Source organism: Artemia sp. Qi Xiang Cuo, chromosome 8 (genome assembly GCF_049724085.1).
Source record: "Artemia sp. Qi Xiang Cuo chromosome 8, ASM4972408v1, whole genome shotgun sequence".
NCBI lineage: Eukaryota > Metazoa > Arthropoda > Branchiopoda > Anostraca > Artemiidae > Artemia > Artemia sp. Qi Xiang Cuo.
In genome coordinates this window covers 38,827,003-38,899,091 of record NC_142801.1, presented here as the reverse complement: position 1 = coordinate 38,899,091, position 72,089 = coordinate 38,827,003, and the positions used below count along the sequence as shown (strand labels likewise).

General features: G+C 34.3%; 1 protein-coding gene across 1 annotated transcript; it reads left to right on the top strand.

The window, feature by feature from the left end:
- Positions 1–15,582: 15,582 nt before the first annotated feature.
- Positions 15,583–53,882, top strand: LOC148949385 (prohormone-1-like). The gene is made up of 3 exons (XM_089093407.1): positions 15,583–15,722; positions 25,165–25,355; positions 53,619–53,882. Exons 2-3 carry the CDS (start codon positions 25,179–25,181, stop codon positions 53,781–53,783), a joined length of 342 nt encoding a protein of 113 aa, XP_088949533.1. The 5' UTR covers positions 15,583–15,722; positions 25,165–25,178; the 3' UTR covers positions 53,784–53,882.
- Positions 53,883–72,089: the final 18,207 nt, after the last annotated feature.

The following is a 72,089-nucleotide window of genomic DNA, read 5'->3' as shown; positions in this document are numbered from 1 at the left end:
TTTCTCTACAGAGATACCTCAAAATATAGTATAAAAGACAATGATGAAAACTTTAAGAAAAACGTGCACAGTGCAAGATATAGCAGTAAATATTATAATGAATATGATCTAAGAGAAGGCGAAAAGTGGCCATTTAAGAGACAACATAAGAATTTATTTAATGGAATCGATTTTAAACATCAAAAATCGTTCTGGAAGAGTTATCATATACCATTTTACAATAAATCTCATTATTGATTTGATTGATAAGTTATGTATCGTAACCTTGTAATAAATTTGTTTGTACTATATTAATTTTCTCCTACTCGATAAGCCTAGAGTACAAATACAAACAGAAACTTCTGTACATAAATAGTTGAGATTGAATAGATCATACTATAGAGTGTTATCAGTCCTCAGTAATGTTTTCTATTAAAGATAAAAAATAAATCATTCTTCTAATCTTTATTCCTTTGGTATATCAATATTTATAATAGTTTTTATATACACAATCTCGGGTTCAATTACTTGAACCTCATCTTCTTCAATTACCATTATATCCAGCAGAGGGGGTGGTATACATACAATCTCGGGTTCAATTACTTGAACCCCGTCTTCTTCAATTACCATTATATCTAGCAAAGAGGGCATCTCTTCAAATAAATCCTCTCGTATTCTTATGGGCAAACTAACAGCCAACCGCTCATCGTCCTCTATACAGAGTCGGCCCGAAGGTCCCCGCCGTATCAAATCCTCAGATGTATATGATAGTCCATCATCTGTATAATGAACTTCTACCACGTCGTCATCATCATCTGTACTATCAATCTCAGGTTTACACAAAAGAAGCTCCTCACTTTCCGTGAGCTCCCACTCGGTCCATATATCCTAAAAAGGTCGAGAACACTATGATTAAAAAAGCTCAATGGAATGGTATGGTCTTCTTGAATTTACTGAGGGATGTTCTTTAAATTTAATAAACAGGGTTACTTAATATTTTTTATTATATCCATAATTTTCATGTCTAAAATTAATCAATTAGCCAGATATGTTTTTTTTTATTTTTTTTTTCATACGGGACGAGATTTAATATCCTTGATAAAAGCCTGTATGAGATTTAATGTCTTTGGTAAAACATGCCCTAAGTATTTCAAAGAAAAGTAAAGAGCTGCTACATTAAATCAAAGATTTCCAGAAATAAAGTAAAATAATTGCTTAAACGTCAATTTTCAGTAAAATTACCTCTAATGTTATATTTGTTAGAGTGACAGAAACCTTTTTTCCACAAAGGAAATTTTTCAACTAAAAGTAAAGTTATCGGTTATCGTAATGGGTTATCGATGGGTTATCGTATCGATCCAGTGGGACTAAAACTTCGAGAAAGGGATGATTCTAATGGAAATGGAGAGTTCTAGAACCCTTTCAAAGTAACCAAAAATCATGATCCCTATCCCACGACACTTTTCCCCAAAATTGTATAATCAAATTTTTAGATAGCTTTTTTTACTTCAACATAGTTGAAAGGCCCAAATAACTATGTCTATAAAGATAAAATGACCCCTCTATAGTCCCCGGGGAAATGTTCTTAAGATATAGAATTTACCTATAGTTATATCTATTACTGGGAAGTATATATACTGTGTTTTTATTCATTTTTAAGGTTAATTTTTGGCATAATAAAAGCCAGGGGGTTTCCAGGATTGAAATTTTCAGGGGGAAATTTTACCAATTTTTTCCAAGGACACGGAACGGGCAGAATTTGAACTTTAGCTTAAAGAGCTAGCTGTCAAGGAGGGAGACAATAGATATTAATGACAATACTAAACTAACATATCCAAACAATTCCATATTATTACACAGAAATAACAAAACCATTGCACTGGAACACGAATGCAACTGCAAAAAGTTGAGTTAATTTAGGTTAACATAGGCAAATGCAAAAAGTTGGGTTAATTTAGATTAACTTAGAGTGACGCGCCACTCTAAGTTAACCTAAATTAACCCAACTTTGTGCATTTACCTATGTTAACCTAAATTAACCCAACTTTTGCAGTTGCATGTGCATTCCAGTGCAATGGTTTTGTTATTTCTGTGTAATAATATGGAATTTTGTGGATATGTTAGTTTAGTATTGTCATTAATACCTATTGTCTCCCTCCTTGACACCTAGCTCTTTACGCTAAAGTTTGAATTCTGTCCGTTCTATCTCCTTGGAAAAAATTGGTAAAATTTCCCCCTGAAAATTTCACTCCTGGAAACCCCCTGGGTTTTATTATGCTAAAAAGTAACCTTAAAAATGAATAAAAACCCAGTATATATACTTCCCAGTAATAGATATAATTATAGGTAAATTCTATATCTTAAGGACATTTCCCCAGGGACTGTAGAGGGGTCATTTTATCTCTAAAGACATAGTTATTGCGGCCTTTCAACTATGTTGAAGTAAAAAAAGCTATCTAAAAATTTGATTGTACGATTTTGGGGAAAAATGTCGTGGGATAGGGATCATGATTTTTGGTTACTTAAAAAGGGTACTAGAACTTTCCATTTCCATTAGAATAATCCCTTTTTGAAGTTTTAGTCCCACTGGATCGATAGGATAACCCTTGGAAAAAACAACAATACAAAATAAAGAAAACAAATAAACAAGCATCCGTGATCTTTTTTCAGGCAAAAAAAATGGAAAATTCTACATTTTTGCTGATCGCATTCGTGATATTTCTTCTGGCTAAAAAATGCAAAATTCCACATTTTTGCTGATATGAGCTTGAAAGTGTCTTTAATGATAGAACGATGCATTCATTTTAAGAATAAAACCCTCGGATCCCCCCTGAAAATTTCACTCCTGGAAACCCCTGGGTTTTATTATGGAAAAAATTAGCCTTAAAAATGAATAAAAACCGTGTATATATACTTCCCAGTAATAAATATAACTATAGGTAAACTCTATATCTTAAGGAAATTTCCCTAGCGACCGTAGAGGGGTCATTTTATCTCTAAAGACATAGTTATTTGGGCCTTTCAACTATGTTGAAGTAAAAAAAAAGCTATCTAAAAATTTGATTGTATGATTTTTGGGAAAAGGTGTCGTGGGATGGGGACCATGATTTTTGGTTGCTTAGTAAGGGTACTAGAACTTTCCATTTCTATTAGAATCATCCCTTTCTCGAAGTTTTAGTCCCACTGGATCGATACGATAACCCTTGGAAAAAACAACAATAAAAAATAAAGAAAACAAATAAACAAGCTCCCGTGATCTTTTTTCTGGCCAAAAATACAAAATTCCACATTTTTGCTGATATGAGCTTGAAACTGTCTTTAATGATAGAACGATACATTCATTTTAAGAATAAATCCCTTGGATTTGTTATAACTGTTTCATTGAGGGGGACTTTGAAGGCTATATGTAAATGAAAGAAGTCCTATAGCTTGCGAACTGTTCTGTACTTCTAAATAACATTGGTCAATTTAATTATTGAAAGAGGTGTACCGTTGTTCTCATATATATTATTTTGTTTTGATGTTTTTACTTCAGTGCATATTGAAATGAATAACTTTAGTGAAGTCTCCGATCCTTCAAGGGCATCAGTTGATACCCCGCAAGGTTTTGATGTAATTAATGTAAGTTTAAATTTTATTTTTTATTTCTCCTTAGAGATTTTACATTTACATTCAGAACTCCATAATGAAATCCAAACCCCCGTATGATTGGGTATATTAATTTGAAACTTTCAGAAAATGTTAAGGAGATTAAACATGAAATAATGAATTTTATACAAGTATAGTGGCTTTTACAACAAAATCATATGACCATACATTTCTCTGGTTCAATAAAATATAATCTCATAGGTAAATTTAGAACAGAGCTTTAAATTTTTTATGTCTTTGTGAAATTGAGAGCTGAAGTGGAAGCTTTTTTTCATTTTCTTTGGTAAAATTCAGAATTTAGCTAACTTTTTTCTCTTCTTTAAGAAAATTCAGAAGAGAACTCTCTCGCTGTATAGGGGGCGGGGGGATACCTCTTCTGAAGTATGTCAGGGTTCTCAATATCATCTCAAGAGAAAAATGAAGAAAATATGAATTCCACATTACATGAAGTAAACGGTGCGTTGCAACTTTTTGAGAGAGGGAGCATAGGAGTAAAAAGCTTTTTACAGTTCCCAGGCTGCTTTTCAGGGATATCTTTCTCTCTTGGCATACTGTGTCTAAACTGGCCACTTTTCAGTAGGTTAGTCTCTAGTTTACTTTAGTATTTCGAGGTTTGACTTGCCTGAAATCATGAATTAGAATAGTTAATTATTGGCTGTTTGGGGTTTTCAGATCTAAATTATCTTAGATTTTCGTGGGTGTTTGTTTCCCGGGGCTTATCATTTGAAAAGTTAACTTTAGTATTTCGTGGTTTGACTTGCCTGAAATCATTAATTACAATAGTTAATTGACTGTTTGGGGTTTTCAGTGTGTGTGTGTGTGTGTGTGTGTGTGTGTGTGTGTGTGTGTGTGTCTGTGTGTGTGAGTGTGTGTGTGTGTGTGTGTGTGTATGTTGTTTTGTCTGTGTGTGTGTTGTTTTGTGTGTGTGTGTGTTTTGTGTTCGTGTGTTTGTGTGTGTGTGTTTTGTGTTCATGTGTTTGTGTGTGTGTGTTTGTGTGTATGTTTTTTTGTGTTTGTGTGTTGTTATGTGTTTTGTTTGCGCGTGTTTTGTGTTCGTGCTCACAATATTCTTTTTTTGTAATTTTTGTTCGTTTGAGATTCCATTTATTTATCATACGATTTGTGAGTGATGAATTTAAACACTAAGTTAAGTAGTATTAAGAAAATTCTATTAAAACGTTGGTTTACTTATTTGCTTTCCCTTTGTTCATTTATTCTCTCTCTTTCACGTTGTTATTGTTTTTTTCAAATATGGATTCTTTGAATTCATTGACTTATTCATAATCCATAATTTAAGAGTAAAGAATGGCTTATTGTCACCATGGCTGAAATCCAAACCCCCGTATGATTGGGTATATTAATTTGAAACTTTCAGAAAATGTTAAGGAGATTAAACATGAAATAATAAATTTTAAAAGAGTATAGTGGCTTTTACAACAAATCATATGACCATGCATTTCTCTGGTTCGATAAAATGTAATCTCATAGGTAAATTTAGAACAGAGCTTTAAATTTTTTATGTCTTTGTGAAATTAAGAGCAGAAGTGGAAGGTTTTTTTCATTTTCTTTGGTAAAAATTCAGAATTTAGCTAACTTTTTCTCTTCTTTAAGAAAATTCAGAAGAGAAATTGAACATTTTTACACTTCTTCGGGAAAACTCAGAACTAAAGTGTAGCTCCTTATCATCATGGCGAATATTCACGAACAAAGTATAACTTTTTCTATCTTCTATGATAGATTTGGAACAGAACTTTAAATTTTATCATCTCTGTGAGAAAAATTTGAACTGAAGTGGATCCTTTTTATTTTCTCAGGAAAAAATTAGAATTGATCTGTAGCATATTTCTTTTTCACTGAGGAAATTTAGTGTTGGGATATACATGAAGTTGAAAAGTAATGTATGACTTCTCCGACATGCTGGATATGAAAGTGAAATTTCAGAGAAATATTTTAACCATTTATGGGTTAACTTACCTTTTTTTAGGGGTGATTATTTAGGGTTCTCCAACATGCTGAATCAGGGATCTCTTTCTCTCTCGGCATACTGTACCTATACTGGCTGCTTTTCAGGAGGTTAGTATCTAGTTTGCTTTAGTATTTCGTGGTTTGACTTGCCTGAAATCATGAATTAGAATAGTTAATTAGCTGTTTTGGGTTTTCAGATCTACGTCTTTTAGATTTTCGTGGGTGGTTGTTTCCTGGAGTTTATTATTTGAAAAGTTAACTTAGGTATTTCGTGGTTTGACTTGCCTGAAATCATTAATTAGAATAGTTAATTGACTGTTTGGAGTTTTCAGACCTAGATTTTTTAGATTTTCGTGTGTAAACTCTAGTTTTTGTAAGAAAATTATGGAAAATACATTTCTGTGGCTATTATTCGACTTTACTTCTGCTCATCTTAGATTTAGTGTACTAGTTCCTTACTTTCAGTTGAAAAATGTCCTTTGTGGAAAAAAGGTTTCTGCCACTCTCTCGAATATATCATTAGAAGTATGCTTACAGAATATTTATGCTTGAACAATTATTAGACATTATTTCTACACATCTTTGACTTAATGTAGCAGCTCTTTTCTCTTCTTTGAAAAACTTAGTTTTTGGAAAGGTTTTTTCCAGGTTTTACCATAGACATTAAATCTCATAGAGGTTTTTATCAATGATATTAAATCTCGTCCCGTATGTAAAAAAATAAAAAAAACCACATCCGGCTAATTGATGAATTTTAGACATAAAAATTATGGATATAATGAGAAATATTAAGTAACCCTGTTTATTACATTTATAGAACACCCCTCAGTATATTCAAGAAGACCATACCATTCCACTGAGCTTTTTTAATCATAGTGTTCTCGAATTTCTTAGGATATATGGACCGAGTGGGAGCTCACGGAAAGTGAGGAGCTTCTCTTGTGTAAATCTGGGATTGATAGTACAGATGATGATGACGACGTGGTAAAAGTTCATTATACAGATGATGGACTATCATATACATCTGAGGATTTGGTACGAAGGGGACCTTCGGGCCGACTCTGTATAGAGGACGATGAGCGGTTGGCTGTTAGTTTGCCGCTAAGAATACGAGAGGATTTATTTGAGAAGATGCCCCCTTTGCTAGATATAATGGTAATTGAAGAAGACGGGGTTCAAGTAATTGAACCCGAGATTGTATGTATACCGCCCCCTCTGCTGGATATAATGGTAGTTGAAGAAAATGAGGTTCAAGTAATTGAACCCGAGATTGTGTATATAAAAACTATTATAAATATTAATATATCAAAGGAATAAATATTAGAAGAATGATTTATTTTTTATCTATGATAGGAAACTTGACTGAGGATTGATAACACTCTATAGGGTGATCTATTCAATCTCAACTATTTATGTACATAAGTCTCTGTTGGTATTCGTACTCTAGGCTTATCGAGTAGGAGAAAATTAATATAGTACAAACAAATTTATTGCAAGGTTACGATACATAACTTATCAATCAAATCAATAATGAGATTTATTGTACAATGGTATATGAGAACTCTTCCAGAACGATTTTTGATGTTTAAAATCCATTCCATTGAATAACCTCTTATGTTGTCTCTTATATGGCCACTTTTCCCCTTCTCTTAGATCATTTTCATTATAATATTCACTGCTATAACTTGCACTATGCACGTTTTTCTTCGAATTTTCATCATTGTCTTTTATACTATATTTTGAGGTATCTCTGTAGAGAAAGCCCTCTTTTCTCAGTCTCTTCTTTTGATCTTCCTTTTTTGTCATATCAAACCTTTTATTATGCGAGTTTGCTTGCAATCTGTATAAATTTCTCTCCATATCATGCATGATTTTTCTCCTTATTTCTTCCAGATTTTTCTCCTCTATCTCTACGTCCACATTGTCTAAACGTGTAGTAGGTTCATGAGAATGTTCAAAATCATGATAATGTCCTTTACATATAGAACAGTTGCAATAAAAGGATATTTCTAACTCAATTTGTTCACTCATGTTATCACACTGCTAACTATAGACTTAGTGAACTTCTATTCACACACTAATAAAAACTATAGCAAAAATCCTTTCCTTATATTCACTGCAATCCTGTCCCGTTAATATTTCCAACTTCCTGATTTACCTAGAAAGTCACTCATGATCTTGTCTCGTTAGAATTGATAATTTCACTTTTATTATGCAGATCAATTTCTCCGAAAATTACTACCCCTCTAGTGGATCAAAAAATTGTCCGGATAGTACTCAGTGCGCGTGTGCAAACTTCGTCCCATAGTCAATACACTTAGAAACAGCCCCCCTGATTGACCTTGAAAAAGGTGTCATTGACCCATTAGTAGATCAATAATCCATGAATAAATTATGTCCTTTCAGCTTTAGACTCGATTATAGATGGCAGCACGCAGTGTAATCAGGGCTGGTACCCCTTTCACTTCTGGCATTTTTGTTTGTGTCTCCAAATATTTCTTTCAACCGATCCATTATGTCATGAGGTATCTCATAATCTAAAGGATGTGCAAGGCGTTTGTCAACAGCTTCAATAGAGTCTAAAAAGTAAATTTGGCCATATTAAGGTGGTTCAAAATCATCCTGAGTGGTTTGTGATCGATTTGCCACCAAGTTGACTGTGATAAATTTTTTCCAACTGCTTTGAAGCAAAAACCATTACGACTATTGGCGTCTCGATCATCACTTACGTTGAATGAAGCTGAAGCGAAACACGAGTTCAAGTTTTAGATTCATTGGTGGTACTCTTTATCGAGCGACTGACACCCAAAAAAAATGCAAACCAATTCATTTGGAAATTGTAGAGGAGGCAATGCAATTTGAAAATGCAAACATCAATTTCCAAATGAATCATCTTTGTTTTACACTCTTTCTTTGGGAAAATGGCTGGCTTCACAGCGAATACATACAATGTTGAAGGGCCAAAATGACTTGCAATTAACACTTGGGTAGTATACCGAAGCTCTGTAGGTTTGTACTGGGGTTTACACCATAGCTTGGTGCCGTCGAACATTGTGACGGCGTTGTTCTTCTCGATTTTGTTTGTCTTCTAAGAGCATATTTCTTTGTGCTTCACTTTTGTTTTTGATTCATTGTGATTGTCGTTGTCACAAGTCTTCTAATGGCACATTCCTTTGTTCTTCACTTTCGTGTTCGATTTTTTTAGATGCTTGTTGCTGCATTTCTACAAATCACATATATCTTTTTACTTCAATTTCGTTTGTGATTCGTTGTGACCCTTGTTATTGAAAGCATTTTAACCACATATTTCTTTATCGTTAATTTTCTTTTATCATTATTTCAGATATTTTTTCAATATCGTTTGCTTTAGCTGCTTGGATTGATCTTGTCAAATTCGATGGTTCAGGTTTTTCATTTTCAGCCATTCTGAATTTATGTTTTACGGGTCATCCTCTTAGTCTTGTCAACTTTAATTGTTTAGGTCATTGGAAAAAATATCTTTTTGTTAAAACGAATTATCATTTTTAACAATTGTAAATATGTGTTTTTTAGGTCGTCTTATAGGTTTTTTTTTATTGATGAACAAAATCATTACTGAAGAAAGTAGGGATTCCTTACTATATTACAATTCGTATTTCATACTTATTTATCTTTATTCCAATTTAATTTGTTGTATTAAACGTGCCACTTCAAATATTTCAAGGTTTTTAAGGAAATATTCTTTGCAATTACTATTTAGAACGAGTTTTATTTATAGTCTCCAGACAAAATACGTTTTCTTTTTTGTCTTCATTTAATGGAGTTCTTATGTGAGGATCTTTTCAAGACAGTTTCAGAAGCGTGGAACATAAATTACATGAAAAATGTGTTTAAAAATTAAGGATCTTAACGAATTTTTTTTCAAAACTTATGAACTATCTAGATTGTGATTTCAGGCCAGAAAATCCCAGGGTGCCAATATACAAAAATAAAAAAATATGGAGCCGTGTTTAAGAACAAAAATATATGTATACTCAGTTGTTCGTTTAAAGAGAGTAGACAGATGTTTACCTATCTATCTACTCTCCTTAAACGAACAACTATATATATCGTGAAAACGATATATTTTTTTCGTGAAATAATTTGACAACTTTTTTCGTGAAAATGGCTCCATAATTTTTTTAATTGGTATCTTGACATTTTCTGGCCAAAAAAACGATCTAGATAGGTCAGGAGTTCCAGAAAATATATTTAGAGTTTTAAAGGCTGAAAAATTCATATGATTTACATCACATTTATATACGTTTCAAAAGCGAAAATTGATCTTGTTTTTAGTATTTTTAGTTAAGAGTTTAGAGTTTTACCTTAGAGTCTTAGCTTAGAGTTTAAGTTAGAGTTCTAGTTTAGTTTAGTTATAGTTAAGAGTTTTAGCTTAGAGTCTTAGCCTAGAGTTTTTGTTAGAGTTCTAGTTTAGTTTTAGTTAAGAGTTTAGAGTTCTACCCTAGTGTCTTAGCTTAGAATCTTAGTTAAAGTTGAACCTTATTTGTAGTTAAGAGTTAAGAGTTTTAAATTGAAGTCTTAGCCTAAAGTTTTTGCTGTATTTGTAGTTTGGTTTTAGTTCAGAGTGTTGAGCCGTAGCTTACAGTCTTATCTTTGAGTTTAGTTAGAGTTGAAGTTTAGTTTATTTATAGTTAAGAGTTTAGAGTTTAGAGTTTTAGCTTAGAGTCTTAGCTTAGAGTTTTAGTAAGAGTTCTAGTTTATTTTTACTTAAGAGTTTTAGCTTAGAGTTTTAGCCTAGAGTCGAGGAGGGGGGACAATATATTTTGATGACAATACTATACTAACATAACCACAAAGTTCCATATTATTACATAGAAATACCAAAACCATAGGTTAGATTAGGTTAGGTTAGAGGTTAGGTTTCTCTACGTTTAAGTTAGGTTAGGTTAGCTTATCATTGGCGCTCATGATAAGCTAACCTAACCTAACCTAACTTAAACGTAGAGAAACTAGAACTTCTTAACTAGAATTCTAAATAAAACTCTAAGCTAAGACTCTAAGGTAAAACTCAAAACTCTTAACTAAAACTAAAGTAAACTAGAACTCTAACTAAAAATCTAAGCTAAAAACTCTAAACTCTAAACTAAAACTAAACTAAACTAGAACTCTAACAAACTCTAAGCTATGACTCTAAGCTGAAACTCTCAACTCTTAACTAAAACTAAACTATATTTCAACTCTAACTAAAACTCTAAGCTAAGGCTCTAAGCTAAAACTCTTGACTCTTAACTAGAACTAAACTAAACTAGAACTCTAACAAATCTAACTAAACTATAGTAAAACTAAACTAAACTTCAACTCTAACTAAAACTCTAAGCTAAGACTCTAAGGTAAAACCTTAAACTCTTAACTAAAAATAAACTAAACTAGAACTATGATAAAAACTATAAACTAAAAAACTCTAAACTATTAACTATAACTAAAGTAAACTTCAACTCTAACTAAAACTACAAGCTGTGATTCTAATCTAAAACTCTATAGTCTTAACTATAACTTAACAAAATTGTCACTTTGGTTAACACTCTACGCTATGAACCTAAGCCAAAACTATAAACTCTAAAGTATAACAAAACTAAACCTTCAACTATAACTAAAGCTCTTAGGTACGACTCTAAGGTAAAACTCTAAACTCTTAACTAAAACTAAACTAAACTAGAACTCTAACAAAAAATCTAAGTTAAGACTAAGCTAAAACTCTAAACTCTTAACTATTACTAAACTAAGCTTCAACTCTAACCAAAACCCTAAGCTAAGACTCTAAGCAAAAACTCTAAACTCTTAACTAAAACTAAACTAAATTAGAACTTCAACAAAAACTGTAAGCTAAGACTCTAAGCTAAAAACTCTAAACTCTTAACTATTACTAAACTAAACTAGAACTCTAACAAAAAATCTAAGCTAAGATTCTAATCTAAAACTCGAAACTCTTAACTAAAACTAAAGTACAATTCAACTCCAACTAAAACTCTAAGCTTAGACTCTAAGGTAAAACTCTAAACTCTTAGCTATAACCAAACTAAACTAGAACTCTAACAAAAACTCTAAGCTAAGACTCTAAGGTAAAAACTCTAAACTCTTAACTAAACTAAACTAGAACTTAAAAAAAAACTCTAAGCTAAGACTCTAAGCTAAGACTCTAGGCTAAAACTCTAAACTCTTAACTAAAACTTAACTAAAACTACAACATTAACTAAAATTCTAAGCTATGACTCTAAGCTAAAACTCTAAATTCTTAACTATTACTAAACTAAACTTCAACTCAAACTAAAACTCTAAGCTAAGACTCTAGGCTAAAACTCTAAACTCTTAACTAAGACTAAACTAAACTAGAACTTCAACTAAAACTCTAAGCTATGACTCTAAGCTAAAATTCTAAATTCTTAACTATTACTAAACTAAACTTCAACTCTAACTAAAACTCTAAGCTAAGACTCTAAGCTAAAACTCTAAACTCTTAACTAAAACTAAACTAGAACTACAACAAAAACTCTAAGCTAAGACTCTAAGCTAAAAACTCTAAACTTTGGGGGCTCGGGGGCCTTTGGGGGCTCCGGGGGGATTTGGGGCCTTTGGAAGCCCGGGGGGCATTTTAGGGTCCAGGGACATTTGGGGGCTCGAGGGCCGGGGGGCCTTTGAGGGCTCGGGGGGCATTTGGGGTTGGGATATGGGGACCTCACAAGGTTGGGTAGGGGATCTCACAACACTGTTCAAATGGAACTTGCGTATTATAATGACCACGGAGTTTCACCCCAAATCATCTTCTAAAATCATCTTCTAAAAAGTTTCAAACTGTTTCGCTCAAATAATATTCTAAAATGTCTCAAACGGTTTCGCCCAAATAATCCCTAAACGTAATTTCTGCGTGTTCCTTTTGTTTTGGCATCCCTGCGCTGTTATATTTGAAATTCCTAGGAAACCCTTCCCCACGTTAATCTCTTCATCTCAAAGATATTTCTAGCTACACTATTATGGTTTCGATAGAATATCAATTTATCACTCTGACCTAAAGATCAGAGAAGCCATATATAAAAATAGAATTTCTATCTCCTTAGAATCCCGTATAATTCCTAGGAAACAAGTGATGTCATTTCTAATTCCCCTTTCGTAGATCAATAATTCCCCTCGATTATGTAAATCAATTTCTCAGAAATTCTGTCCCCTTCCTTTATGTAATCAATTTCACGGAAATCCTCTCCCCTTCATTTATGCAATTCAAGTTCTCGGAAATCCACTTCCCCCTCTTGTCCTAGATCAATACATCTCTCCCCCGTTAATGCGCATATGCAAACTTCACTCCGGAGTCATTACACTTGGAAACAACAAATAAATCGACCTTGAAAGAGGTGTCATTGACCCCATTAATGGAGATACAATCTTTTGATAACCGAATTATGTGCGCCCAGTAACTCATGATAGGTCCCTACTTACAAACAGGTTTCCAATTACTATCCTTGTCCAATTTCTCAAGTATTAAATTATAATGGAAAATCATTTGCCCTAACGTTTTCGAGAACTTATATGTTATATTCTGATTATTCTTATAATTCAAATTACTAGGAAGGGCTTGTTTCACACCCCGCTGGTTTAAAATACCAGGTAAATAAATATATATTCTATTTGTTTACTTCTAAAACTTATAGACAAATATAGTCTCTTCTCCTTATTAACAGTCTTATCAGACTTTTTATAATTTGAAACATATTGGTTTTAGCTAAAATAAACACCGTATCATAAATTTGTTTAGTTTTTGAATTACATGGTGTATTACTGCTTACGATCCAAAATAATTTTATTAAGTTATTTCTTGATAACTTAGTTAAACATTTTATTATACTAGCCGTACCATTAGACTCAAATCGCTGGCACAAATCCATCAAATAAATATTTTAATCTATATAATTATTTCTCTCTTTGTCATATACCCCCTTGATCGATTTTTACGTTTAATGGGGTGATTAAAAGAGGGATGATCCGTTAATCCGTTTATACAATTAGCAATGACATTAGATATGTCTCCATATTTGGCAACTCGATCATTCAGCCCAAAAGGATAAGCTGTACCGAGAGGATGGATCCAATAATCTTCACGTTTACTCAATTCATTATTTTTTCTTCTTCTTTACTTTAATTATTTAAATCCAGATTTTTTAAAATTGCAACAGTTAGATTATTTAGATTAGTTAGATAGTACCATTATTACAGTGTTGGACTATATAATTATTAGTTTTTTCCCCGTTAGTAGTACTTTTATGTCTCGAAAACCTCATGTACATGTTGTTAATACTTTCCCCCACATATTGTAAACAACAGATTTTGCACTCTAATAGATATATAAAAATAGTTGTTTTACAATTTACATTGCCGAGAAGTAAACATTGAAATTCTTTATTATATAAGGTGCTTTTAAGGAAACTCGGTTATTTATTGTAATTTCTGTTTGTTTTGGGTTTTATTTTTTTATTGATGCTGATTTCTGGTACTTTTACCCTTGGTCAAGGCCGTATCCAGGGGGGGTTACCCGGTTTGAACCCCCCCCCCCCGAAATTTTTGACCGAGTCGAAAATAAATCGACAATTAGTAAAACCTAGGTAAAAATCAGTAAAATTAGTCAAAACTGAGTCAAAAGTTAGTAACCCCCCCCCCCCCGAAAAAAAAATCCTGGATCCGCCCTTGCCCTTGGTAGATTATTTGATTCTATTTTTTACTCACTTTTGGTTTAATGGAGTTCTTTACTTTTCTTTTTGTGGAAAAAGTTTTTTTTAATTAATGTAGAAAAATACCAAGAATAAATTTAAATTTTGGACATGGTCAGAAAAAAGTAAATAGAAAGTAGCTATGCCAGCACCTTACATTTTTTTTTAGCTCCCAGCCGGTGGCAGATCCAGGGGGACTAGGGGGCATGTGCTCCCCTAATGTAGTCTAAAGTAGTGTAGTTTACTTAATTAACGTAATTTTGTGTTAATTAAACTTGCTCCTAATGCAAGTTTATCGGATCAACCTATTTGCCCCCCCCTAAAAAAATCCTGGATCCACCCCTGCTCCCAGTCAACTGTCCCCTGATGTTTTGTTTTACGTAAGGCTAAATAAAAAAGAAATATATATCTATTAGTTTTTTAATGTTATTCATTGATTAATTTTTGTTCAATGTTTTCGAAAAAAAATCTAGCTTCTTCTAAAAACTTTTTTAAATTATGGATGGGGTTTTAACTCTTTTTTAGCCTTTTACACTCATCACACAAATGACACTCGATTTTGTAGATTTTTTATTGATATTAATTTAATATACCACACGGTAATATAGGATAGTTTTGCATAGTTTTGAAAAGTAAGGAGGTAAGTAAAAAAAAAAAAACATTAAAAGACACAAATTTCTGCCAAGTGTTAGTACTTTCAGGAATAGATTGATAAAACTAAATTTCTCGGTGAAAAGCGAAGAGCAAATGCAAAAACAAATTACTAAAAGAAATTAGCAGGTAAAGAGTTGTAAACTTAAAAAATAAACTAACTTCAGATTGCTTCGGCAATGCTTAGTATTGCAGAAATCTAAGGTCTGACACACGACCAAAAGCGTTGCAGGGAAAAAAACATTGATTTTTATTTCTTTACCATCGACTGAATGTCGTTCTAACACCCTTAAAGTTCAAAAATATTATGTGTCAGACCTTAATGACCCTTTATTGAGCACTAAAGATAAAAATAGTTCTGGTGATATTAGTCAAGGACAAATTATATAGCATGTGTAGCAGAGACGATTATAAAATTCCAAAATAAAAGAAAAAAAGCAAAAGAAAAGAACTTCAGCGTTGCGTTTTTCCTAGAAACCCGCCTTTTTCTTAGCTTCAGCCGGACTACCTAGAAAAAAAAGAAAAACAGAGGAGAACAATTGCTCTGGCGTCAGTCTACCATTTTTTGTTACTTTCTGGTGACGTATGAATGTTCAATTTTTTCAGGATAAGCAACAGGAGTGGGAAAGCTTTTCTAATAGCGCGCATTCTTCAAATTTACTATTAAATACTGCCATTGAAGGGAATTGAACTACATTTCTCACTTTAGAGGCAACAGGCGATATAAGGGATAGAAAAGTTCTTGAGGTATGTAAATTAGCTGTGAATTAAATTGTAAACAAGTGCAACCCATTCCTAGCTACAAGATTATGATTAGTAAAATTGATCGAAATGAGTTAGTTCATTCTTTTAACGGTCCAGTTTTAAAAATAAATTCATATATTTTTGTTTATCGACTGATGGCATTCGTGCATATTCAAAATTTAAAGCAAACAAACATGAGGGTATATTCTCGTCCCTCAGCCCTTCGGTCTTTGCGCTAAAGTTTTACTAGTACTCTACTGAAAACGCTTTCGAGTCCCTCTAATAAAGCCATTTGGTAATTGTATGGTAAATTATTTACCAATTGCCTCTCAAAACGGCATAACTGAAGTAATTTTCGTTGAAAGCAATTGTGCAGCAATTTACTCTTTCATTCTTGAGGAATTGTGAAGTTTTTATACTATTGGCCTTATATTAGATAATTTTTTCTTCAAGCGTTGAAGGGGCAAAGAAGCTTTAGGTTTAATAGAAGTGTGTTGGGGGGGGGGGGGAATACCCCTTTATACCTTAATTTCTGTATTTCTCCAGCAATAATGTCTTTCTGGATTTGCGTTTGAACAATAACTCGGGTTTTATTTAATGCCTCTTCGGGTTTTATACCATATTCAGGGTCACCCTACATATAAGGAGGGATACCCCCCCCCCCTTTAACCCTTATTTTTATGCTAAAGTTCAGATTTGACACACCAATGTTTCAAGAAAAGACAATAAACATACACCAAAATTTTTTTTATTATTTTTTTTTTTTGAATAAATAGCATTGAACTAAATAGAGCTATTAAACTAAAGCTTTAACTATCTTTTATGATTTGGCATTTATAAAGTCTCTGAAGCTTTAAGAAATACAGATATCTCGACGGATTTGTTTAAAATCGTTAAGCCTGGCTTCCTAAGAAATATTAAAACTCGTAATTTCTTTTTTATTTATTAATGATTTTAACAATCCTGGACATGGTTGTAGGCACAAGAGAGGAGAACTAGAAAAATATTCATTAAAGAGACTTTTTCAAGAGACTAGAAAAACACTCTTAATCATTCCCTGATTAAAAAAAAAGAACTCTAAGATTCCACTTTCAAAGTCTCTTGATTCTAAGCTACAATGATTATTTTTCTGTTAAATAAATATGTTAATTGTTTTTCTAACCTCAAACAGCCAAGTTAAGCATATTTTCTAGTTTTAAAATCATATATATCATACAAATTCTAAAATACCCCTCCCCTAGAAGCTTCTTGTTGATTTCTTGGGCAGGACAAATGTAAAAAAAGAAATAAATTTACTGCTTTAAATGGGTTATTTGCATATTTACTGCCACTTTAAAAAAATCACTGACAAATTCCTGTAAAATCACAAGGAAGGAAATATAGGCCTAAGTCGTCAAGAGTCACATTAATAGAAATAAATTAAAATTTATACGATATAGAATGTAAAAATATGTAAAAATATGTCGTATAAGTCGTCTGTATTTTTACTGTTAATTTTTCACAGGCATGTTATTCTCTCAGACTCCTAAAAAAAAAAAAATTATGTGTATACAAATGCATAAATTATTAACATACACACCCACACACAAATACACACACATATATATATATATATATATATATATATATATATATATATATATATATATATATATATATATATATATCTATTGAATAGGGACACTCCAGCATCTGCTTCACCCTCTTTTAGGTTTGGTTTGAAAGAATTGATCCGCCTTAGATCCCATTTAGCTGAGAAGACATGGAACATTTTTGGTGAGAATTATGGTTTTTGTTCAAACTTTGGTTCCTTTTATGAGTCAGTGAAGGAGTCTATTTTTGACATATGGGTTCAGACCCCCTCTACTTCAAGGTCAAAAAGATCTATTCCTCTTAACCCATGGATGAACCCTAGTCTTCTAAAGAGTTGGAGAAGAGAAAATAATCTTTGGAAAGCTTTAATTCAGCAAAGCCATTTTTGAATGCTGCAGGTCTTCAGCAATTCAAACTCTACAGGAATTTTTTCAATTCTTTATACCGGAAGGCTAAATTCCTTTATTATTTCAATAAATTCCGGGATTGTGGGAAAGATATTCGAAAAACTTGGCAAGAGATTAATTCCGTCCTCAAACGTTCTTCTTCGGCTCCTTCTATCCCTCCAATTCTTGTAGTTAATGATGTGGTTGTTGAGGGTATTCCATCTGTTCAAGAAGTATTTACATCATATCTTGCCAATATTGGGAAAACCACTGCTTCTTCAGTCAGCTCTTCCCAGTCCCAACCAGATTACAAATCTTATCTTGGTCCGCCTCGTCGGACCAAGGGTTCTTCGTCGTCTGGCCCTGACTGTATTCCAACTATGGTAGTTAAATTCATTCTTCCTTCAATAATTTCTCCATTGACAAAGCTTATAAATCTTTCTTTTGAAAATGGGATTTTCCCCAGTTCTCTTAAGCGAGCTAGAGTAATTGTTTTATATAAAGGTGGACCAAGATGGGATCCAGCCAGTTATCGTCCTATATCTTTGCTGTCTGTTTTTAGCAAAATTTTTGAAAAGACCATGCTTTCCCGTCTACTTGCTTTTCTAGAGGCTAAATGATTTTCTCATGATTTTCAGTTTGGCTTCCGAGCTAAACATTCTACGGAGCATGCGTGTGTAACTCTTTTAAATTTTCTCCACACCGCGCTTGACTCTGGTTTGATTCCTTTTGACTCTTTAACTCATGAGATTCTGCTGTATAAGCTATCACACAATGGTGTAAGAGGACAGGCTCGTGCTTGGTTTGATTCCTATTTGTCAGATAGAACTATCTCCGTAGACTCCCTTTCCCGTTTTTGTGTGAAGTTGAGTTTGGTGTTCCTCAAGGCTCTGTTCTTGGACCGTTTCTGTTTTTGATTTATGTTAATGACCTTATAGTTGTGGTTAAAAATCAAAAACCTATAGTTTGCTGTCGCCTATGTCATCCTGAATCTTTCAATGCTAAAAAAAATCCATCGTTTTCGCAGGATGTGGACACTCTTGTTGCTTTTGCTGATAACAGTACCATTGGTGCTGTAGTAGGAGCTGAGTCTGAGATGCTTCCCGAATTAGTTGACCTTTTTGAGAGAGTTGTTCTTTGGTTTGATGCAAATTGCCTTGCCCTAAAAGTTGCTAAGTCAAATTTTTTAATTTTTTCCCGTATTTTTATGGCGTTCCCTGAGTTAACTAATATCCAGCTTTCAAGGGGCTCTCTCAGTAGACCTAAAGAACGATATGTCCGATTTTTCGGTATTCTTCTCGATGAAAACTTTTCATTTAAGTATCATATTGGACTAATTAATATGAAGATCTCAAGGAGTCTTGGAATTTTGAGGAAGCTAAAACACATTTTTCCTGGATCAGTTTTGAAAATTATGTTCGATTGCTTAGTTCAGTCCTACGTCTCTTATTGCCCTACAATATGGATGTCAACTTTTTCTCTTATTTTGAAACCACTTTCTAAGTTATATGATAAGGCAATAAGGCAGTTATAGAAGGCTTATGCAGGAAACAAATTGTTCTACATCCAACCCAACTAGCCCATTACTTGAATTGCAGTCTCTCTACATTCTTTCGTGGGCGTCTTTCACTTTTCATCAAATTCATGGTGATATTCCCACAGCCCTCCAAACTACTGCTTCTTTCGTCACTGATAGGTCTTTGCATCATCTTCGCAATTTAAGAAATATTAATATTTTATTTACTCCATCGGTGAGGTCTGACTTTAATCCATTAACTGCTTGTCATATCGTTTGGAATAGCCTACCTGAGTCAGCTCAAGAATGTCACTCGTTAGGTAGTTTCAAAAGAATTAAAAACAATTTTTTAACGTCTTGATTTTACATGTTTAAATTTTTTTTTCTTTTTTAATTTTATTATTTTTTTTCTTTTTTTTGGGGGGGGGCGGGTGACCCTAGCCTGGGTTGGAAACGTTTGTTGTGAGGGGTACAGAGTTTGTCTAATATTTTTTGTGGCTTGGTTTCAAATATATTTTTGGAATTTGGTTGAATTTATTGGATTGTCCTACATCTTTTTTTATGTTTGGGGGTGGGGGAGGGTCTCATAAAAATCATTTTTTGTTTGGGTCTTTTAATTATTTTTTTTTCTCTTCTTTGTTTTGTTTTGTGTGTGTGTGTGTGTGTGTTGAGTCTTTGAAAGGTTGAAATGAATTATGTTGAAAATACTTTTTTTTCTTTTTTTTTTTAGTGTTTATGCCATTTATTTTTTTAACCTATTTTTTTTACTGGCCATAGAAACTTATAGGGGCTTCTATATTGAAGTGTTTTTGTATTAATTTATTGGTTGATTAAATTGATTGATTGATTGATCATAGGGTAGTCCACGCGGAATAAATTGATTACTTGGTAGTCCCCTGTTTAGTTTTTGATTTTTTGATTTTTTTTTTCTCTCTTCTTTTTCTTATGTGGATCATTGTATTTTATGATTTTTTTGTTGTTGATTTTTTTGTTTATTTTTTTTCTTTTTTTGTTTTCTCTTGTGTTAAGTCTCTTAAAGGTGTGAATGTATGATGTTGAAATTTTTTTTTTGTTTTTTATGTATTTGTTTCATTTTATGTTTCTCCCCTGTTTTTTTTCCTGGCCATAGAGCCTTACGGGGGAGTTCATATTGAAGTGTATTTTGTTAAGTTTATTGATTGAATAAATTAATTGATTGATTTATATATTTATATATATATATATATATATATATATATATATATATATATATATATATATATATATATATATATATATATATATATATATATATATATATATATATATATATATATATATATATATATATATATATATATATATATATATATATATATATATATATATATATATATATATATATATATATAAGAACTGGGAGCCCAGCGGCTCCGCCACCGGACCCCGGCACTCAGCACGCGACTGGCTTCTATATATGGATTCCCATTGTCACTTGTCTTCTAACCGCAGACAATTTGAGCCTGTTCTTGGTGTCATGACGTCACTACAGGTTTGATACAGCAGCCCTGAAAAAAAAGCAAATTCTTTCTTAAGGTTCTTACCTATTTAGATTATTTTTGTGTCCAAAAATGTCGATTTGCCAGTTTTAAGAAGAAAATAGACTATATAGCCAATTTCGAGGCCAGGTCCTGTCATTGCAGCGCGACAGGCTTATCTATATTGATTCTCATTTTCACGTATCTTGTAACAGAAGACAATATGAGCCTCTTCTTGATGTTTTGGCGTCACCTTAGGTTAGATACAATCATTATGGGGAAAACACAAATTCTTCCTTAAAGTTGTGATCTTTTTAGATCGTTTTTAGTGGCCTATTATATCCTAATTTAGTAACTGAGATAAATGAGCACTTGAACAAGGTCTAGACCTTACTCATCCATCCAATCCAGGACAAAACAGTATATCCAACCGGATAATCCGAAAATCAAGTCCAACATAAAGCAAAATCAGCATTAAAAAGTATAAGTCATTGTCCCAAAACCAAGCCATAGCACCATAAGTCTACAAAATTTAATATTCCCTAAGTAATCTCCACATATCAGGGCTCCTCAGATGAAAACTAATTGCCTATATAGGTTTCGGCGGTTAAATTTCATTACCCAGGCAAAATGAGCGTGCCATGTCATAAAACCATATGGCATCAAGGCCGTAATTTCGTATGCGAGACTGAGAGTGCTCCGATCAGACGTATCTGGTCAAATGATGATCTTTTATATTTTTAAATATATTTTTTATTTTTTTTTGTAGATTACTTTTTATCACTTATCCTTATCTTTGTATTCCTTTTTTTTCCTCTCCACTATTCCTTATCTCAGATTCAGTTGTTTCGGCTTTTCATTTTTGTTTTTTGGGGCTATTCCAAGCTGTGGGGGGTGGGGGTGGGTGGTTAATGATGAATCCTAGTTTGATGGTAATTTGAATTTGTTTGATTTCAGCTCCAGTGACATCCTCTCCTTGGATGAGCGACTACTTCAGCTTCAAAATAATCCAATTGATGTTCTTAGTTTAATAAATACTTGGATTGGTCAGTATAATAAATATGTATCAAATCCCCATTCTTGAACTGTTAGTAAGTACATTTCGAATTTAGATGAAGTTTCCAAACGAAGCTGTAGTTTTTTTGTGCTTCAGCTAAATGTTTATGGTATTTGCTCTTCATTTGATGAGCTAAAACAAATTGTCCGTAGTGGCCACCCCGATTTTATTGGTCTTTGTGAGACCTTCCTCAATTCGAAAACTGAATCTCTATTGCATATCCATGGATATAACATGGAGTATTTGAACCGTAGTAGGACGGCTAAGGATGGCTTTGCTGTTTATGTTTCGGATTATCTTCAGTACTCTGTAAGACATATCTGCTAAGAAATGAAGAAGGGATTTTCAAATCCATGTTTATTGATATTAAAACCCAAACTAAACCCCTGATTGTTGGTAATATATACCAGTCTCCTAATGGGTGTGTTCCCTCTTTCCTTCAGATTCTTGATGAGGTTTTGGAAACAATCCAGCAACATTCAGGTGAAGTTGTCATTATGGGTGACTTCAATATTAATTTGTGTGACCGGAGGTGATCTTCTTCCTTAGATTTTCTCTTCACTATACTTGCTTGTGGCATATTACCTTGAGCATGAATTCCAACCCGCATAACTGATATTACTGCTTCTTGGCTTGATAATGTTTTTTCATCGTTGACTTTGGTGCAAAATTCTTTTTTGATGAGTGATATCTCAGACTATTTACCTGTTTTTTCTGTGTATGATTTTTCTGACTCCATACCTAGGAGGCACCAAGGAGCTGGTTTTTCATCCTTAAAAATTAATGATCAGGAGTTGACTCTTCTTAGATCGTGGTTGGCAGATCATTCATGGGGTACTTTTGAAAATGAATCTGATGTAGATTCACTTTTTAATTCTTTTTATGACCCTTTGAAAGAAATTATATTGGATACTTGTTATGCATCCCAGTTGAATCGAAGAGAACAACCCCTTTGAACCCTTGGATGACTCCAGGACTCCTTAGGAGCTGGAAAAAAAAAATCTTTGGGAGGCTTACAGGTCCTTTAAGCCATCTTCGCGTGATTATCGTCTTCAACTTTTTAAAGCTTATAGAAGAGTTTACAATTCGCTTTACCGGATGGCTAAATCGTCATTTTATTATAGTAAATTCTCTGCGTGCAGTAATGACATTAAGAAAACATGGAAAGTAAACAGTTCTGATACGGGCCATCTTTTCGGCCCCCTTTTGTCCCTTCAAGTGTTTTGATGGATGGTAAAATCGTAGAGGGTGAGCTGAAAGTGCAAGACACATTTACTTCTTACTTTGCTAATATCGGGAAAACTACAGCCTCTTCTGTTAGTCCTTCTTCTTCTCTAAATGATTTTAGGTCTTATCTTGGACCACCTTGTCTTAAATCAATGGCTTTGGAGACTATCTATGAAGTTGAAATAGCTAAAATTGTTAATGGTTTGAAGGGTTCTTCATCTTCTGGTCCAGACCGTATTTCTACTAGGGTCGTCAAATTCATTCTTCCTGTCATCTTTTCTGCTCTTACGAGACTTGTCAATATGTCTTTTGAAAAGGGTGTCTTCCCAAGGGCTTTAAAGCGTGCTCGTGTTATTATACTTTTAAAGTTGGATCACGGAATGACCCTGCTAGTTATCGTCCTATATATCCCTTATCAGTGTGTGAGTGTGTGATCAGTGAATGAGGGTTAATTTAAATCGAGATATTTAGCTAACTCTTACGTAATTTATAAACTAACTCATTTTAGTAGTTTAAAACAATTTAAAGGTTCTAAAGGTTTCCCACATTAAGAGTTTATAAGGATAGAACCATCATGAGTTCAAATGAAAACAAAATCAAAGAGTTAGAAATTGCACTACGAAGTTTTTTTTTCAGTATTTCAAGGCCTTGCGTTCTCTTTGTTTTATACCCAAAACTGGTTGAAATTAGATCTTAAAATATCTATCACGGGTTCAAAAGTCGTTTTATTCATGAACAAAGAATTGTCACAACAAGATTTATGACTAGTTACGCATAGTGAAGTTATTTTCAAATTCAAGCTAATTTGAAATTGTCGCTTTATTCCTGATCTATTGAATCAAAAGGGAATTCCAAGCTTTACTAAAATTGAGTTACCAAATTACACAAAATTAAGGCCTCCTTACAACTCCTATTCTACAGCCTACTACAGCCTTATGTTTCATTCTGTTCTATTATCTGGATGTCAACTTTTCCCTCATCACTAAAGCCACTTTCAAAACTTCTTTTAGTTCTTTGAGGTTACATGGCCAGCTTCCTGCTGTCCTATTTAATAATATATTTTTTTTTTATTTCCGATGAATCTATTCATTTTTCCGCACTTACAATAATTTACAAATACCTTATACTCCGTCAATACGGTCTGACTTTAACCCTCCGAAAGCTGGTATCTTCTAAAAGTATGTTAGAGATTTCCTTGCAAATAATTAATTTTTTGCCCAATTCTCCGATGAGTTGATGTCTCTGGATTGGTTCTTTAATTTATTTGTGTGGGTTGATTCATATATTACTCCCTTGCCTAGCTTGGATTTTTTTTTGGTGGGGGGGGGTACTATTTGGTTTGGTGATGTGAATTTATTGTTTAAAAATGTTTCATTAACGTATTTGTTTAATTTGTTTAGTTTTGTTTCTCCCCTGTTTTTTCCTGGCCATAGAGCCCTACGGGGGAGAATATGTTGAAGTATTTGTTATTTTTATGTGTAATCTACAATTGATTTTGTTATTTATTTGGTATTCATTGATTCATTGAAGCAAAAAACAGGTATCTAACTTTCATAAAATGTGTTACTTCGATTTGATATTGATATTCGATTTGATATTAGATAGCAAAATTATTTATGTAGAATTTATAAATTTTCGAAACTTTTAGATCGTGCATTTATAGACTAGTACTTCTTAAATTGGCGTAGATTATAAGTCATATTATCTTTATATAAGCCAAAAATAATTTTTCTTAGGTAAATCTATTGTTTTTTTGTTTTTGTTTTCTTCTTTTTTTCAGTTGTTGCTCCTGTTGATATTATTGTTGTTGTTGTTGTATCCCCCTTTTATCCTTGGCCATGGAGCCTTTCGAGGGGTAATACGAGTATTGTATTTCAAATTTGTTTATATTGGTGAATAAAACTTAATCACTTACTTACTTATATATATATATATATATATATATATATATATATATATATATATATATATATATATATATATATATATATATATATATATATATATATATATATATATATATATATATATATACATATATAAGACAAGTTTGAAAATGTAAAAAAGAGGGATCCTGATCAGAGTTTCTATTATTGAAACTAGGCTACATCAATCATAACCTTAATTCATACGATCTCTATTTTTTCAGGTCCAAGCAGTGTCATGTTCAGAGCAGTTGTTGTTTATTCAACGCTTTTTATTCTTTTCTCATCAAATTTGAAGGTGTGCCGTTCAGGAAAAGTAATTCGGAACCAGTTTATAGATGAAAATATAGAAGACGCGGATCGAGAGAATTATATAACCCTGCTAGACCCTGAAGAAACGAGAGAAGGCATAGAGGTAAAATGAATGTTCTTTCCAGATAAATAAGGCACACAACAAGACACAACGATTTTTCTGTCAAGAGTTTTTCATGCAGCTCAAATGCAGTTACGTCTAATAATTGTAATAAATGGACTGAAAGTTTTTGTTTCTATTGTCTTTTTGCTATTCGTAGCAACGCAAACTGCGTTGCGTCAGTAGGCTTTCTGTCAGCATTTGGAAGCCTCCAAGCGGTTCTACTTAATTTATTTTTCATTAATCACCAATCTTTCTTCTGACCTCCGGATCAAAGTGTCCAATTTTTGAGCGGCTGTGCTTTAATAACAGACTTCGAGATGCATAGAGCATAGGTCGTCCAACCACGGCCTATAGTAAACAAAGGTTTCGAAACGTGTTTAGAAATAGAAAACCATCTAGTGAATAGGAATTGCCATTTGAAAACTATTCAAAAATTGTAACTGTTACTGTGGTTATTCTTAACAGCAAAAGGTGAAAGCGAAAAAAATTATGGGATTTTCAAAAGAGAGCCTGAAAAACCTCAAAGTGACATCAAATCAAGATGGATTTAAACCAATAGACTCACCATGGTCGAAATTCTGAACTTAATAATTTCAGTCTCTCACCTTGAACAAAGAAAAAATCTTTTTTTCCATTGGAAACACTGATGTGTCCCTTTTTTCATTTTTTCATTCCAAGGTGATCACGTTGAACCAGTGGTTTTAAAATGTTAGGAGGGCTGATCTAAAAGGTGCAATATCTAGTGATATTTTGAACTAACAAAAGAGATCGTACCACAGGAGAGTGGTGTTTTCTGCTATGTTGTGCCAAGAGATATCAATTTATGCGTGAAGAGGGTAGAAATGCCGGATAGTTTCTAAGATAGTCATTCGATTTTTCTTGGTCTGAAACCTTGTTTTGGTTCATCCCCCATCTTAAAACTGCTGAGGAGTTTGACGTCAATATTACTACTACTAACAGCTCACCTCAGCACCAAGCTACCTGAGGCCAAAATATCTATGAACGCTCCCCCGCCTTCCTAATATATTCAAAGCCTCCATCTTTACATATCCCCAGTAAGTTCCCATTTCCTTTAAATCTTTCCTTACCACGTCCTCCCACACCAACTGAGGACCACGGGCTTCTTGTTTACCCCTAGATGATTGGCCGAAAAGGCCACTTTTTGGCAATCTGTCATCCTTCATCCGCAAAAAGTACCCTAGCCACCTAAACCTTTCTCTCTTTATAGCCCTAGAAAGCAGGATTTAAAACTCACCGTTGTTAAAACAAAGCCTACTGCTAAAAATACGGTCAATCTGTCGGTTACCCAAAACAATCCGTTAGCAATTTCTTTGGAAAACATCTAGCAAATCTTCCTCGGTTCTTTTTGGAGCAGCCATGTTTCAGAACCATGCTTGATCACTCATCACTGTGTTCGCAGTATTTGCATACTTATCTACCTATTCTACCAAACTTTTTTTTTAACTCTGAAAAGCACCCTGAGTCTTGGATATTCTTAAAATTTTCCCTGCACCAAACCTTTTTACTAATAATGCCACCTAGGTAAGTGAAGCTGTCCTTTGATTGATCTTTTCATTACCAAGCGTCACCTTTTCATCTTCACTTCACTTATCAGGCTTCATGACTTAGTCTTCTTAACATTAATTTCCAAACCTATTTTAGCACTCCGAATTCGCAAAAGCTCTAAAAGTTCATACGCTTTGCTCACACTTTCATTTAGGATGCTTAAATCATCAGCATAATCTAAGTCCAGGAAAATATTACTTCCCCATTTGATTCAGTGTTCTCCCATTGCCTTTACTGTGCTCCTTAAGACGAAGCCCATCAAAATGATCCAAATAGATAGGGATAGACCACAATCCTACTTCACTCCTGATTTAATGCTCAACCAGCTGCTAGCCTCACTTCCTACCTTGACCGCAGCAATGTTATTCTTGTACATAGCGCTAATCTATTTACTGCATTCGTCTAGTATTATAGGCAGAACAATTGTGCTGCCTGAGTAAAGAGTGATGAGGGCACAATGTATTATTATTATTTTTTGTTTTTGTTGTTTTTTGGACCAGGGCACTTCAAATAGAAGGAATGGTCATAGAAACTTTGAAAGTGGCTCATGCAATTGGAAATTCATAGTCTTAAAGCTGATTTAATAGCACTAATAATGATTCATATTGATTGATACGACTGAATATTACGCTCATCACTTTCCCAAAGCACATCAAATCAAAATTTTGAGATACCCATTTTGTTCAGCGTAGTTATACGGCCAGTAATGATGTCTTTGAGGATGACAACACCCCCTCCCCAGTCCTCAAGGCAAGAGTTGTAAGTTATGCCCCGGAGGCATATAAGCTTCTTATGGAAAGGGTGGTCTTACAAATCCCGGAGAAGGTTCATTGAATTGGATATCAGAAGTTCTAGTGCCCTTTTTAAGAGTCAAAGTGATCGGAGGGCAACTAGTCCCCCCCCTCGTCCCCATCACGTCTTATTTTCTCAATATATCCGTAAGAAATTTTGAAATAGCCATTTGTTCGAAAACAGTCGAAAGGTCACATAACAAGGCATTTGAGGCTGAAACAAACTCCCCATAGTCTGGGGGCCAGGGTTGCAAGTTATGCCCTGGGGTCAGGTACATAAGATTTTATGAAAGGGGTGGTTGTGTGAACTTTAGAGGAGGCTCATTTGATTGAAATTTCAAATTCTAGTTCCCTTTTAAGTGTCAAAAGTGATGGAAGGCAACTAGCCCCCCCCCCCCTCACTGGCAGCCTCTTTTCCCCAAAGGTGTCCGATCGAAATTGTGAGATAGCGGTTTTGTTCACGATAGTCCCAAGAGCATATAACAATGTCTAGGGTGGACACAACCTCCATAGCCCAAAGGCAAGGGTTGTAAGTCATTCCCAAGGACGCATAGCAACGGATGGTCATATAAACTACGGGTCAGATCGGGCTCATGTAATTGGAAGTCAGAAGTTCTAGTGCCCTTTTTAAGAGTCAAAGTGATCAGAGGGCAACTAGCCCCCCCAGCCCACTTACGGTCTATTTTCACAAAATGTATTCGATATAAATTTTTGACATAGCCTTTATTAAAACAAAGATAGCCATTTGCTCAAAAACAGTCTAAATGTCACATAACCAGGCCTTTGGGGTTGACACAACCCTCCGGAGTCTGGGGGCGAGGGCTTTAAGTTTTGCCCAGGGGGACTATAAGCTTTTTATGGAAGGGGTGGCTGTATGAGATTTAAAAGGATCTTTTGATTGGAAATTTAAGGTTCTAGTTCCATTTTAAGAGTCAAAAGTGACTGAGGGCAACTAGCCCCCTCCCTGGCACCCTCTTTTTCCCAAACACATCCCATCGAAATTTGGGGGTAGCCATAGTTCAAAAAGTATATAACAATGCCTGCAGGGTGAACCCGGCCCTTCAGAGCCCAGGGACAATGGTTGTAAGTCCTGCCCCGGGCACATAAGGTTTTTATGGAACGGATGCTCGTATAAACTTCGTATCGGAAGGGGCTCGTCCGAAGATCTAGTGACCTTTTTAAGAGTCGGGCAGCCAGAGCCTTCCCCACAACACATCCATTCAAAATTCTGAAAGATCTGTTTTGTTCCGCATTGTTGAGAAGTCTAATAATTGTGTCACTGGGGATATCGAGCTCCCGAAAGTGCTCAGGTCAAGGGCTGTAAGTCAGGCAATTCGTTCATTGTTTACATATAGTATATGTTACTGAGGTATGCATATTTGAACTTTGTTTTCCAAAAATACGAAAGAAGTTCAGGTGAGCTTTTCAAAGAATGGTGATGTAGAGTATACGGAATGTCAAAACGGCGTAAATAATGAACGACTGAGTATACTAATTTGGAATTTTCAGGATATGATAACGGAGATGATCAAAAATGGAATATTTGCATGCTACCCCTACTGCTAAAACTACTATTATTACTACTGCTACCACTACTACAACTACTACCACGCTAATCCATTTACAATATTGAAGGTAAATTTGAACTAAATCAAAAGACGCTATGTGCTATGGGCCTTTTATAGAATGTTGAGGGGAGTGTTGTACTAAATCAAAACATATTACGTTTATACGGATTGTCAAAAGGGTGCCACTCAGGAATGACTGGGTATATTAATTTGGAACTTTGAGAAAAGTATAAGGGAGATGATCAAAAAGGCAATATTAATATGTCACCACTACTGCTTCAAATACCACCACTGCTACAACTACTACCAGACTACTCCATTTACAATATTGAGGGGAAAATTGAACTAAATAAAAAGAAGTTTTATGCATGTACATAGTCAAAAGAGCGTATATTAAGAATTGATTTGGGTATATTAAGCTGAAACTTTCAGAGAATCCTAAAAGGGGAAGGTCATCTGACCAAAAGACAATATGTGCAAGCTCTTACCAATGCTACTATCACTGCTACATTTACTACTACTACTTCAACTAAACTACTACTTCTATTGCATCTACTTGCGAAGGCAATACGTCAATACTACTGCTGCTACTAGTACTACCGCCATTATTGAGCCGTATCGCTCCTTACTTGCAGTTCGTTATCACGAACTGTTTCAAATACAACCACATTTTGTGACTGGTTGGTATTAAGAAGGTTAGAAATTCTGACCTAATATTGCAGTTGCATTCCGTTTCCGTTGTGAACTCAAGTGGTGAATTTCCTCTTTTCTCAACATTTCATTAATAATGTTTGAAAAAATATCGATACCATTCCACTGATTTAAACTGGGAGTTCAGAGACCCATCTATACCGGCTCAATAAAAAAAAATAAACATATAAATGTTTGCCTTCTTTTATAAACAGTTTTATGAAAATATATTTTTCTTAAATGATTACTCCGATCTTTGAAAGAGTATTTTGGATCATATACGTAGTTTTAAACACAAGGATACACCTTTAATACCTTTATACACCTTTATAAAGTTCCAACTTATTTTCTGAAAGTTCCAACTTAACACCAAAATCTATTCTTGAGATACGATCTTTGGACAATCTACATGCACATAGTGTTTTTTGATTTGTTTTAAATTCTCGCTCAAAATTCTTTCAAAATTTCACCTTCATACGCATAGCCTTAATAGTACTAGTATCATAGTGGTAGTGGTAGTAGTAGGAGCAGTAGCAGCAGTAATAGTGTTGTACTAGTAGTAGTAGTAGTAGTAGTAGTAGTAGTAGTAGTAGTAGTAGTAGTAGTAGTAGCAGTATTAATATCAGTAGCAGCAGTAATAGTGTTGTATTAGTAACAGTACTATTACTAGTAGTAGTAACAGTAGTAGCAGCGGTATTTATATCAGTAGTAGCAGGAACAAGTTGTCTTTTGGTGAATTGAACATCCTCCTCATGATGCCCCAAAAGCTTCATCTTGATACGCTAAGTTGTTCAAAAAATATTGCTGATCCGCCTGTATCCGCAATATGTGTGCACACAGTATGTTTTGATTTATTTCAACTTTTCCCTCAACATTTCTCAGATGTTCGTATTATGATTTAGCTCAACACTCCCCTCAACATTCTCTGAAAAGCTCACCTGGATGCCCTTCGTTTTTTTTTTAAAGTAAAGGTCAAATATGCACACCTTTTTCAATAGCATATACTATATTTAAACAATGGACGGATTGCCAAACTTACCACCATTGCCCTGTGGGCAGTGGAGGGGGGAGGGGGTTGACATCCCCGAACACATAATTACTGGACCTATTAACAATCCCGAACAAAACAGCTGCATCAAAATTTTGGTTGGATGCGTTTCGGGAAATGATGGGCGAGGGAAGGCAGGTTATGGCTGCTTAACATAGGCACTAGAACTTTCGATCTCCTATCGAATGAGCCCCTTTCCAAGTTTCTACAACAACTCCTTCTATGCTAAATACCCTCAAAATCACTAAATCACTCCGAAGGCCTTGTTATGTGATCTTTGAACTACTTTGAACCAAATGGCTGTCTAAAATTTTTTATCAGATTCATTTGGGGAAAAGAGAACGTGGGGAGGGGACTAGTTGCCCTCCGATCACTTTTGACTTTTAAAAAGGACACTAGAACATCTGATTTCCGATCGAATGAAACCACTTTTGAAGTTTATACGAACATACCTGCTATAAAAACCTTGATTGTAAGTAATGGGCAACTAGTATAAGTTATAGCCCTTGGCCTGAGGGTTGTGATGTGGAGGAGGGTAGTCATCCTTAACCGCATAATCACTCGACCTTTCAATTATACTGAACAAAATTTATATGTCAATATTTTCGTCAGAGGAGTTTGGGGAAATAATGGGCGTGGTGAGGGGGGGCTGTTTCTCTCCTTTTGCTTTATGACCCTTAAAATGGCCACTAGAAATTCTAAGATCCAATTTAATGAGCTCATTTTGGAATTTTTACGACAACTCCTTCTATACGAAGTGCCTTGGTCAGGAAAAAAAATATATATTATGTCCACATCGCTCTTTACTTGGGCAGCGCTATTGCACTGCTTATGATTTTTTCGACGGACTAGTCTACGAATAAATGAAGGTGAAAATGTAACGTTGGGTAACATTAAGGTCGAACATGTGAATAGGTTTACTTACCTGGGTAGGCCTAGTACTATTACAGTACAATACATATAACAGTACAATAATTACGCAACAATCTGCAAATCCCACAAAGGCTCCATGGCCTCTATGAGGGAGATTAAGGAACAGATCTTATAACGCTAAACATTTAAACCCTTAACATGTAAGGTATGAGCTTCATAAAAATGGAGAAAAAAATAAGAAAATAAACCACAAGGAAAGAGAGTTCATTAAATAAGCTTTATCAAACTGCAATGAATCACAACATCTATAAATATAAAAAAAAATGGATAGCACTATATGCGCAAAGGAAAATATTAATCATATGGAAACAACTTTTTTTTACGAGTCTTTTGAAGGTGCCGAATGAGTGGCATTCTCGAGCCGAATTGGGAAGGGTTTTCCATGTCAAATGAAACGGAACAAAAGGATTAAAATCGGATCTTATTGTGGGTGTATGTGAACTTTGGATGTGTATAGAACTACGGAGCTGATGATTTGACCGATCAGATACAAAAGAAGACGTAAATCCAAGGGATCTAGGAACATCACCATGGAGCTGAAGAAAAGCGAAAGACGCAGAGGAACGAATATAAAGTTTTTCAATATCATGTAAGGGTTTAGTTGCCAAACAATTTACATCCTGGATAAGATTTATAGCTTTATTGTAAGTGTTCAAAAGCAGTTTGAGAAAAGAAGAAAAAATAGACATCCATATGACTGGACAATAAGAAACATAAGAATGAATTAAGCTGTAGAATAGGATTCTTAGAATTGGTCCAGAAAAATTATGTTTGAGTTTTCTTAGAATACCGAGGTTTCTGCATACCTTCATTTTAATCAAATCAGTATGGTGCTTAAAAGATAAATTTTCATCTAGGAGGATACCTAGGAAACGGACATGGCCATCCTTGGTTTACTAATAAAGCCTTTGGATATATGAATTTCAGATAGTTGAGGACAAGCCTGAGATATACGAGAAAAAACTAAAAAACTAATTTTAGAAACATTTAAGGAAAGAGAGTTAGCATTAAACCAAATAAAGACTCTCTCAAAGAGGTCGACGAACTTTGTACAAACCTCATCCTCTGCTCTCCCGGAAGTAATAAGAGTTGTATCATCAGCAAAAGCAACAAGAAAATCCAATGATTCCCAACTATGGTTAAGGGTACGGAAAAATGTTGAACGACATGGACGACAATAATAAAGATGAGGAATTTTATTTTTTACTCCAAAAATTAGGTCATATACATATGTTAAGAACAATGCTGGTCCTAAGATTGGACCTTGAGAGATCCCCTGGTCAACACTTTATGGTGAGCGATAAAGTGGATCAACAGAAATTATTTTACCAGACATGAAAAACTTCAACCAAAGAAACGCACTACCGCTTACGCCAAAATGAGAAAGTTTAAATAGAACAACACAAAAATTACCCCAAGAAATTTTTGCCAATCTTGACCTAAGGCGCAATAATTCCACTTCACCAAATCTAAAAGGCCTCTTACCAGACTCATTAGTCCTCTCAATAGTCAGATTACCAAAAAAGTATCTAGAGTAAACAGGGAAAAGATCAGAAATGTCACTCACTAAAACTTATTTTTGGATCAAGGTAGCCATACAGAAAATATTTTCAATTAGAGAGGATGTACTCTCTGTTACGCGAGATGGGACTTTACTTTATTATCAATAAAGATGTGAATGCAGTGAATACTTAATAAATGAATTGTCAAGGCCCAGGGTGCTTTTCCACTGTTTAAAAAAGTTTGGAAGAAAACACAATAAGGGTGCCAACCAAAGTAAGAATATTGGGAGCTACAGTGGTAGATGTGGTCAAGTATGATTCTGAAGTTCGGGTGCTTCAGATGACGAAGGAGGAGGGATTTGACTGACTGCGACATGAATTGAGGATGAAGGATGATGCATTGCAAACGTCATCCTTTTCGGTCAGCTATCTAGGGTAAAACAAAAAACCTGTCTTCCCTAAATGGGATGAGAAGCGGTCGTAAAGATGGATTAAAAGGAAATTGGAAAGTCTTGGAAGCGGTTATAGAAGAAAGCTTTGAACTGATTGGGATGGAAGAGGAGTGTGCACAGCTGTGTTGATTTCAGGTGGCCTGGTGCTACAATAAGTTGTTAGTATTAGTAGTAGCAGCAGTAGTTTGCACCATTCAACTTAGCAAGTATGTTCCATTCAGCTGAATTTTTTTCCCCTATAATATTGTCTAAAGAAAGGAAAACTTCATTTTGAAAAAAAGAGCAAATATTCCTTTTGCCACACCTGGACATTTTATAACTTCTAGTTTTTAGTTACTGTTCAACATAGTTTTGAAGGAAACAGTAGGCTACTGCTGGGTTTCGTGAACCGACTGCGACGAAATTGAAATAGCCAAGCATAAGTTGAATCTGAAAATTAGTAATACTTGCAAAAATGTTTCACAGAAATGGCAGCATGTCTAAGTTTGGAAATCATACGGGTGTCGTAATTTTTGCATTTGCGAAATGCAAATGCATTTTGTTCGTGTTTCTAGTGTGTCACTAAATAAAAACATGGAATGCACTTGCCTGGATACAATTTCTTTTTTTATGGGAGAGATTTTTGAAGTATGATATATGGTGGTATCAATAGTAACTGCAGACTGAAGGAGGGTTTTGATGGCTCCCTAGAAAGCAGCGCAAAAGAGAGGTCAGGCCTGAATCAGTCAGTTCAGCAACAGGCTGAAGTAGTCTAGGACTCACTGAAAACTAAACTAAATTTAATCAAATAGCAGGTTATATTGTAATAGGTGAATGCTATCCTTACGTATCAAATTCAGCCTACCAGAGAGCCTTACTGTGTAAGTTTCAAGCTTTTATATGCAAAATCGTGGAATTTTCCTATTTTCGCCGGAAGATGGACCACGGATGGGTGTCTATCCTTTTTTTTTTTTTTTTTTTTCAGGGCTGATTTTATCGAAATAATAGTCCTAGAAGATCGGGAGACGGTGCATTTGAACGGAAATTAAAAGTTATAATGCCTTTTCTAAATGACCAAAAGGATTAGGAGGCAACTGGACCCCCTCCCACTCCCATTTCTCCCCAAAATTATCTGATAAAAATTTTGAGATTGCCATTTTGTTCAGTATAGTTGAAAGATTAAATAATTATGTCTTTAGTTTCAAAATGACCCCCACAATCCGTGGGAAGAGGCCGTGGGAAGTTATGAAATTCGCCCATTGTTAGTAGTAAGGGCCCTATTCGTTTAAAAGGGACAAGGAAACCTACACCTGAGGCATGGATATGTGTGTGGTTTAATCGGTACATTGGGTTATCAGGGTCAGTTACCTATTACTATAAACTCTACATGAGTTGGCAGACAAGTTTTCTAATGTGACACCTCATTTTTGGAGTTCAAACAGAGAGAGAGAGTGGGGGTCACGCTAACTTGATTAATTGTTTAATTCGGACGAAAGTTGTACTTTTCATTGTGGTTCTTATTAGTAGTTGACTTGAATTCAAAAGTGAGATACTAGTTTATTTGAGAGGATATTTGTGGAGAAAAAAAATGAGTGTTGTATTTAAATTATTGGATATTAATGACGGAACCGACAGCAGCAGCAGCAACGATATACGAGTACCCAATGTAGCTGTAGAAATAACCGCTGGCTGTAGACTATGTCTTGAATGGGACATTATGTATGCGAGATATGTGATATCATTAAGCAAGTTTGAGCAGGAGGAGCAACTATGTTTTGCTGGAAAAGTGAATATTCTCCATATAAATAAACTTCGGTCAGCATTAGGTGTCCAATCGAAATATATTGATGAGAACAAAATGTATTAGTGAATATTATTATTATTATTGTAATTATGTTCAATAAAAATGTTTCTAAATCAATGATATTTTTCTTTCTAAAGTACACTAGCGCATATTTTATAGGGTAAAAAAGTAAATTCTAATTAGTCTGAAGTTAGGTGTGAGAGAGTTAGGACTCTAAAAAATGGATAGATTCGAGAAAGAGCGAATCATGAGGAATCTAGTTCTTATGGAAAAACGTTTGATTCTAGATGATGATTTTCTAGAGTTGTCTATTCAAAGGAAGATATTTTCTCGGGGAATGCTTGTTGATATAATGAAAACTGATTCTCCATCATTAGACTATTGTATGAAGCTTCTACATCGTGGTCCAAAAGCATTTACACAATTTATTTATATATTGATCACGACACGGCAAAATGATATTGTGAATATTCTTTTAAAAATTAGTTATGAAATTTAGGACTTTTTCATGAGAAAGATGATGCTCAAGGTGGATTAATTCCTCTCTCTATCTCTCTCTATCTCAGACAATTTTTGTTGTTGCTAGCTTAGATTCATTGTGATAGTGAGAGTGTCAACACATAAAAAAATGTTCCATACATGTCCGTTATGTATGTACTCACTGGGCAGCTGGTCATCATCATGTGAGAATTGCACAGTGAGTGAGGAGTATGATGAAAAGTGTAGATTATGCAACCCATGTAAATTGCATAGAGGATATGCTGTACAAATTAAAGGTTGTAATTCCTGTCTTGAATAGGTGTGTGACTCTCATCCTAGAGGTCACCTATGAACCAATTGTCATTATGATAAATGTAATCAGTGGGAGAGTACATATCCCGGTATGATTGGAAAGAATCCTGACCGTGATTTTAGTTTATTGCAACGAGATTGGTATCGTCGTGGTTTTAGATTGTTCTGGGAGGAGGAACCGGGTCAATGATTCAACTGTTGGAACAACAAAAGAATATGGTTTCTACGTCATCGCTGTGAAGACATTGGGTGTTATGATTATAAGCCTACTGATTTTTCTTTGGCTGTGACAGAATGTGATTCGACACTTGAGGCCACTGTTTGTGAAATTACTTCAAACAGGCAAAGTGAAACATGTAAATTCTATAGAATGAATGAGAATAGTATCATTGACTATACAAAGAGATATGACAAGAGTGAAGTCACACTCTACTGTAGAAAATGTGACCCTGACATTGCAGTATATCAGGATCAGTGCACTGTGAATTCAGATAATCTACCTGCACTAGTTGTTGTCAACAAATACCTAGTAGGGGATGAAATCTAAAGAGTAGAAAAGTCGTTTTATCATGTATATAAATTGTTTTTATTAATAAACAATTTCACATACATCTTTAGAACATTTTATTCTTAGGGCACTAAAATCAATATTAAATACACTTGTAAGTATATTCTCCACTATAAATTCATTCAATTGAGGTAAGTCAACGTAGATGTTGAGAAACTGTTTGTAGGTGTAGCCACGACATCTGAACATGAAAAAGAGTAGTGCATGAAAGCCACATGTCTTAGTCGTTAAATCCCGTACTCTTCTTTAATTTTGAATAATGGTTTTCCCCCTGCTTTCAATAAAGTTGCTGATGTATGGAGCGTAGAATTTATATGATAGGCCAAGAGGGTCAAAAAATTCAATATTCTACACTGTTTGAAAGATGCATAGCCAATGACCGGTCTTCAAAGTCGATGGACTGCTATTAACAATGATTAGGGTATTGTTAACACTTGGAATTTTTTCAATGAAGTCCGAAGGTATGCAATAGGACTTGTACTGGGACATGTATGGTCCATACTAAATACGTTGATTATTTGGTTTGTGTTCATAGTGCTAGGTCTAGTAGAACACTGCCGTCGGGGGTGATTTTCCAATAGGTTTCAAATTGACTCAGTGATATTAGCGTGATACTCTCGGTCAGAGCATTGGCAAATGTACACTCTAAACGTAAAGTCCCTGTTCGTACTATGGTAACATCTGGTGTACCTGACAAATCCAAAACAATAACCCCATGGTTTTTAGAAAACATTGAATCGGTTATTCCATTTTCAAATAGTTGAGAGTCATGATCTAGAGATTACATGGTAAACTCGTAAAGAGTTCTATAGGATTTTTTGTCAAATGATAGAGTGTACAGCGGAATACCATTCACTTTGCACACAAGGCTAGATAGACCGAAAAAATTAAAATCATGGGGGGATTCAGTCCAGGATTCAACGGCACTGCCACTCTTCACAAAGGCCAAAGCAAATTTTGATGGGATTTCTCCATTGATAAAAGATGAATCTATATAACTACGAGAGCCGGTGGCAATGTGACGTTGATTGGTGATCGTATGGGGAACAAGAAGTTTAATGTTATTACCATGGGCTCTTTGCTTTTCCAATGCCAATGCAACAGAGCTCATTACTTATTGTTTTCGGACGTGGAGAATTGCCGGTGTGATAATAATATTTGCATCGGGTGCTTCAGGAAGGATTTTTCTAAAAACGAAATTTGATGGGGCCATCTGTAACTTTATGTCAATCTTGACATTGGGTGGTAGCCATTGGGATATATTGAATATCTCATGATTAAATTTCCCAAACAGATGATACTCCTGGGTCACTGCAGTAGTCAACTCATCGTCAGTATCAACACTTGATCGATATTCATAGCCTAATGATTGTCCTCTCAAATCCTTGTAAGCCTTTGGTGTCATCATCATAAATTGTATATAACTTGCATAGTTGGATAAATTATTGCTAGTGCTCACCAATGTCCCATTAATAAATACATTAATTTATTTTAATAGGTTGTGTAGAATACATTTTTCATTAGAGAGAAAAGCGCTGTCATTAAGAGTCTTAGTGTCTGACTGTGTTTTTGCCACGACATACAAATGAATATATTTTGAAAGCAAGTAATGGTAATAGTATACATTTGAAAACGTTTAAAAGCTTATATTTTACTAGAGGGGCTGTTGGGGGTGAAACTGTTCAGAGTAGCCATACTTGACACTGACATCAACATTTTCAGCATGGAATAGATTCAATGAGGAGCTAATTGATGGATATGATTCCTTGTTGGGGAAATAGGTCATATTAAGAGAGGAAATCCTTCTTTGATCTAACAATCTTTTTCTTCTTCTTCTTCTTCTTCTTCTGCTTACCGATCTTCTTTGTTTCATTCCTCAAAGTCCTTGTTGATGTCCTTTGCTTCCTACCTAGGTGGAGACTGATGCGTGAATTACTCGAACTCATTCTTTTCAATCCCTCCCCATTTTGACGAGATTTTCGTTGCTCACCAACGGCTCTTGCTGAAGATCTAATATTTTCCTTAACACTCTCCTTGCAATTCTTGCCCGACCCCCAGTCCTGTAGTGTGGAGGCAGCAAAATTTGATGCAGCAGGTACAAGATATTTTCTGGCAAAGGGGTAGTGCAGAACGAAATAGCCTAGCAAACCAGCTACCAATACCATAGCCAGACATTGTAGTACGCCCCTTGTAGTAGTCCAATCCATTGCCTATTTGACGTGGACTCAAAGCACCAACATAACAATCGATATCGGGACAGACAAATTGAATTCTCCTATTGTTCATTTTAGGTGATTGTACTGTCGTTGACAAAGGGTCAAAAATGACAGGTAATCACTGCTAAGACTTTTGTTATTTCTAGAGGATCACCCAATTTACTTCTTAGTGTTAACTGACAGAGTTCCAAATACGAATTGTATACAGGAACATACTGAAGATGCTTTATATTATAGTGATGAACAAGTTCAAGAGTTTTTTTTCATTCAAAAGCACGTAGGAGGGGGACATTTGAATTACCAACTCTTGATTTTTCCACAAAGGAAGCAAAGAGAAATATGCAGGAGTCCGATGCAAAACAAGGTGGATAATCAGCAAAAATAACTTGATTCATCCCGTAAACGGTGTCAGCATTTTTCCCATTGATCATATTCTGTTTAAAATCAAGAACATCTCTCAGATGAACATCTCAAGAACATGAAAATAATTATTTCAGTGTCAAGAGGTGAGGTAATATAAATCCTATCATGTTCCAATGAATAATTAAAATAGAATGTACCATTCCTACGATATGAGATTTTTCTATTGATTGCACGAAACAAATCACTCATATTATCATATTCAATATATTTCAATTTGGTATGTGGATATTCACTAGATTTAAGTGCTTCAACCCATTCATAGTCGACATAGTTCAACCTTTTCATTGTACAATCGAGTGGTATAACTTTTATATCATACACACGATCCTTTCTCAGGATGTCATAGGTATTTTTGAGAATACAGTCGACAAGAGCCACTTCATATGCACCGTCAAATTTGATGGCAGGGGAGAGTTTTGTCCAAAAATCACTTGTCGTACTCAAGTCATTGTTAAGAGGATCGGAAACATTGGACATGAAAGTCACATAGAAATCATAGGGCATTGTCAATATCTTCAACACCGATCCAAGAATCAAAATCAGAGTTGTATCCTAGCCACCCAACAAGTAACTGTTTCTTACCCCTGTGAGTACGTGTCTTTAATATCTTTTCAATTTGAAAGATTTCACTAGCATTTTTAACTTTTTGTAATTCATAGTCATAAAAGCCGCCGAGAATCTCTTCATCTTTGGTATCGCGCAGGCGATAAGCTATGGGTTTAGTCTCTAGGATTTTTGTCACTTTCCAAAGTTCGGTGGACCACAAGTAAATCCCTTTTTCAAAAACATTAGTTGTTCTAATAATTCGAACAGTATCACAAACGTTGAATTTATTTTTCATCTTCTTGACAGCCGACGATTCATTGGAATGCTGTTTAAGAAAGGTGTCAATTGTATCATGATCTGAAAGATGAACTTTCATTGGCGAAGAGTTGGACAATGATCGATGAGGTCGTTGATTATAAATCAACATGATTTTATCAAGATCAGGAATAAAACCCGATGTATTTTTCAATGTACAATATCTTGAAATTAAAAGTCGAATGGTTCTTATCAATCGTTCGGCCAATGCAGCCTTTATAGGACTGTGACTATGATAGAGCAGTGTACTATATTTCTCTAGTACTTTTGCAACATGGGGATTAACAAATTCACTACCGCGATTTGTTTGAATTTTCTTATATAAATCCTGTTCGAGAATACTTTCAATAGCCTGAGCATCTTCAACACCTCTCTTTGACCGCAATGGGATTGCATATGCATAGCGACTATAAACACTGATTGCAAGTAGAATGTACTTGTACGGTGTATTGTGACGTCTTTGAAGCTCATCTAGAGTCAGGAGATCTGCTTGCATTATATGCAATGGGTAAAATGCTTTAGTTTTTCGATATTGATTGGCACAAAGTCTATGATTTCTATGCAGAGTGTAACTTGATTCATTTTGTAGATAGTCTTGTACACTTTTAGTGTGAACACCAGTGACTTTGGAAAGAGTGGCGGGGAGACTTAAACTCCCCACCTTACAGATATCTTCATGAACACCGGTTTTAACTTTTGCTAATTTGAACGTAAACACACTGCTCAATTTCTGCTACTCTTTTGTATAAGGATCGTTGGTGGTAGGATGGGTGACAGGACTCTCTAATTTTTCTAATGTTGCCTCGCTCTCATCGGTGTGCAAGTATTTTTAAAAAGTGATTTAAAATCTTCTTCTTCAAGTTCATTTTTTAATGGTGTAAATGTTGTTGTTGTTGTTGATGATGAGGATGATGCATGTTCATTTAATTTTTTTAGAATTTGTCTATTGCCAACAAGACTTTTGGGGAAGTTTAATGTATTTAGAAAGTTGTATATATGAGTGTCAAATGATAATAGTGTTTTACGATTTGTAACCATATCATAGATTAAATCAAGTAGATTATAGCTCTTACCCTGAATTTTAATCCCTTTTCCATTGCTCTCAACTTGAATTTGATCTTGAGCACTTTTCAAGAGATAGGCTAGGCGTTGTGTAAATTTTTCACGATATGAGTTGGGCCATATACTTACAAATTTAAATAAAAATTAATACAATTCCTCCTTCTTTAATTGTGTTCCAGCAGCAGCAGAATCCTGAGGAGATGATTCTTTTTTGGGATCAGCAGCAGCACCAGCAGTGGGCTTCGAGCGATAGGACTTGTGTTTGTCCACTCGGCGAAGTGCATCTTGAAGTAAAAGCAGTTTTTTATCATCCTCAATATTTTCATTGTCAAGGAATTTACTTAGATTGTTCTCAACGTGTTTGATGGGTGAGACAGCAAGTTGTATTGGCGTCAATTTATAGGAGTTTGCCATTCTTTCTCTCTTTAGAGAAAACTGTCTACAAGTCCTGCAAATACTGGCAGTAAAAATGTGAAAAGGCTACCGTCCGCCTTAAGAAATCATTTCCTTTTAAAATTCTTTTGTTTCTTTTTAGAGGCCAATGTACGTACAATGGAACGATGTTGCTTTGCCTGTTGCTTAACTACTTCCGGCACTTGAACATTACCCTCGGTCAAATTTAAACAAAGTTCGGATATTAGATTAATGAAATCGTTGTCAATACCGTGTTTGAGTATTGCTTTCCTGAGCGGAGGTTTTGAAGTGCTTAGAACTGTAAACAAATGTCTATTTTCATGTAGTTTCTTCAGTGTCATGATAGCAACTAATAGGTCTTTTTAGTGTTCACGGGGAGATATACTGTAATTTCATTGTCAAAAATATCTGTGACTACACGCAGATCGTCGGGTGTATTTTGATTTAGATTCAATAGGATATAGCCGTAGTGTTTATTAGTTGCCTGATTGTATGCTGAGAGCAGAAATTTGGGGGCGCCTGGATTGATTTGTTTATTGAGAGTTATTAGCGAGCTAGAATCACGAGCAACTCTATAGATGATATAGTAGGTGCAGTTCAATGCAAGTGTTCACATACATTTGCTCTGATGAAATAGATTGTGTAGAACTAGAGTAACGGAAATCTCTTCATGATGAGAGCGAACAGTGAACAGTTGTAGCATTTCCTGTGACCATTTTTCAAAAGATTCATCCAGATCGTCAATAATCAACCAAGAGTTTTGTTCAATAATGCTGAAAACATCAAGCCCCTGCATGAATTGTATCTGCACCAAGCCCATCGTTGCGGCAATTACATTTATTTTATCGAATCAATCCTTCAAAATGCGGTAAAAATATTAAATTTTTTTCGGCGGTCCTGTAAACATATTATTCGCACATTTTGAATATTTTAGTTAAGAGTGTTCTTTTTACCAACATTGATCGCTAACACGGAAATGATCTGAATGGAGTTTTAAATTAGTACATGTTCCCCTCAATAGTTCACCTGGACAACTAACTAAAGACTATTTCTGTCTAATGAATAAATAATTTCCATACTACTACTACTCAGTTCAAGAATAATAACAATAAAAAGAAGAAGAAGAGGAATAATATTTTCTTTTATTATATACATAAAAAAGGTGACAATACTTTAAAAAAAAATACTACATTGAAAAAGGCACATTAAACATGAATAAAAAAAATACACTTTTTTTTAATTTATTTATAATAAAAAAATACAACATTTACATAACCACTAGAAAAAACACTTAAATAAATACACTTTTTTTTTAAATTTATTTATAAAAAAATACAACATTTATTGCACTAATGTGCACACTTGTGAAATAATATCATACACTTTTACTTACAACATTTTACATTTTGGGGCCCCCATCCCCCTGGGGGGGGGCGGCCGCTGCGGTGGCCGGGGGGCCGGGAAGCGCCGGGCGCCAGAAGCGGGGGCCCGCGGCGGCGGGCCCGGACCGGGGCTGGCATTAAATACTGGAAATTGATCTGCCTTGCACACACAAACACACACACATTGAAAATTGATTGTGATAAAGAAAAAAAGGAATTAAAAATACATCTAATAGCCCAAAAAACCATCCCATCCAATTTATATTTTTTTTTTTTTTTTAGTGAATTAAATTTAATTTTTATATACCGAGTTGTTTTATTTAATATGTAAAATAAAAACGGGATGGAATTAAATAATTCACGTGTGGTATTAACTTAACACCATCCTCAGGTACATAGACTTTGTCCGATATGGCAGACATGGCATTTTTCTCAACTCTAACTGTGTAGTTTTTAAATTCTAAGGAGCGAATCGCCGTGACTTTCGCCTTTGGCACTAGACTACGTTCCACACAGTTTCTATACACGCTAATGTCGAAATTATTTTTTACAAAGTGTTTAGGTACCCCCTTGCAAACTTGTTTGATATCCTTGCCGTGCGTTTCCAAACAGTATACCTTTGGTCCAGGAAACACACCACTGGATATCAGATCACTACCCGTTTCAGATTTTAGCATTAACAATTGATTTGGGGCCTGGCGTTTCACTAGCTCTGGGTAGAGGGATTCGTCCTAGTTAGTTTAGTCAATTCGTGAGCTAATGTACTCGACATTTTCAAAATCATTCAATAGATTTTCAGTTTTGACTTTTAACAGGAGTGAATCAGTGTCCCCGTAGTACACTTGAACTTGTCCCTCAATCGGCCACTGTACCTTGCATACATTATAATAAAATGACAACATTAGTTTCTTGGATATTTCGGTTATTGCACTTCCGCCTGCAATATTTTTATTTAATACAATGTTTCTTTTCTTGCGATGTAGGAGCACCATATTAGAGTCTATGATTGTGAACGATGTGAAGTTTTGATCCAAAATGATTCGAGCACAATCTTTGGGGTTGGTTATAATGTCACGTCGACTTCTGTGTCGTACATTCTCGCTCATTTTACCGAAGGCTTAGTTCAAAATGAGTTTATAGATTTCTTTTTCAACCTTTGTTTTTGCTTGTGAACGCTTACTGACAAAGGTGTAAAAAAACGTTTTTATGTAAAGTTTTTGATCAGATTGGAGGGCTCTATGAATCTTTGTGACCTTGAAACAATTGGACACCATCCATTTCAATAGCACGTGATGAACAACGATATTCTGTTTTGGGTTGAGGTCGGCAATTAGTTTTTGTTTTGAAGGTACCCAGGCATATTCCCATCCTATAATAAAGATAAATTGTAATGGCTCAGAGAGTCCCTACCCACCGGTCTATTTATGCACGGAAAACAAAGTCTTTTACCGAGTCATGGATTTCCATGGGTATTTCACCGTCAATTTAAAAAAAACACCCCTGTGCACCATTCTCCTCAACACTGGCAATGTCGGGGAAATTTGAAGACCAGGGACTGTTAAGCCGTTTACAATTGCCACATGGCAAATAGTAGTGAGACATTGCCCATAGGTAAAGAGACTTCATATCCAAAAAACCTGCGTCCGACTTTTCATCGCTGTGCCGTTTACTCGGATCAGTTTTCATGATACGATCCCCGTAAAAAACATACCCCCCCCTCATTGATCTCTATACAAACAGATACTGATCCACATCGGCGATCAGACCTATTTATTATTTGCTGATTTTAAGTATAAAGTCCAACACCAAATGGTGAGTGGAAAAATAATAATTTAACTCAAACACTAATATCCCGAAGATTTTATACTTATTTTTGCTCACAATGTCCAGAAGAGTAAGTATATCACAGTCCAAGGATATTTTACAATAGTCAAACCCATTTTACATCCAACATATGACAACACTCACATATCGAATTAATATTCGGTATTGGTGCATTCACTCTCAGTAAGAGAATTGTAGAAAGCTTCAATGGGCGGTAATGACACCTCATATAGCCTCGAGCCAGAGTTGTAATAATCATATGGATATATACCCTTACACGTTAATAAATCATACATTTCATTATCGGACACGCGCTGTTTGAGGAGGGGGAAGCTATCAAAATTGTCACTTTTCTGCACCTGAATCAATTGACTTAAAGATTTGGGGAAGAAGCTGAAAGAGTATAAAAAAAAGATTTTATTCATGCACGTGTTAACCTTGTCAACTGTTTTCAACATTAATTCTAGCAGCAGTAGCTTCTCCGATGATTTAGGTATGATATTAAATGAAAAAGAACCATCTATCCATGCGTCATCTACAACTCCCCCCTTGGCAATGCAGGCCAACGCTAGTTAAACAAACTTTAAGTCTTAATTGAAATTGTGTATAAAAACAAGTATGAAATATGGTTTTCTAACGTTTAAATAACATGAATGACGAGCTACCACTATCTAATCACTCACTCCCGATGTAAAATCCTACCACAAACGATCATGATCAATCACCTTCCTCCCCCCCCATTCCCAACACCATCATCAAATTCCCCCTTTCAAACCCAACACATTTTGAGATTTTTAATGGTCACTATGTCATCTGGTGATAGGAGCATAGGATAGTTTGTATAACGAAGGTGTGAAATTGCACTGTTCGCTGTTTTGACTAGACTGACTAATGCCGAGCGCATGCAGTGTTCACCATCACTCAACATCTCAACTACATCCAGAACTTGCATGATATTATTGGAATATCGTTGCGCGTGAGCGTAAGAGACCCCTATGGCTTCATATATTTTAACACGATTTGAATTTGACGGATCACAAACTTCTGTCAGCTTAGCCTTGCAGTCCAAAGCGATCTTATTGCTCTGCAGGAGCGTGTTTTGAAAACTTTTAAAACGTAAGATCGCTCTATCTCCGCTTACCGTCTCCACAGCCTGGTATCCATGACATTTACAGTGTTTCATGTGATGCTTTAACTTTAAATCAGTCCAGAATCTTGAGAGACATGTTGGGCTGTAATAACACACACCCCCATGCCCCGTTTTACCCTCTCTTAGAAACCTACTAGTATTCGTAATTGGATTGAAATGACCAATTGAATCGGAGTCCATAGGTGGGGTGTATAGAAGCCACTCCCAATGTTCTACTGATTCAATTGAAGGAGCCCGCACTGGAAATAATACACCCTTCTTATCGGAACGCTGACCCTCTTCAAATTCTGGTTCATACTGTAACACCGTGACACCAATCTTTAAATGTGCATTATCCCGCTCAAAAATATCTAGTCCTTTTAGTGTCACGGGATATTGGCCATTTAAACAATTAAAATTTACTTTGGGGAACTTTGAACCTTCCCTACCATTGAATGCCATTTTATCCAACTTTTTCTTAGAGGTATTCTCGTTAGGAAGTATGTATGCTACAATTAAAAATGCATACTTGAAACACTGCAGCCTCGTATCGAAACAGATTCATTGTATCCCCCTACACCCCTCTAAATCTGAATGATATTTTAATTCAATACCCCTCTCCCTATGGCCACATCTTACAATTAAATTCAGATTAAACCTATCTATATTAACATTCAAACTTCCAATAAATAACACCGCATATTCCCGACCCCCCTCGTGACAATTTTAACACTTACTTTTAATACTATTAGCCCAATTTAGAAAAACCTACCCATAATTTTATAAATGTGGTTGTATTGCCAAAATCTCTGTGTGCAAGTATTTCGAATACATCTCACCCGTACTTTCATTTAAAAAAAATATTTTTAGTGCTATTGATGCTTTTAAACTGACCCCCCCTCCCCCATTTTTTGTTCAAAAATGGCTCGAATCTTATCACCATAGGAATGTGTAATGGCCAGAGAGTGTTTTTTTATATACCCCGACTCTAGAGAATTGAAAAGGTCACCGAATTCGGCACTTTAGACCAATGTGTGGTGCAAGGCAGAGTTGGAGAGAAAAAAATCCGGAAGAGGGGATAATGTTGCTGTTGTATTACTACTAATATCTATAACATTAAGTGGAATGGTGGCGGGTGACAGGGAATTGTCAATAGCACTACCACTCCCAGTCTGTTCAATCACATTCGGGGGAAGTGGCATGAGGTAGTCCCCTAGTACATATTCCAAGGTGTTTGGGGACACTTGGTCGAGCCAGCCTGTATTGTCCTGTGATGGAATTTCACTATGAGGACCCGGTTCAGATGAACTAGTTGCATCACCTAAATGCTGGCGCATAAGACTATCTGACCACTCCGGATCCTCAAGCATGTCAATATCACATCTTAAGGCATCTTGGCTTGCCATTTCCCCAAAAACATCATTAAAGAACCCACTACGCCGCTCCATATTCTCTACAACAAGTGTAGCCTCATCACTGAGCTATGGTTGTGGTTAAAGCATTGGTGATTTGAATGAGCCTGCTTCAGCACCCTATGGTATCGGTGGTGGTGCTACGTAACTAACATGCTGAAAAAAAAGTTTAATTTTTTATGTAAAATTACCAGTATTATTATACATCTAAAGAACAGTGTCTTTTTTTTACATTAATTGTCCTACAGACTGAGAAATTGAAAGAAGAAGAAAAAAAAGTTAAATTGCCACAAATCTTTCATTATGACAACTGAACATGTTAAAAAAAATATATATATTGTTTTAGTCATGAAAATGTAGTCTTATTCTTAGAAGGGTAAGTTAGAACAAGAGAATGATAAAAAAAACTAATGGTTTTATTCCAAAAATTTTCAGACTAAAAATGCAAAATATGGGTCCAATTCTAGTGCTTGACCCTCTTCAATATAAATCTCAATGAAATTTGACCATTGTTCAACTGACATGGTATGCTGTATGAACACTTGCTCCTCAGCTTCGGTTAATGGACACGAATCCCATACGTCGGCGGTTGGTGGTGTAACTCTCTCAACAATCCGAATTTTCCTATGTCTTTTGGCAACGGATTTGTTTGAAGTTGTAGACATAGTTGACCTAGACTAAATAAATCGTTGTAAGAGAGAGAAGAACTTTTTTTTCTCCATCCATATCAACAATTAAAGTGCAATTAAAATGCTGGATGGTCCTTTTTAGAGCCCCCCCCCCCTGTGAGGACCCTTGGGAGCCTGGGGCTTCCTTCGAGGTAGGAGGATCGATGCCCTTTCGAGTTGGGATATCGGACTTCACAACACTGTTCAAATAGAACAGCCTCAAATTCTTTCTCGAAAACACCTTTTAAAATGTCCCTAAGTGTTTCAATGAAATGAGTTCGCCCCAAATAATGTTTCTTGACAACACTGTGAAGACATAATTGGAGATTATTAAAAACCTTTTTCCTATGTGTTAATATATCTTATCGGAAATACACATCCTGTCACAAGAACCTCACTTAAAATTCAAATTATAGCTATCGACCGGATTATAATTCAAATATAACGATGGTAGAATTTGATAAGCGTTTGATATGCACAAGAGCTTACTGCAAAACAAACTTCAGTTTAAGAATGGTTGTCATCAGTGAAATAGAAAATTGTCTGTTTTCGTATAGTTCGTTTGTTCAAAGGACTATTGGATTATTGCATTAGAAAGATTTCTAGGTGAGAAGAGAAGTTACAAGGTAGGGTTTTTTTTTTTTTTTAGAAATGCATGATAAGCTATGTCAGTGTTATAAGCATTCCTTTACATACTACTAATTTGGTTAATGAAAGAAAATGAAACAGAATTATTATAGAATAGCTTAGAAACAAATTTAAGTTTTACTCATCAAAAGCAAGGCGCCTGAGAAAATTTACCTTATTTTTGAAGATAGGGAAAGAAAAAATTATGTATATACTTACAAATTCTGACTGGACTTCTACATCTGAACTCCTTGACAAAACATGAAGGGGGTCAAGCTCACGATCTTCAGTAGGCTGAGCTGAGGCATTATGAGAAGCAGTCCCTTCTCTTTTCAACTTCCTTCCAGCTTGCGTGGAGCTAACACTGGGGTGAGAGGGCCCTGGTACTATAAGTTGGGTGGTCATTGGCTGGTCCAGATCGTGTGTAATTCCACCGACACATTTTATAATTGATGGTCTTGCGGCTTGCATTAATGCAGCTTCGCCCCATCTTGGTTTCTTTTCAAAAGGGGGGTTATTGCACGTATCCTCTTCCTTGAAAAAAAAGGCAAAATTTAGCATGAAAAAAACAACTCCCCTTTTTCCATTTTGTTGGATAAATGCTTAAGCGGTCAAGTTTTGCCCTCCTCCTCCTCTTGTTTATTGCTCATTAGGGTGCTCCTATTATTAATTTCATACTGCTAAATAAAAACGAACAGAAATTATAATGTATGTGAGGGGGTTCTCCCCCCAAGTCAATACCTCGCTCTTTACACTACAATTTTTTTTAGTGCTTTCAAAAGAGCTATCTATTATAATTAAAAACAGCCTGGGTGATTCAGGGGGGTTGTGAATCAAATTTCTTTTTAGAATTTTAACTTATATTGTGTATTTTTTAATACGGGGGGACCCCGCCCCATAATATATTTAATAAAATATACGTAATATAAAAAAAAAAAATAAAAAAACAAGCGTCACGGTTCAATAGTAATCCAAACTTTTAAAAACGGAATTTTGATGTTAATAAATGTATCAAAAGAATATGTTTATAATGCTGATTCTAAATATATATAAATTTTATTAAGTTTAGTATTACACATCAAAGGGTACGAGCCTGAGAAAAATTTTCTCGATTTTTTTTTTTTTAAGAGGGGAGAAACACCCTCTAGAAGCGAATGAATTTTAATGAAAATCACACCTTCAGGTTCAGAAATTTAGAAAACCCTATTCCAAAGCTTTCAAGACCATAAATGCAAAAAATCTAGAACTTTGTATTTTTTACCAGAAGAAAAATACACTAATATAGAAGTTAGTTACGTAAGTTAATTTGTAAAGAGATCCATTTAGCAAAATAAAAGTAAAATTTTTATGCAAATAAAAGCTGCATTAACTAAAAAACGATCAGAATTAAATAAAAAAAAAAAGTTTTTTAAAACTGAAAGTAAGGAGCGACATTAAAACTTAAAACGAACAGAAATTATTCCCTATATGGAAGGGACTGTCCCCTCCTCAACGCCTCGCGCTTTACGCTAAAGTTTGACCTTGTCTCACAACTTTATTTTTTTAAACAATAAAAAACTTTAGCGTAAAGAGCGAATCCTTATGATTTCAAATATATCAGTCTCATCAAGTTTAGCTATACCGGTCAAAAGTTACGCGCCTGAGAAAAGTTTGCCATGTTTTTGAAAAAGGAGGAAACACCCTCTAAAACTCATAGAACTTTAATGAAAATCACACCATCAGAGAACCTCACTTTAGAAGTTAAAAGCTCCTATCTGGAGGCTCATTCGACCGGAAATTAAAAGTTCTAATGTCCTTTTTAAGTAACCCAAAAAAAAAATGGAGGGCAACTAGGCCCCCTCCCACGCTAATTTTTTCCCAAAGTCATCCGCCGTGACATCAGAATTAGACAAACCCCGTTTATAGCAAGAGCCTGTGAAATTTAACCCCCCCCCCCCCAAAACTCTCACACTCTTTGTAACACGCAAGCTTTTCTTTCAAAGCAGAAAAATACATCATGTTAGGAAAAAGCTTGTTTCCGAATGATAAAAAACTGTTTTTCAAAACAATTAAAACTTGTAAACATACCTATGGAGGAGAGATTTTATTTACATAATAGAAAAAGCGTGCTTTGACGTTTCTATCGAATATAGTCGTCATATTCTTAAGATTTTGTATTGTTGGAGGGGAGGGGGGCTAAGTCCCTCTGAAATTTGAATTTACTAGTAAAACATTTTTCTTTAATTTTTTTTTTGGGGGGGGGGGGAATAAAAGAATGAAAAGTGTACTCACATTGAAAATTGACAAATCCATTGTTTTCAAAATTTAAAAATATATGGTTTACTATAAACAATGTCTTAAAACATAATGAAAATTGGGATGCAGTGTACGGACATTATATCGCGTTTCTTTAATTGAGTACGTTATAACTCGGTAAGTTTTTTAAAAAACTGACTAATCAAGTTATTATATTAACTAACCACCAAGCTTTCTCTAATCGAATTACACACAAAAAATGAATGTCATAATAGAAAATCCATCTGCAAGCCCATGTAGAGTTCATTGTAATAGGTAAATGGTCCTGGTAACCCAATTACTTGAAAATACACACACATATCCATGCCTCAGGCGTAGGTTTCCTTGTCCCTTTTAAACGAATAGGCCCCTTACTACTATTGTTTACGTTTAGTAATTGTTATTGGGAAATATACAGACATTATTTTCATTTTTTTTTGGGGGGGGGGTGCTTTGGGTGGATTTCTATAGGGAGAATCTTCGTTGGGTAAGGAAATTTTTGGGGGTGTGAATATTCCAGGGGAAATGTTACACTGGAGGTTTGACAGTATTACTATACGAAATTTCTTTTAATTGTCTTACATTCTCTTTGGCAAATTTTTCATGTAGAGATGTCCCGGGGGAATTATCCAGGGGCTTTTTTCCGCGTGTTTTGTTTTCTGGGAAATAATTTTCACGGAAGGGGGATTTCTGGAGTGATCGAGAAACCGATTAGAGATTACAGTCTTATTCAAATGAAAGAATGCTAGGATAGATTTTCAGGCTGAATCGTCCTTAAGCAATTTTACAGGGAAGGGGGATTCACAGCGAGGATGAAACTGTCTGGAGGGATTTTGAGGGAGGGGGTGCAATTTATTTTGGATGAAATTTCCACGGAGAAGTTGTCCGTGAGGAGGAGGGGCATATTTCATAGAGGGTGAGCCAGGTTTACCTACCAGATTTACCATTTCTTATTTCGTGTAAATGTTTAAAAGACTAGATCCTTTACTATTTTGTTAAACTTCTGAGGACATCGAAATATAATATGTTTTGCCATCTTGACTTATGTTAAATCTACCCATACCTGAAAACGTGATTTTCTAAGATTTTTCTTGTGACGTTTTCAAAATTTTGAGGTTTTTAGGGAGGTACCACATTTTCTTCAGTATTGCCACGTTGAACCATGAAAGCAAATACAAACAACAAATTAGCTCAATTTTACAATGCTTTTCGTCCATACAGATGAAAACATTAGCAATATGTTGATTCCCATGAGCCGCTGCACCTTCAAGGGAAATCTTTATTTTGTTAAGTTGTTTGTTGCCTTAGGTTTTAGCTCATTTTTCGCTGATTTTTTTTATCCTTTTTTTCTGTGCTTTTGTGGCATTCGCTACTACCAAACCCTGCAGAAATTTACATGTAGGTGTTTTCCATTAAAAATTGAATTTTCTCAGTTTTTCAAGATATTTATATTTGTGTAAGTTTCCACTTCACCAATTTAAGCAAAAATATTTTATTTTCATTGTCCCAGCACCTTAATACTCTGTGTATGTTTCTAATTTAGATATTCAAAATAAAATAAATTGTTTTGAATTTCAAATAGGGTACGCAGGCTTGAACTTTGCACATATCTATTTCTTTTTATGCTAAAATAAGTCGCACATCATCAAAATCCAACAAACACCGGGACATTCCATTTTAAAGAGTAGCCTATCTGGGGCTCGATTCTAGTGAAAACCTTGCTTGTGTTGAAAGTGGTGGCACCAGCACTTGGGATTACTTTTCTTTCATGTTTTTCTGCCTCTCTTGAAAAAGGTGGTTTTAAGCTACCTTCTACACATGCACACAAAAAATCAACAGTCTGTAAGCAACCGGTCTGTAAGTGAACTGGATCATATTTTTAGATCCAATTGTAATGACATTTCAAAATTGATAGCGGCGACACACTATGTCTCTTTCTTAAAATATAAAAGAGGAATGACACCTGATACGCCTTTCAGAATTTTTTTTAGGGACAGGATATCGTAAAAAAAAGAATCCCATACTAAGTCTCTGTTAGAGAATTACTCTAATAACAAAATGCTACTTACTTGCTTACTTGCTCTTGATGCGAGACTAGACGGAGTCAAAGGTTGGGTTGGTCAGGAAACAGAAGACATTGAATAACATTAGTTCTTCAATCACGACAACAATAACAATAATTCTTTACAGTATTTCACCAAGAAAAAGCTGGTCTGTAGCCAGTCATTCAAGGATTTAGTAAATTGCTTATATATGCTATTCTTATCGTATATTACAGGCGGGATATCCAAGTGGAAAGTTTGAAGACACCGTGATGAATTATTTGCTGGCAAAACAGCTTCTGAAGAATTTTGAAGATAGCAAAGAACGTCTGCAAACAGTTAAACGGTCTTACTGGAAGCAGTGTGCTTTCAATGCTGTATCCTGCTTTGGTCGCAAATAATCCTTGAACTTCAAACATGTATTTTTTGTTTTCCAAATAAAAATAATATTTAATTGATTATAAAGCCATTTTTTGTGGAAGAAATAAATAAAAGGATGCTTTAGCAGAGACGTTACTGTAGCCAGGCATGCACGATGGGATATTTTCCGGGGAAGGGTGAATATCTTAGGAGGGTCATGTTTGAGTAGCATTTGTGCGTGAATAACTTACGGTACAGCAGCAAAAAAATTACAATTGTTCATGCGCAAAATTTAGATAAGCTTAACTTATTTTTCAATTCAGTATCTTCTTTCACAGTAGAGCATTCCTATCCAAACCCATTTTTTGCAAGTCCAGTATGAATGTAAAGACCACAAATATGGCATTTGGACACGTCAAGATGTGTTCAGACACCAGATTTGTGGTCTTGGTTCACTTAAGGATCTCATAACTCTAAAACTCCTTCAAATACTGCCAACATAAATGGCTACCAATCTTTGAAAACGCTACAAGAACAAGTATGTGCATTTTATATGAAACTTAACTTTATCTGATAATTGCTTATAAATAAACTGATGATAAATTAAAGAAAAAGTTACCGATAAAAATTGTTATCAAGGAGGCACACTTGTGCCTCTATAAAGAGGCGACCCACCACAATGTTAAGCGATATCCGGTCCTAGTGGTCGCAGAGAGACAGCGGCAATTGCATTTTGGAGCCCAAGCTCAAACTAAGAAACGTGCAAAATTTCGTCCCCCTCCGACTTTATCTTCATGGGTAACAGTGGGCCGGAAGTTTCGACCCTACGACCACAGCCCCCCTTTAACGTTTTCCGATTGGGTTAAAATATAGAGGTTAAGCTTTCCTAGGGCCCGGGAGCTTATCCTCGAAATTTCAGCTCAATCCGATCACTCCTTCCCTGTTTTCCAAAAACCAAATATAGCCACTTAAAGTTCAAAAATTTTTTTTTTCTTAGCCACGCCTACAGGCCACAGTTGGCAACTGATCCGGGTGAATGAGGACTCATTCGAAGCAGAATTTGACCTGTTAGGGCCTTTTGATATTTTCAGACCAAAAAAATTATCCCCCGAATTTACATTTACGAAAAACCTCGTTTTCCTATAAGAACCCGCTATAAGCGGGCTCTTATCGTTTCAAACAGTTCGTGGTAACGAACTGTAAGTAAGGAGCGACCCGGCTCAATGGTAACCGAAACTCTAAAAAACGGGATTTTGATACCAATAGATACATCAAAAGAATCAGATTTTAATTCTGATTTCAAATATATAAGTTTCATTAAGTTTAATCTTACCCATCAAAAGTTACGTGCCTGAGAAAATTTGGCTGATTTTCGAAAAAAGGGGGAAAGACCCCCTAACAGTTATAGAACCTTAATGAAAATCACACCATCATATTCAGCGTATCAGAGAACCCTACTGTAGAGGTTTAAAGCTCCAATATAAAAAAACTGTTATTTTTCAATTTTTTGCCAGAATAAAGTTCAAGGTTTGGTTTTTTTTTTTTTTTTTTTTTTTTTTTTTTTTTTTTTTTCCCCAGGGGTGTTCGTAAAGATCCCGGAGTCCGAGAAACTCGTGAGCGGGCTAATTGGAAAGTAAATTAAAATTTATAGTGCCCTTTTTATTGACCAAAAAAAATGGAGGGCAACTAGGCCCCCTCCCACGCTCATTTTTTTCCCAAAGTCACCCGATCAAAATTTTGAGATAGCCATTTTGTTCAGCATGGTCGAAAATATGATAAAAATGTCTTTTAGGATGACTTGATCCCCCAAAGTCCCCAGGGGGAGGGCTGAAAGTTATGAACTTTACTCAATGTTAACATATAGTATTGGTTATTGGGAAGTATACAGACTTTTTCAGAGGAGATTTTTTCTGGTAGGAGGGGGAAGGAGAGGGTGGGGGGCTATAGGGAAGGATCTTTCCATGACGGACGTTTGCATGGGGGAAGGGACCTTGCTATGAAGGGGGCGCCGGATTTCCCAGCATTATTAAAGAGAACATTAGGAAACATAAGTAGCATCAGTGATATTTGTCGGCGATATAGGATGGAGGATTTAAATGAAAACACTTTAGAGGATAAGACCACTGGAATAACCCTACAAGTGAAAAAATTTTAATGAAAATCACACCGTCAGATTCGGCGTATCAGAAAACCCTATAACATAGGTTTCAAGCTCATATCTGCAAAAATCTGCAACTTTGTATTTTTTGCCAGAAGAAAAATATACGAATATAGAAGTTCGTTACGTAAGTTAATTTGTAAATTACGTCAGAACCTAATTTAGAGACAGCCATTTAGCAAAATAAAAGTAAAATTTTTATGCAAATTTTGTTTACTTATTCAATGACGGCGAGCCAAAACAAAAGCTGCATTAACTAAAAAACGATCAGAAATTAAATAAAAAAACAAGTTTTTTAAACTGAAAGTAAGGAGCGACAATAAAACTTAAAACGAACAGAAATTATTCCGTATATGAAAGGGGCTGTCCCCTCCTCAACGCCTCGCTCTTTACGCTAAAGTTTTTTATTGTTTTAAAAAATAAAGTTGTGAGACAGAGTCAAACTTTAGCGTAAAGAGCGAGGCGTTGAGGAGGGGACAGCCCCTTTCATATACGGAATAATTTCTGTTCGTTTTAAGTTTTAATGTCGCTCCTTACTTTCAGTTTAAAAAACTTGTTTTTTTTATTTATTTCCTTTCAGAGCCCGCGAAAACGCGGGCTCGTTGTCCTAGAAGAGCCCGCAAGCTGTCAAATCAGCTAACAGTTAGTCAAGCAATAATAAGTAATAAACTGTACAAACCCGTGCAGAAATTATTTGAAAAAAACTACGTTTTCTAAAGAGTTAAAGAGGCTGAGTTACAAGGTCGAACCTTAAAACGTACAGGGTTTAGGAGGCACAGTTGGGGGGCTGCCGCCCCCCAAGCCCCCCGCTTTCGCAGCCTTTAAATAAAAACAAAATTTTTAAACTGAAAATAAGGAGCGACATTAAAACTTAAAACGAACAGAAATTATTCCGTATATGAAAGGGGCTGTGCCCTCCTCAACGCCTCGCTCTTTACGCTAAAGTTTGACTTTCTCACAACTTTTTTTTAAACAATAAAAACTTTAGCGTAAAGAGCGAGGCGTTGAGGAGGGCACAGCCCCTTTCATATACGGAATAATTTCTGTTCGTTTTAAGTTTTAATGTCGCTCCTTACTTTCAGTTAAAAATTTTTTTTTTTATTTAAAGGCTGCGAAAGCGGGGGGTTTCGCAGCTAATCCTGTGCCTCCTAATCCCTGTACGTTTTAAGGTTCGACCTTGTAACTCAGCCTCTTTAACTCTTTAGAAAACGTAGTTTTTTTCAAATAATTCTCGATTAGAGGCCATAAGGCTTCAGTGTTGTTTTTCCCCAGAGGCACTTCATATGGAAGTAGTGGTCCGATAAACTTTGAAGGAGGCTCATCCGATTAGAAATCTGAAGTTCTAGTGCACTTTTTAAGAGTAAAAATTGATAGGACAACTAGGCCCATGCCCTCTTTTCCCCACATGTATCAGATCAAAATTTTGAGACAGTCAATTGTTCAAAATAACCAAAAGATTAGATAACAAAAACCCCTGGGTCGACACAAGCCCCCAGAGCCCGGGGGCAAGGGTTGGAAAAAAATAAAAGTTCAAAATAGGGATAAAATCCGTTTTAATAGACAGTGTATAGAAATTTACAAAAAATACCAGATATTTTTGGTAACGTATACAGTAACCGTCATCAGTAGTAAAACTACTGTTGACGTCACCAGTTTTACTACTGATGACGGTCACTGTATATGTGACCAAAATATCTGGTATTTTCTGTGAATTTCTATACACTGTCTGTTAAAAAGGACTTTATCCCTATTTTGAGCTTTTATTTTATCGTCATGGAAAGGCAGTGTGGTCTCCGAAATTATCTACAAGGGTTCTAAGTTTAGCCCAGAGGGTATATAAGTTTTTATGGAAGGGGTGGTCGTGCAGACTTTCGAGGAGGCTCATTTATTTGGAAATCAGAATTTATAGTTCACATTTTAAGAGTCGAGAGGGATCAGATGACAACTATCCCCCACGCCCTATTTTCCCCGAATGCAGACACCAGGGCTGACATCCCCCCCTCAGAGCCTTGGGTAAAGGGTTGCAAGTTATGCCTCGATGTCACATAAACTTCTTATGGATGGGGTGGTCGTATAAAATTTGGATGAGGCATATTGCATTTGAAATTGAAAGTTCTAGTTCACTTTTTAAGAGTCAAGAGTAGTAAGTAATAAGCCTATAAATTATAAGTCTTATAAGTGTTGCTTAAGTCTAAGTCGTGAAAAACTATAGAAATATTCTTTTAATAACTCATTACAAAATTTTGGTACCAAAAACGGACAGAAATAAATAAAAAAAAACATTCTATAAAAAGAAGTTTTTCAAAGAAAAGTTAACTAAAAAAAACTTTCAGAAAAAGAAAGTTCATCAAACAAAAGTAAAGAGCCATGTTAAACTTAAGACCAGCAGAAATAAGGTCCTATAATATTAAAATTCAACAATTCAACAAGTAACTAATAAATTGAAATTGTATATTTTAATTCCTAATTCTAAGACGTGAAAAACTGTAGAAATAACCATTTTATAAAGCAATAAAAAAAACTTTGGTAATAAAAACGAACAGAAATTAATGAAACTTATATGACCATCCCTTCCATACAAACCTTATATTTTTAACGATGGGCAAATTGCAAAGTTACAACCCTTGCCCCAGGGGCTGCGAGGTATTTGTCAAGCCCTAAGCTATAGCTATTTGATTTTCGGTCTGTTTTGAACAACATTGCTTTTTAAAAAATTTGATCGGATGTATTTGACGGAAATCGGGTGGGTGGGGGGACTTGTTACCCTCCTATCACTTTCGACTCCTAAAATGGGCACTCGAACTTTTGATTTCAAATCGAACAAGCCCAATCAAAAGTTTATACGACCACCCCTTCTATTTAAACTTTGTATATTAACAATGGGTAACTAGCATTACTTATAGCCCTTGCCCCAAGGACGGGGGGGGGGGTTAATAAAACCCGGTAACACAGTTATTTGAAATTTGGACTATTTTGAACAAAATGTCTATCTCAAATTTTGATTGAAAGCATTTGGGGAAAAAGGGCGTGGGATGACTGGTTGCCTTACGACCACTATTGTCTCAAAATGGAACTAGAATTTTCGGTTTAAAATCGAATGAACCTTTTATTACACTTATAGCAATTATATAAGGGCTATAACTATACATATATTTAAACATATGGGTCTTATAGGTAGAGCTATAAGTATAACACATGGCCCTTGTCTCGTTGGCTGCGGGTGGGGGAGTTATCAAACGCGGAAGAATAGTTATTTCTCATTTGAACTATTTTGAACAAAATGTCTATCTGAAATTTTGATTGGAAGCATTTGGGGAAAAAGGGCGTGGGATGACTGGTTGCCTTACGACCACTATTGTCTCAAAATGGAACTAGAATTTTCGGTTTAAAATCGAATGAACCTTTTATTACACTTATAGCAATTATATAAGGGCTATAACTATACATATATTTAAACATATGGGTCTTATAGGTAGAGCTATAAGTATAACACATGGCCCTTGTCTCGTTGGCTCCGGGTGGGGGAGTTATCAAACGCGGAAGAATAGTTATTTCTCATTTGAACTATTTTGAACAAAATGGTTATCTCAAAATTTTGATTTGAAGTATTCTGGAAAAGAAGGCGTAGGGGGGCTGGTTGCCTTACGATCACTCTTGACTCCTATTAAGGGAACTAGAACTTTCGATTTAAAATCGGATGAGTGCTTTTCAAGACCTGTACGACCACCCCTTGCATAAAAACTTTACATATTAACAATGGACAGCTTGCATAACTTATAGCTTTTGTCCTCGGGGCTTTGGGGGTTTACTTAATTCCGGAGTCATAGTAATTTGATATAGGACTATTTTAATAGAAATGACAAACACAAAATTTTGATCCGATGAATTTGTGGAAAAGAGGGTGTTGGGGCCTAGTTGTCCTCCGATCACTTTTGACTCTTAAAAAGGGCACTAGAATTTCCGTTTTCAGAGAGTATAATTGGCCCTTGAAGTTTCTTTACCGCTTTCAAACATCCTTTACAGCCGTCCAATTTTCTTAAGTTCTTCTTTGACGTTTCGGTCTCCTATAGCTACTTTTAATGCTACTCTGGCTTTCTTAGTTCGTTTCCTACGTTCACAGTCTTTTATAGTCCCTTTCCATCCCATCTGACTTCCTTTACTACCTTCTGACTTCTTTTACTATTTCCGAGTTGTTCTAGTCCTTTCTGCCTTTTTTAAATTCCCTCCAACTTCCATTAGGCTTATCTGACTTTCAAAGTCCTTCTCTGACGTTCTTGGTGTCCACCACTCTCCTTTAGTCCCATCCAACTCCCTTTATCACCATGTGTTACTGTTTTTGTGTTTAATGTTAGGCATTGCAAGGTCTTTTATATAAAAAGTTCTGTTTTATTTTTTCTATAACAAAATAAGGTATATGCCTATTTATAATTCAAATTTCCTTATTCTAGGGGTACTTTCTTCGAATAAAATTTTTAAGCACCTCAACAGTCATATGTTTCAAACGAGATTATTTTTACGGTTTTTCTCTTGTATAAATTCTCATTTGTATGAATGTTGTAGATATTTGTTGTGGTAAAATAAAACCTAATTTTTTTAGCGAGATCAAACATGATAAAACCAAATTCTTATCAAACAGTTCGTGGTAACGAAGTGTAAGTAAGGGGCGACACGGCTCAATAGTAACTGAAACTCTAAAAAACGGAATATTGATACTAATAGACATATCAAAAGAATCAGCTTTTTATGATGATTTCAAATATATAAATTTCATTAAGTTTAGGCTTTTCCATCAAAGGTTACGAGCCTGAGAAAATGTTAATTATTTTCGAAAAAAGGGGGAAACAACCCCTAGAAGTCTAGTGTTCTTAATGAAAATCACAATGAAATTCAGCGTATCAGAGAACCCTTCTCTATAGGTTACAAGCTCGTATCTGCAAAATGTGGAATTTTGTATTTTATGCCAGAAGAAAGATTACAGAATTTTTTTTTTCAGGGGTGATCATATCAACCCAGTTGTCCTAGAAAATCAGGACAGGGCTTATTCAAATGGAAATTAAAAGGTCTAGTGGCATTTTTAAATGACCAAACAAACTGGAGGGCAACTAGGACCCTCTCCACCCCTTTTCCCCTAAATTTTCCGATCAAAATTTAAAGATAGCCATTTTATTCATGATAGTTGAAAGGCCCAATAACTATACCCTTGGTTATAACATCACCCCCCCCCCCCATAGCCCCAGGGGAAAGGTCTTTAAGTTATAAATGTTGTCCATCGTTTACGCATAGTATTTGTTATTGGGAAGTATACATACATTTTCGGGTGGGAAGGACAGGTTTTCTGCTGGGGGGTTTTCCAAGGGGGAATTTTCTATGGGGTGGAAAGTTTCCAGGGATTGAACTTGTCAGGGGAAATTATACACGGGGGGAATTTGCCAGAATTCTTATATACAATTATTTTTATATATCTTTCTTTCTCTTTTTCGTCTCAATTTTACGCTCGGAGTGGTTAAGAGTAATTGTCCGGGGTATATTTCACCGGGATTGAGTTGTCTAGAGGAAGCTTCTGTGCGGAGGGGGATTTCTGTGGAGGCGAGGCCAGATTTCCTGGCATAATTTAAAAAGCGATCAGAAATTAAATAAAAAAACAAGTTTTTTCAACTGAAAGTAAGGAGCAGCACTAATATTTAAAATTAACAGAAACTGTTACGTATATGAAGGGGGTTACCCCCTCCTCAACACCTCACTCTTTACACTTAAGTTTGGATCTTGTCCCAATTCTTTGAAAATAACTCCTGAGCTCTGGAAACGAAAATTGTAGTGCCCATTTTTAAGAGTCAAAAGTGATCGGAGAACAACTAGGCCCCCACGCCCTCTTTTCCACAAATTCATCGGATAAAAATTTTGAGTTTGCCATTTCAATTAAAATAGTCCTATCAAATTACTATGCCTCCGGGGTTGAGTACAAGATAAACCACGACACAACAGTATAAAAACATCTTGAATGATACGTTTCAAATGAGAAACTTCCAAAATGCACTTTGAAACATCAGCTGAGGTAATACTGACAAGATAAACCACGACACAACAGTATAAAAGCTTTCTGAGTCATACGTGTCAAACGAGAAACTTCCAAAATACACTTTGAAGCACAACTGAGTTAACACTGAGAAAATTAAACCACGACACAACAGTATAAAAACATTCTGAGTCATACGTTTCAAACGAAAAACTTCCAAAAGGCACTATGAAACATCTACTGATGTGACGCTGACAAAAAGAGTGGCAGGGGGACAGTAATAGTGTGGCACAGGATGTGAATTGAGATGGTTTATTAGGTAGGGTTGAGTTGCGAAAACATGACAAAATGGCTTTAGTGAATGATTTTAAAGATAAAAATATCTGAAAATATATTAGGTATGAGGATGGGGTGTCAGAGTGTGCCAGGGGGGGAGGGAAGTAATAGTGTGGCACAGGATGGGAATGGAGATGGTGTATTACAGAGAGCTGGGTTGCGAAAATATAAAACAATGGTATCAATGTGTGATTTTGGCTGGAAATGTCTGAAAATATCTTAGGCACGAGGAAGGGTCGTCAGAGCGTGCTACGGGGCGGGGTCAAGTAATAGTGAGTTACAGGATGGAATTTTAGATGGTGTATTACGGAGGGCTGGGTTACAAAAAAGTAGGTAAGGGGTCACTACTCCGAGGCATGGATAATTTATGCATGTTTCTTGGATGTAGACATAAGTTCAACAACTACTTGGATGTAGACATAATTTCAACCGCAACTTGGATGTAGACATAAGTTCAACAACATTTCTTGGATGTAGACATAAGTTCAACAACAATTTTGGATTTAGAAATAAGTTCAACAACAATTTTGGATGTAGACATAAGTTCAACAACAATTTTGGATGTAGACACAAGTTCAACAGTATTGCTGGATGTAGACATAAGTTCAACAACAATTTTGGCTGTAGACATAAGTTCAACAACAATTTTGGATGTAGACATAAGTTCAACAACAATTTTGGATGTAGACACAAGTTCAACAGCATTGCTGGATGTAGACATAAGTTCAACAACATTACTGGATGTAGACATAAGTTCAACAACAATTTTGGCTGTAGACATAAGTTCAACAACAATTTTGGATGTAGACATAAGTTCAACAACAATTTTGGATGTAGACATAAGTTCAACAACAAATTTGGGTGTAGACATAAGTTCAACAACAATTGCTGGATAATCGACAATGATAGAAATCTGACGGGGAATTCTAATGTAACATTAAGGGATTCCATTTTTAAATATGGCTTCTCTGGTCTTTAGTGTCAGAGATAAATTAATATTTTATTTTTAAATATGGCTTTTCTGGTCTTTAGTGTCAGAGCTAAATTAATATTGTATTTTTAAATATGGCTTCTCTGGTCTTTAGTGTCAGAGATAAATTAATATTCTTTCGAAACCTTAATAGTGCGACTAGGAACATATTGGATTTTTTTCAGAAGTTCAAAAGAGATATAAGACATACTGCATATATTTTACGCAGGACACGGTTTTATTGGACTTTTAAATTTGACAGCACTGGGAAGCCAAAACAAAGGAACGTCCCGAAATTGCGTTTAGGGATTATTTGGGCGAAACAAATTAATCAACATTTTTGGGGTTATTTCGGCGAAATAGTTTGAGACATTTTAGAGGATGATTTGGGGTGAAACTATGTGGTCGTTATAATACACAAATTCCATTTGAACAGTGTTGTAAGGTCCTCTACCCTAACCCCAAGGTCCCCCTCCCCAATTTTTTTGCCCCCTCCCCATTTTTTTTTAATACTTTTTTTGCGCGCTTGAGACACAGGAGGGCCCCCTTCCTCCAACTTTATGGGTCCCCTCAATTTTTTTTACTTTTTTTTAACATGGTATTTTTTCAACTTTTTTATTATTATTTTTATAACATGATATATTTTTCAACTTTTTTCTACATGTCTTCGAATGACATGAAACATACTTAAAACATAAGAAATTCATATTTAATATTTGCACAATTTGTTAAAAGTAACATTTTTTTTCATAGCAGTAACAAATTTCTTCTAATAGCACCAAGTTTTCCATCAAAGATAAAAAAAAATTCCATTATGATACCAAGTTTTCTGTCAGAAGTAGCAAGATTTCCTTAACAATAACAAATTTGCTCTTTTAAGTATCAACATTTTCCCTTAATACTAACAAACTTTTACTTAACACACTCAAATTTCTCTTGGAAGTATCAACATTTCCCCTTAATACTAACAAACTTCTACTTAAAACTATCAAATTTTTCTTAGAAGTATAATTTTTTCCCCTTCATGATAAAAAGTTTTCTGTCAAAAGTAACAAGTTTCCCTTAACACTAACGAATTTTCTCATCAAAATAACAATTTTTTCCTTAATGCTAACAGAGTTTTAGTTACAACTTTCAAATTTCTCTTAGAATTAACAATTTTTCGCCATTAATAACAAATTTTCTGTTAGAACTAACAAGTTTTCTGTCAAAGATACCAAATTTTTCTTAGAAGTAACAATTTTTATGTTTAGGATAGCAAGCTTTCTGTCAGTAGTAGCAAGTTTTCCTTTCTAACTATCAAATTTTCCCTTCGGTGTAACAACTTTTTCCTCAATACTAACAAACTTTTACTTAATACTATCAAATTTCTCTTAGAAGTAACATTTTTTTCGTTTATGATAACAAGTTTTCTGTCAAAAGTAGCAAGTTAACAACTTTTTCGTCTATGATAATAAGTTTTCTGTCAAGGATACCATATTTTTCTTGAAGTAACACTAACAAATTTTCTCATCGAAGTAACAATTTTTTGACAGTGATAAAAAGTTTTCTGTCAAAGAGACCAAAGTTTTCTTAGAATTAACAATTTTTTCATTTATGATAACAAGTTTTCTGTTAGAAGTAGCAATTTTTCCTCAACACTAAAAAATATTATCCTTGAAATAGCAACTTTTACCTTAATACTAACAAACTTTTACTTAACGCTATCAAATTTCTCTTAGAAGTAAACATTTTTCGTCAGTGATAACAAGTTTTCTATCAGAAGTAGCAAGTTTTCCTTAACACTAAAAAATTTTCTCTTCGAAGTAACAACGTTTTCCTTAATACTAACAAACTTTTACTTAAAACTGTCAAATATCTCTTAGAAGTAACAATTTTTCGTCAGTGATAACAAGTTTTCTGTAAGAAGTAGCAAGTTTTCTATCAAAGATACCAAATTTTTCTTAGAAGTAACAATTTTTTTGTTTATGATAACAAGTTTTCTGTCAGAAGTATCAAGTTTTCCTTAAAACTAAAAAATTTTCTCCTCGAAGTAACAACTTTTTCCTCAATACTAACAAACTTTTACTTAAAACTATCAAATATCTCTTAGAAGTAATAATTTTTTTCGTCAGTGATAACAAGTTTTCTGTAAGAAGTAGCATGTTTTCTACCAAATATACCAGATTTTTCTTAAAAGTAACAATTTATTCGTTTATGATAACAAGTTATCTGTTAGAAGTAGCAATTCTTCCATAACACTCAAAAATTTTCTCTTCGAAGTAACAACTTTTACCTTAATACTAACAAACTTTTACTTAACACTATCAATTTTTCTTAGAAGTAACAATTTTTCGTCAGTGATAACAAGTTTTCTGTAAGAAGTAGCAAGTTTTCTATCAAAGATAACTGATTTTTCTTAGAAGTAACAATTTTTTCGTTTATAATTACAGGTTTTCTGTCAGAAGTAGCAAGTTTTTCTTAACAATAACAAATTTTTTCTTCGAAGTAACAACTTTTATCCTCAATACTAACAAACTTCTACTTAAAACTATCAATTTTTTTTTAAGTATAATTTTTTTCTGTTCATGTTAAAAAGTTTTTTGTCAAAAGTAGCAAGTTTTCCTTAACACTAACAAATTTTATCATCAAAGTAACACTTTTTCCCTAACACTAACAGAGTTTTAGTTACAACTAGAAAATTTCTCTTAGAATTAACAATTTTTCGTCAGTGATAAAAAGTTTTCAGTAAGAAGTAGCAAGTTTTCTGCCAAAGATTCCAAATTTTTCTTAGAAGTAACAATTTGTACGTTTATGATAACAAGTTATCTGTCAGAAGAATCAAGTTTGCATTCACTATAGCAAATTTTCTCTTCGAAGTAACAAATTTTTCCTCAATACTAACAAACTTCTACTTAAAACTATCAAATATCTCTTAGAAGTAACCATGTTTTCGTCAGTGATAACTAGTTTACTGTAAGAAGTAGCAAGTTCCATGTCAAGGATATCTAATTTTTCTTAAAAATAACAATTTCTTCGTTTATGATAACAAGTTTTTTGTTAGAAGTAGCAATTTTTCCTTCACACTAAAAAATTTCTCCTTGAAGTAACAACTTTTACCTTAGTACTAACAAACTTTTATTTAACACTATCAAATTCCTCTTAAGAGTAACAATATTTTATCAGTGATAACAAGTTTTCTGTAAGAAGTAGCAAGTTTTCTGCCAAAGAAACCAGATTTTTCTTAGAAGTAACAATTTTTTCGTTTATAATAACAAGTTTTCTGTCAGAAGTAGCAAGTTTTCCTTAACACTAACAAATTTTCTCTTCGAAGTAACAACATTTTTCCTTAATACTAAAAAACTATCAAATTTTTCTTAGAAGTATATTTTTTTTCCATTCATGATAAAAAGTTTTTTGTCAAAAGTAGCAAGTTTTCCGTAACACTAAAAAATTTTCTCATCAAAGTAAAAATTTTTTCCTTAGCACTAACAGAATTTTAGTTACAACTATCAAATTTCTCTTAGAATTAACAATGTTTCGTCAGTGATATCAAATTTTCTGGTACAACTAACAAGTTTTAAGTCAAAGACACCAAATTTTTCTTAGAAGTAACAATTTTTTGTTTATAATAGCAAGTTTTCTGTCAGAATTAGCAAGTTTTCTTTTCACACTAACAAACTTTCTCTTCGAAGTAACACTTTTTTCCTCAATACTAACAAACTTCTACTTAATACTATCAAATTTCTCTTAGACGTAACCATTTTTTAATCAGTGATAACAAGTTTTCTGTCAAAGATACCAAATTTATCTTAGAAGTAACAATTTTTTTCGTTTATGATAACAAGTTTTCTGTCAGAAGTAGCACGTTTTTCTTAACACTAACAAGTTTTCTCTTCGAAGTAACCACTTTTTCCTTAATACTAATAGGCTTTTACTTAACATTATCAAATTTCTCTTTGAAGTAATAGGTTTTTCTTAACTGTTACAATTTTTTTCTAATACCCTCAAGTTTTACGTCATAGATAATAAATTTCTCTTAGAAGTAAAACAAATTTTTATTTGTGATTTGTGATAACAAAATTTTCTGTTAGAAGTAGCAAGTTTTCTTTCAAAGGTACCATATTTTTCTTAGAAGTAACAACTTTTTCGTCTATGATAACAAGTTTTCTGTCGGAATTAGCAAGTTTTCCTCAACACTAACAAAGTTTATCATCGAAGTGACAATTTGTTGTCAGTGATAGTTTTCTGTTTGAAGTACCAAGTTTTCTGTCAAAGATACCACATTTTCTTAGAAGTAAAAATTTTTCATTTATGATGAGAAGTTTTCTGTTAAAAGTAGCAATTTTTCCTTATCACTAAAAAATGTTCTCTTCGAAGAAGCAACTTTTACCTTAATACTAACAGACTTTTACTTAACGCTATCAAATTTCTCTTAGAAATAACGATTTTTCGTCAGTGATAACAAGTTTTCTATACGAAGTAGCAAGATTTCCTTTACACTAAAAACTTTTCTCTTCAAAGTAGAAACGTTTTCCTTAATACTAACAAACTTTTACTTAACACTATCAAATATCTCTTAGAAGGAACAATTTTTCATCAGTGAGAACAAGTTTTCTGCAAGAAGTAGCAAGTTTTCTATCAAAGATACCAAATTTTTCTTAGAAGTAACAACTTTTTCGTTTATGATAACAAGTTTTCTGTCAGAAGTAACAAGTTTTCCTTAACACTAAAAAATTTTCGCCTCGAAGTAACAAATTTTTCGTCAATGCTAGCAAACTTTTACTTAAAACTATAAAATTTCTCTTAGAAGTAACCATTTTTCGTCATTGAAAACAAGTTTTCTGTAATAAGTAGCAAGTTTTCTGTCAAAGAGACCAAATTTTTCTTAGAAGTAACAATTTCTGCGTTTATAATAACAAGTTTTCTGTCATAAGTAGCAAGTTTTCCTTAACACTCAACTTAATTTTCAATTTTCAACTTTTACCTTAATACTAACAAAATTTTACTTAACGCTATAAATTTTTCTTAGACGTAACAATTGTTCGTCAGTGATAACAAGTTTTCTGTAAGAAGTAGCACGTTTTCTGCAAAAGATACCAAATGTTTCTTAGAAGTAACAATTTTTTCTTTTATTATAAAAAGTTCTTTTGTCAGAAGTAGCAATTTTTCCTTAGCACTAACAAATTTTCTCTTCGAAGTAACAACTTTTTCCTCAATACTAACAAACTTTTACTTAAAACTATCAAATTTTTCTTAGAAGTATAATTTTTTTCCGTTCATGATAAAAAGTTTTCTGTCAAAATTAGCAAGTTTTCCTTAACACTAACAAATTTTCTCATCAAAGTAACAATTTTTGCCTTAACACTAAAAGAGTTTTAGTTAAAACTATCAAATTTCTCTTAGAATTAACAATTTTTGTCAGTCATAACAAGTTTTCTATAAGAAGTAGCAAGTTTTAATTTGATATTTTGATTTGTTTAATTTGATGTGTTAAGAGAAAATTTGTTAGTGTGAAGGAAAACTTGCTGCTTCCGACAGAAAACTTGTTATCATAAACGAAAAAAATGGTTACTTCTAATAAAAATTTGGTATCTTTGACAGAAAACTTGCTATCACTGATGAAAAAATGGTTACGTCTAAGAGAGATTTGATAGTATTAAGTAAAAGTTTGTTAGTAGTGAGGAAGAAGTTGTTACTTCGAAGAGAAAATTTGATAGTATGAAAGGAAAACTTGCTACTTCTGACAGAAAACTTGCTATCATAAACGAAATTTTTTTATTTCTAAGAATAATTTGGTATCTTTGACAGAAAACTTGTTAGTTCTAACAGAAAATTTGATATCACTGACGAAAAATTGTTACTTCTAAGAGAAATTTGATAGTTGTAACTAAAACTCTGTTAGTGTTAAGGAAAAAATTTTTACTTTGATGAGAAAATTTGTTAGTGTTAAAGAAAACTTGCTACTTTTGACAGAAAACTTTTTATCATGAACAGAAAAATACTATACTTCTAAGAAAAATTTGATAGTTTTAAGTAGAAGTTTGTAAGTATTGAGGAAAAAGTTGTTACTTCGAAGAGAAAATTTGTTAGTGTTAAGAAAAACTTGCTCCTTCTGACAGAAAACTTGTTATAATAAACGAAAAAATTGTTACTTCTAAGAAAAATCTGATATCTTTGGCAGAACAGTTGCTACTTCTTACAGACAACTTGTTATTACTGACGAAATACTGTTACTTCTAATAGAAATTTGATAGTGTTAAGTAAAAGTTTGTTAGTATTAAGGTAAAAGCTGTTACTTCGAGGAGAAAATATTTTAGTGTGAAGGAAAAATTGCTACTTCTAACAAAAAACATATTATCATAAACGAAGAAATTGTTATTTCTAAGAGAAATTAGCTATCCTTGACATGGAACTTGCTACTTCTTACAGTAAACTAGTTATCACTGACAAAAAATTGTTACTTCTAAGAGATATTTGATAGTTTTAAGTAGAAGTTTGTTAGTATTGAGGAAAAAGTTGTTACTTCGAAAAGAAAATTTGTTTCTCTTAGAAGTAACAATTTTTTCGTTTATGATAATACGTTTTCTGTCAGAAGTGGCAAGTCTTCCTCAACACTTAAAAATGTTCTCTTTGAAATAGCGACTTTTACCTTAATACTAACAAACTTTTGCTTAACACAATCAAATTTCTCTTAGAAGTAACAATTTTTCGTCAGTGATAACAAGTTTTCTGTCAGAAGTAGCAAGTTTTCCTTAACACTAAAAAATTTTCTTTTCGAAGTAGCAACTTTTTCCTTAATACTGACAAACTTTTACTTAAGACTATCAAATATCTCTTAGAAGTAACAATTTTTCATCAGTGATAACAAGTTTTCTGTAAGAACTAGCAAGTTTTCTACCAAAGATAACAAATTTTTCTTAGAAGTAACAACTTTTTCTTTTATGATAACAAGTTTTCTGTCAGAAGTATAAAGTTTTCCTTAACACTAAAAAATTTTCTCCTCGCAGTAACAGCTTTTTCCTCAATACTAACAAAGTTTTACTTAAAACTATCAAATATCTCTTAGAAGTAACAATTTTTTTGTCAGTGATAACAAGTTTTCTGTAAGAAGTAGCAAGTTTTCTGCCAAAGATACCAGATTTATTTTAGAAGTAACAATTTCTTCGTTTATGATAACAAGTTTTCTGTTATAAGTCGTAATTTTTCCTTAACACCAAAAAATTTTCTCTTCGAAGTAACAACTTTTATCTTAATACTAACAAAATTTTACTTAAAACTATCAATTTTTCTTAGAAGTAACAGTTGTTCATCAGTTATAACAAGTTTTCTGTAAGAAGTAGCAAGTTTTCTGCCAAACATACTAGATTTTTCTTAGAAGTAACAATTTTTTCGTTTATGATAACAAGTTTTCCGTCAGAAGTAGCAAGTTTTCCTTAACACTAACAAATTTTCTCGTCGACGTAAAACTTTTTCCTCAATACGAACAAATTTTTACTTAAAACTATCAAATTTTTCTTAGAACTATAATTTTTTACGTTCTTGATAAAAAGTTTTCTGTCAAAAGTAGCAAGTTTTCCTTAACACTAACAAATTTTCTCATCAAAGTAACAATTTTTTTCTTAACACTAAAAGAGTTTTAGTTACAACTATCATATTTCTCTTAGAATTAACAATTTTTCGTCAGTGATAACAAGTTTTCTGTAAGAAGTAGCAAGTTTTCTGCCAAAGATATCAAATTTTTCTTAGAAGTAACAATTGTTACGTTTATGATAACAAGTTTTCTGTCAGAAGTATCAAGTTTTCCTTCACTATAACAAATTTTTCTTCAAAGTAACAACTTTTTCCTCAATACTAACAAACTTCTACTTAAAACTATCGAATATCTCTTAGAAGTAACCATTTTTTCGTCAGTGATAATTAGTTTTCTGTAAGAAGTATCAAGTTCCATGTCAAGGATATCTAATTTTTCTTCGAAATAACCATTTCTTCCTTTATGATAACAAGTTTTCGGTTAGAATTAGCAATTTTTTCTTAACACTAAAAATTTTCTCCTCGAAGTAACAACTTTTACCTTAATACTAACAAACTTTTACTTAACACTATCAAATTTCTTTTAGAAATAACAATATTTCGTCAGTGATAAGAAGTTTTCTATAAGAAGTAGCAAGTTTTCTGCCAAGGATACCAGATTTTTCTTAGAAGGAACAATTTTTTCGTTTATGATAACAAGTTTTCTGTCAGAAGTATTAAGTTTTCCTTAACACTAACAAATTTTCTCTTCGAAGTAAAAACTTTTTCCCCAATACTAACAAACTTCTACTTAAAACTATTAACTTTTTCTTAGAAGTATAATTTTTTTCCGTTAATGATAAAAAGTTATCTGTCAAAAGTAGCAAGTTTTCCTTAACACTAGAAAATTTTCTCATCAAAGTAACAATTTTTTCCTTAACACTAACAGAGTTTTAGTTACAAATATCAAATTTTACTTAAAACACTCAACTTTCTCTAAGAAATAATATTTTTCGTCAGTGATAACATACTTTTACTTAACACACTCAAATTTCGCTTAGAAATAACAGTTTTTCGTCAGTTATAACACGTTTTCTACTTGAACTAGCAAGTTTTCTGTCAAAGATACCAAAATTTTCGTCTTAGAAGTAACAATTTTTCATTATGATGACAACTTGTCCCCTAGAAGTAACAAGCTTTCTTAGAAGTAACAATTTTTTTCGTTATGATAAGAAGTTTTATTTTTTCTTAGAAGTAACAATTTTTTTATTGTGATACTAACTTTTCTGACAGAATTAGCAATTTTTTATTTTTAAGGTTAATTAGTTTTGCATATTTTTCTAATAAATTCATCGGTTTTATTCATTTTTAAGGTTAAT

Coding starts and splice junctions, on each gene's coding strand:
- LOC148949385 (XM_089093407.1), top strand. CDS start 25,179: ATGTTCAGAGCAGTTGTTGTTTATTCAACGCTTTTTATTCTTTTCTCA. Junction 25,356..53,618: donor AAACGAGAGAAGGCATAGAG/GTAAAATGAATG, acceptor CGTATATTACAG/GCGGGATATCCAAGTGGAAA.